The 71728-nt window shown below is 33.7% G+C and overlaps 7 protein-coding genes and 1 long non-coding RNA gene across 13 annotated transcripts in view; 5 read left to right on the top strand and 3 right to left on the bottom strand.

Moving 5' to 3' along the window:
• Positions 13809-17437, top strand: LOC18593886 (probable disease resistance protein At4g27220). Its single transcript, XM_018124989.1, has 2 exons — positions 13809-16577; positions 17010-17437. Exon 1 carries the CDS (start codon positions 13809-13811, stop codon positions 16536-16538), a length of 2730 nt encoding a protein of 909 aa, XP_017980478.1. The 3' UTR covers positions 16539-16577; positions 17010-17437.
• On the top strand, positions 22923-27056 carry LOC18593891 (probable disease resistance protein At4g27220). Of its 5 annotated transcripts, none has more exons than XM_018124991.1 (4): positions 22923-25626; positions 25678-25773; positions 25975-26227; positions 26566-27056. In XM_018124991.1, exon 1 carries the CDS (start codon positions 22923-22925, stop codon positions 25587-25589), a length of 2667 nt encoding a protein of 888 aa, XP_017980480.1. In that variant the 3' UTR covers positions 25590-25626; positions 25678-25773; positions 25975-26227; positions 26566-27056. The 5 variants fall into 5 exon arrangements, with proteins under 5 accessions (XP_017980480.1, XP_017980479.1, XP_017980481.1 ...); XM_018124990.1 differs by having other exon boundaries at positions 25693-25773; XM_018124992.1 differs by having other exon boundaries at positions 22923-25592; positions 25693-25773.
• LOC18593889 (plant intracellular Ras-group-related LRR protein 6) lies at positions 28035-29447 on the bottom strand. The gene is made up of 4 exons (XM_018125063.1): positions 29371-29447; positions 28713-28787; positions 28530-28585; positions 28035-28253 (listed from the first exon to the last, which is right to left on the bottom strand). Exons 1-4 carry the CDS (start codon positions 29431-29433, stop codon positions 28178-28180), a joined length of 270 nt encoding a protein of 89 aa, XP_017980552.1. The 5' UTR covers positions 29434-29447; the 3' UTR covers positions 28035-28177.
• LOC108662964 lies at positions 30818-32483 on the bottom strand. The gene is made up of 4 exons (XR_001928860.1): positions 32360-32483; positions 31927-31994; positions 31669-31739; positions 30818-30884 (listed from the first exon to the last, which is right to left on the bottom strand). It is a non-coding gene; the product is annotated as an uncharacterized LOC108662964 (long non-coding RNA).
• LOC108662722 (probable disease resistance protein At4g27220) lies at positions 41843-44560 on the top strand. The gene has a single exon (XM_018124224.1). The coding sequence runs from the start codon at positions 41843-41845 to the stop codon at positions 44558-44560; it is 2718 nt and encodes a 905-aa protein (XP_017979713.1).
• Positions 57719-58606, top strand: LOC108662723 (disease resistance protein RFL1-like). The gene is made up of 2 exons (XM_018124225.1): positions 57719-58052; positions 58110-58606. The coding sequence occupies exons 1-2, from the start codon at positions 57719-57721 to the stop codon at positions 58604-58606; spliced, it is 831 nt and encodes a 276-aa protein (XP_017979714.1).
• On the top strand, positions 62944-69493 carry LOC18593894 (probable disease resistance protein At5g63020). Of its 2 annotated transcripts, XM_018124984.1 has the most exons (7): positions 62944-63301; positions 63472-63548; positions 64156-64273; positions 64922-67966; positions 68046-68126; positions 68336-68591; positions 68928-69493. In XM_018124984.1, the coding sequence occupies exon 4, from the start codon at positions 64933-64935 to the stop codon at positions 67822-67824; it is 2892 nt and encodes a 963-aa protein (XP_017980473.1). In that variant the 5' UTR covers positions 62944-63301; positions 63472-63548; positions 64156-64273; positions 64922-64932; the 3' UTR covers positions 67825-67966; positions 68046-68126; positions 68336-68591; positions 68928-69493. The 2 variants fall into 2 exon arrangements, with proteins under 2 accessions (XP_017980473.1, XP_017980472.1); XM_018124983.1 differs by lacking the exon at positions 68046-68126.
• Positions 70131-71728, bottom strand: part of LOC18593895 (plant intracellular Ras-group-related LRR protein 6) — an 8424-nt gene continuing 6826 nt past the window's right edge. Inside the window, exons 19-21 of the mRNA XM_018125023.1 lie at positions 71085-71159; positions 70902-70957; positions 70131-70626 (exon numbers count right to left, since the gene is read on the bottom strand). Of these exons, the coding sequence (XP_017980512.1) occupies positions 70551-70626; positions 70902-70957; positions 71085-71159 (207 nt within the window). The 3' untranslated portion in view covers positions 70131-70550. The remainder of the gene's footprint in view (positions 70627-70901; positions 70958-71084; positions 71160-71728) is intronic.

Genomic DNA, 71728 nt, shown 5'->3' on the forward strand with positions numbered 1-71728 from the left:
AACTTTTTAATTCTTAAAAGCTTATGAGTAAAAAACGGGAATGTAATTAATATGAACTATTGATTGCTACAGCAGAGCGACAAATCTTTTGCAACCATTTTTCAACCACAAGGGAGAAAAAAATAGTATAGTGATAAGGCCAAGTCTTAGACAGGGTGAGGCTATCCTAACAAAACTTGTTGACAGTTGCTTGCTAGAAAATGTTTGAAATGGAAGAGTGAATGTAGACACTAATTTTTAATTATGGGTAATTAATATTTTTATGGGTGCTTTTCCTCTTTATACGAGTGCTTTTATTTTATTTTTAGTTAAATTCATGTAAGTGCTCAGTGGGCTTTAGGCAGTTCAAATTTTGTTTTGAGGCATTTTACTTAATAGAAACAAGCCAAGGTGATTAGGAGATTATGAAATAAGTTTCATAAATCTTTATAAAGCTAATGATCTAACTACAGAAAAAAGTATGGAGGTCAATAAGAGTAGGAATGTACCAAACTTTTATTATCTCCAAGATATACGATGAAGGAATGAATTACACTGAAAAACTGTACACTGAAAGGTTGTCAAAGAACGCTTGGACTCTTTTAACAATTGGGTGGCTATGATGTATCGTTAGATGCTAATCATGGTTTATAGAATTGAATTAGTTAATTTAAAATTGAATATGATTCATTTAAATTAATTAATTAATAATATTATAATTCAATTTCATTGCCAATATGTTAGGAACCTAATGAGTCACATACAAAGGTTGCAGTTTGGATTAAATTGAGAGTGTGATGATTTAAATTAGACTTAAATCAAATTCTAGATTTTAACTACTAAGAACCTAATTAAAAGAGTTTAATTAGGTATTGGTTAATTATTATAATTGTTATCATATTAAGGATTTATTTTGTAAATTTTAATAAGTTAAACCTAGATATAAATATCACATTATAGCCATTCTTTTCTATAAAGAGAGAAAAAAAAAAACAAAAGAAAAAAAAAGTTTTTCTCTTGAGTGCCGCTACTCTTAAGAATTTTTTTTGAAAACTTTTCTTTTGATTTTTTGCTAGAAATCAAAGAAGAAAACATGACAAATCATTGTCCACTTGCTAGTACAAGCTCGAGGCATAAGGCTCTTTCCTTAAGAAGGATTCGTTGCAATCATGTGCACAACATTCGAGGTCAAGCGGTTGAGTGGTTGAGATTTTTTCACACAAAAGGTGTTCACGTTTTGTCACCAAATGGAATTTATTTGATTACGATATCACTTGAAAAGGTAAAACTTTTTCTGATTTTATATGGTGCTTAACTTTGCATTAAACAATCAAGGTGATCCAAAGATAAAAGGCATGGTTTTTATTTGATTTCAATTTTTTTTTGTTATTCCGCTACGTTGATGCTCTAATCATGCCGTTCTTAACAACAACAACTTTATTCGGGGAAGTTGTAGAGATTTGTATGAAAGAAATTTGGACATACTTGATGGATGATGATGTTCGAAAGATTGGAGTTCGGTGAATAGGAGGAGTGGGTAAAACAACCATCATGAAGATCATCAACAACCAACTGTTAAAAGAGACTAAAAAGTTCAACATTGTGATATGGATCACTATATCAAAGGAGATGAACATTTCCAAAATTCGAGAAGGCATCTCACGTGCAATGGGAGTAATCCTTCTTAAGGATGAACCAATAAGGGTAGCAAAGCTATTCAAAAGGTTGACTGAAAAAGGTAGATATATGTTAATCTTAGATGATCTATGGGTTAAATTGTCTCTTGAAGAAGTAGCAATCCCCGACCCCTCTGACGGGAGTAAGTTATTGGTAACAACTCGGATGTTGGATGTATGTCGTTATTTGGATTGTTAAGAAGTTAGAATGCCTACTATTTCGAAACAAGATGCATGGAGTTTGTTCTTAGAGAAAGCAGGTAGAGATGTTCAGAATTATCCAATTTTGTTACCAATTGTGGAATCTGTTGTTGAGCAATGTGTTGGTTTACCATTAGCTATAGTTACACTAGCCAGCGGCATGAGGGGCATAAGTAATCGTCATGAATGGAGGAATGCACTAAATGAATTAAGTGGACGTGTAAAAAATGTGACAGGATTAGATGAAAAGGTATTTCAGCAACTTTAGTTTACTTATGATCATTTAGAAGATGAAAGAGTCCAACATTGCTTCCTCTGTTGTGCATTATATCCGGAAGATTGGGAAATCTTCGACAAGGAGCTAGTAGAACTTTGGATTGACGAGGGGCTTGGGGAAGAAATGGATAGCCAACAAGCAAAGTTTGATCAGGCGTATACCATACTGAATAAACTCAAAAATAATTGCTTGTTAGAAAAGGGTACATCTACCATTTTCATGAAGTTGCATGATCTTGTGAGAGACATGGCATTACACATCACAAGTGTTAGACCACGATTTTTGGTAAGAGCCAGCATGCAATTGAAAGAGATATCACATGTGCGAGAATGGACAGAAGATTTAGAAACGGTTTCATTGATGAAAAATAATTATTTAAAGATTCCATCACAACTGTCACCACCAAAATGTGAGATGCTCACAACTTTATTGTTGTCTTCATGCAATATGAGAGTATTCCAGATTGTTTCTTTGTGCAAATGAAGGGACTCGAGGTTCTTGACCTTTCTAAGAATCCTAATAAAAATTTGCCCAGTTCCATTTCTAATTTGGAAGCTCTGACTGCATTATTGCTTAATAGATGCCAATGTTTAGAAAACATGCCATCTTTCTCAAAACTTCAAGCTTTAAAGAAGTTGGATCTGGAAGGCACAGAAGTCAAGAATCTCCCGCATGGAATTTAAAAATTGGTAAATCTCAATTATCTTCATCTGGATGTAAAAGAAGTCCCCAGTGGAATATTATAAAAATTCTCATGCCTGCGACACCTAGTGGTAAGTAAAGCATTTGTCAAAGGAGAAGAAGCATTTGTCAAAGGAGAAGAGATAAGTGAGTTAAGGAAGTTGGAGTTCTTTTGAGGGAGGTTTTATGACTTGAATGAATTAAATACTTATGTGCAAGCTTTGCATGGTCGAAGACAACGGCCTAGTCGATACTGGATTAACATGGGTGATCGAAGATTAGTCACTTCAGCCATTTGGGATAAAAGCATTGAATGAGATGGCTGTAAAATCTGTAGAGATGATGTTATGTTCCCATCTGATCTTCATCAATTAAGTGTTGACATTGTTGGTTTCTGGGAAGAAGAGGCATTGTTTTCGTGGTTTATCCCAATGCCAAGTGGCATGTTTTCTTTTCTTAAAGAAATTACTATAAGTCGTTGTAAAACTATTAAAAGGTTGCTCTCATGTAGTTGGCTGCTGAGGAACGCCCAAAATTTGAAAGATTTGAGTGTTCGGGAATGTGTGCAAATGGAGGAAATGATAGCATCAGAAACTGAATTCATCGAGGAAGACGGAGCAGGTAGCAGTAATAGTAATACCATGCAATTTACTCTTCCCAAATTAAGGACATTGGAATTGTGGAGATTACCGAAGCTGAAAAGTATTTGTAGCGCAAATAGAGTAATGGTTTGTGATTCTCTTGAAGAGATTGATATCGATGCTTGTCCAAAATTACAGAGGATGCCTCTGTATCTTCCCCTGCTTGGTGATGGCCAACCATCTCCTCCTCCTTCTCTTAATAGAATCCGTATATCTTCGAAGGACTGGCGGACATCGAGAGAGTGGGACCATCCCAATGCCAAGTCTATGTTGGAGCCATTTTTGATTTACTACCCTGACAGTTGGAGTTCTGCGTCCGATACTGAATCAGATTACTACTCAGATTAATTATGGTGGTGACCGTCCGTTGATTTCTTTTGAAAGTGTATTGAGATGAAGTCGATTCCTATATCTCTTTCCTTACTTGTCTGACAACAATGGTATGTAACTCAACAAAGCATCTCTCTCCTTTTTATATTTCTTATATTATGTTAATTAATTTCCAGCCTTTTGTTTTATAGTCTTTTCAATTAGTCGTGAGAATCGGGAGATGCTCCTTTGCGGCCATCAAAAGCAAGCAGCCACATCAGTTTGTTGATTGATTAGTAGATATCTAATGCATTTCAATTTCAGATATAATCGTATACTATAAGCATTCTGATTATCATTATTTTTTGTTGGGTCTGTGAAGGAGAAGCATCTATTTCGACTGTCAGCCCTTCGGTTTGTTATCTCAAGGATTGTGATACATCTTTTCTTTCAGGTCCAGTTTGGCATTGCTAATGCCATTGAGAATTGAAAGAAATTGCAAATGCAAGTCCCTTCCCCACAATCTGGATTTTATTTGTGATCAAATTTGGCGACGCGAACAAATGCTGCTCAAGCTTGAAGTATGGAATCAATTACCAGCCAGCCACATTGGTACCTGGGGGTGATCTTGCTAAGGTGTAGCATGCCTGTGTGCATGATTGGCACCAACACAGTCGTGTTCTCCCAAATTGACCACAAGTTTGATGCAGTGTATGCCAAACAAGCCTTCTTTCATTAGGACGTAAGTGAAGGAATGAAGGCAGGTCTATTCTCAAAAACCCGTGAAGATCATGCTGCTCTCAAGGAAGACGATGAGGAAGATGGAGCGGAAGGTGTGAAAGAGGAATAAGGGAAGATAAGTAGATATATATTTCATGAAGCAGCTGCTAATGGTCTACTCCCTCATTTTTACTTCATCAGCTGTTTATTGTTGTAAATATGTGCATGTACTTCATCTATTGAATTGTCTCTCATTCTATGTCAAGTGAGTGGTTTTTCAAGTACAGTTTTGAGAATTTTGTTTCTCTAGGCAAGCAATGCAAAACCATGTTCAAGGTCCAATTCTTTACTCAGGTGATTTCAATGTAAATTATACTTGCATATCTCTCAAAAAATTTGAAAAAAAAAAGAATGTCAAAGATGGTTGTGAAATTTGTCCACAAGATAGTTCTTGTTAACAAAAAAAAAAAAAAATTACTTAAACATTGTAGATATACTTGTGTAGTTTAATATTGAACGGGAAAGAAAGAGGACAGAGAGTTGTACCTCAAAACTTCATTATCACTGAGAAACCAAATATTAAAATCGTCATAACCTAATTGTTTGAAGCACATTGTTGGGTAGCCTCCATAAGCTTAGACTTTAGATCAGCCTACTTTTTACTTTAAAGGGGATTCCAATCTTACTTTAATAATTTTGTTAGCGCAATCGGGGCTACAAAATAACCCTGTTTGTAATTTATAAATGGAATTTTGTTGATAAATTGACTGATTGAAGGAAAGCAAAGCCAAGCAAAGCAGAGCAAATTTTACGATTTTTGGCAATCCTAAGCCTTGATATATAATTTGCTTGCAATTTTTTTTTTTATTTCTTAAAAGCTGATGAGTCTGGTGATATATCATAAGCCAAAATCAGCAAAGAACTGGAATTTAATTTAATTGTACAAATTCATCTAAGATTCTTCTGGGGTGCTTTCTTTTTTCCAAACAATTATAGTAGCTTAATTATAGAAAAATTAAGCAGTATTCAGTCTAACTTTTTCATCTTTTACTTGATTTATACTTTGTAATGACCCCGAAACCAATGTCATGACTTGCATTCTTGTGAAAGATAAGACAATAAGGTCAACAATGGAGGAGAGTAGGACAAGAGGCCCCCTCTACTCCACTCCTAATTTGTCACGAAACAGCTTCAAGTAAAGTTCCTCTCAACTTCTGCGATGACTTTGCTTTGTTCAATTCATTTACCACAAGACTGCAATTTGCTTGGATTCTTTCTTCCTGGTGGGACCTTCCACGAAAGTGACCTCGTCTTCCCACTCTCTTTTTCTTTGATTGAATATCCATATGGACGCTAAGGCACAGTTCTACTTCTTTCCTTTTACCGGTACTTGATCATTCAGTATTTCTTTGCTATGTACACTCATTGTGGCAGGTTCTATAGCTAGCAACGAGCCAACGAATCGAGGCTGGTAATTTTTTTACTTCGGCTATTCCGTTTCTTCGTATGCTGTTGCTTGCTTAAATCTGTTTCATATGATTTTCCTGACTTGGTCCGTAGTCTCTCTGAGTTCTTCTATTCTTTTCTTTTTCCATCAATATATTGCCCACAGCTAGATTTGATCGTGTTAAGACGCTCCATGATCAGATCTGGATGTGGGAATAGCCCATCTGAGACTATCTCCACTATTAAACGTGATAGTGGTAAGTGTAGGTTTGGCCCTCGACGGCTAGATTTAGTCATGAGAAGAGTCGATCAGGTGCTCTTGTGGCTAGACACAGTTGCGTGCCAGATCAACACTTCATTATGTCGGTCACATATTTCGTGATCCTCCAATAAAAAAAAAGAGTATTTTAAAAAATAACTCTTAAAAATAAGATATTTTTAAAATAATATTTTTATAATTTTAATAATTTTTAATCAAGTTGAATAAAATTATTTTTAATAAAATTATATATTATGATGTTACACGTTATCTGTAAAAATATGTGTCAAGTCATAGTTATATTGTTACACGTTATGGTTAAATTGTTACACGTCATATATAAAAATATGTTACAAGTCATAATTAAGTTATTACATGTCATATTGAAAAAAAATACTGTTGTTACAGACCATAATTAGGTTGTTACAAGTCGTGTTGAAAAAAAAATATTATTATTACATATCATGTATAAAAATATATTACACACTATGATTAAAAAAAATTATTACATGTAATGTTAAAAAAATATTATTATTACGTAACATATTAAAAAATATTTTATTATATTTTAATATATATTATTATTATTTACGAATTAAAACTTAAAAATTAACTTTTTCATCTTTTACTTGATTTATACTTTGTAATGATCCCGAAACCAATGTCATGACTTGCATTCTTGTGAAAGATGAGACAATAAGGTCAACAATGGAGGAGAGTAGGACAAGAGCCCCCTATACTCCACTCCTAGTTTGTCAGGAAACAGCTACAAGTAAAGTTCCTCTCAACTTCTATTATGACTTTGCTTTGTTCAATTCATTTACCACAAGACTGCAATTTGTTTGGATTCTTTCTTCCTGGTGGGACCTTCCACGAAAGTGACCTTGTCTTCCCATTCCCTTTTTCTTTGATTGAATATCTATATGGACGCTAAGGCGCAGTTCTACTTCTTTCCTTTTACCGGTACTTGAGCATTCAGTATTTCTTTGCTATATACACTTATTGTAGCAGGTTCTGTAGCTAGCAACGAGCCAACGAATCGAGACTGGTAATTTTTTTACTTCGGCTATTCCGTTTCTTCGTATGCTTTTGCTTGCTTAAATCTGTTTCCTATGCTTTTCGTGACTTGTTCCGTGGTCTCTCTTTGAGTTCTTGTATTCTTTTCTTTTTCCATCAATATATTGCCCACAGCTAGATTTGTTCGTGGTAAGTGCCGATCTGTCGCTCCATGATCAGATCTGGAAATGGGAAAAGCCGATCTGACACTATCTCCATGGTTAGACGTGATAGTGGAAAGTGTTAGTTTGGCCTTCCACGGCTAGATCTAGTCATGAGGAGTGTCGATCAAGTGCTCTGGTGGCTGGATCCAGCCGCTTGCCAGATCAACACTACATTATGTCAGTCACATATTTTGTGATCTTAAGTAAGAAAAAAAAAATAAAAAAATAAAAATTTAAAAATTTAAAATTAATATATTATAAAATTATAAATTACAAAAAATTATTATTTCAAATTAAAAAATCAAATAAAAAAATTTTAATATATTAATATTTTAAAATAAAATAAAATATTAATGTTTTAATTATAAATGATTAATATCTCAAATAAACTATAAATGTTTTATATTTTGAAATAATAAAATATAATTAAAAATAAATAATCATCTTGAGGTTTTAACTAAAAATTTATTAATATTATTAAATCAAAAAATTAAATATTTTACATTTTAAATTAATCATAAATTATAATCAAGGGTTTTTTTTTATCTTTTTATCATACATTTAAAATCATAAATTGTAGACAACTCACACACATTCTGCCTTCTAGCAAATACTATCCTTACATTATTGGCAAGGAAGTCTGTTCTCACAAAACCTGCATTACTTTCCTATTTTTCCAAAGAAATTGAACCTATAATTTGTTCCTTTATAGCTCTCCTTGAATTAATTTTTATGTATGCTTATCGTATGATTATATTGCTCTATGCATCTTCTCAATGGTAGCAGAGTTATATCATTACCGTTTAGCAAAGAAGATTTCTCAGTTGTCACTGTATGCTCAGCCTTCCTTCACTAGTTTTCTTTCTATTGTAGGTGAGATTTTCTTAAGTTTAGGTGAGTCAGCGCAGGCAGAAGAAAACCATTTCAGTGGCTCTTTTCTTAATTAAGGAACTTCGGTGGTTTTCATTTTCGGTTCTTTTGCTTATAGTGCTGCTGCTTTTTCTCTGCAGTCACCATCTCAAAACAAGTTAGTCAGGACAGGTAATTTTAACATCCCATATCTGTTTATTTTGATCCTAGTTAACAACAAGAAAGTTTGTTTGCTTTGTTATATTTCATGCAGATGATTTTTTCTAATATGTTTGGGTCATTTCTCTTATTTCTTTGTTCCCTTTTATTGAGATTAAATTTTTTTTAAAGTTTTAAATAACCAAATTCAAATATTTGATTTGACATATTCAAATATTTATTATAAAATATAAAAAATATTTAACTATTATAATTATTTTATTTTTTCAAATGGTTAAAATAAAATCCACAATCAAAATTTTTAATTCAAATAAATTAACTACCATATAAAAATAAAGACAATATTATAATAAATATAAATTCTAAATTAAAGTTAAAAAGTTTGCAAAGATTAAAATAATGGTACCTAATTGTTAAATACTTATTGCAAATCGTAAATGAGGCTTACAATTTTATGAAGATAATAAAATAACAGACTTTCTATGTATTCTTTGGAGGAAATATGAAGTTAAAGGAAAAAACAGCAAATGATAGAAGAAAAATTTAAGAGTAGATATTATAAATGAAACAAATAGTTAGAATGTGATAAAAAATTAAAATTTATTAGACACATAATTAAAAGAGCGAGAGAATATGTCATTATATTAATTATTTTTTACTTTTATATATTTTTAATAAAAATGAGATAATTAGTTCATAATTAATAAGGATGTGGAAGTAAGAGAAAATAAATATTTATTAGGCATGAGAGAATAGGTACATATTTTATTAATTATCTTAATTTTTATATATTTTTAATATAATTAATTAAATTATTATTAGTACAAAAAATGGGGCTTTTTCAAATTTGGAGCTTAAAGTCCTTGCTTGGATGCCCTTACCTAAGGGCTGACCCTGACTTATATCGCTACCTCAAAAGCTTTAGCAATTCTCCACTTAATTTAATTTGATCAAGAGGAAAATATTGAAATGTCAGAATTATTCTTTGAAAAGAAAGAACTTGGTAACTGCAATACTGTTTCAACATTATAGTTATTTGAAATTAGAGATGTAAATAGGAGTATCCATTATTTTTGAGATACCCAACACAAAACTAGTTAGCTATTAAGATATCCAACCCCTATTAAAACTTACATAAATTTGCAAAACACTATCAAAACCGAATCTTAGTAGTAAAGAACTATCTGTTAATTATCCGAATCTATTAAATACATGTTTAAGTTGGCAATATTGGCAAAGACTTAGAGTATTTCCAATCCTTCTATGAGTTCAATCCCTACTATATAAAATTGCAAAACACTCTCAAAACTGAATTCTAATAGTAAAGAACTATATGTTAATTATCTAAATCCATTAAATACCTATTTAAGTTGGCAAAATAGGTAAAAACTTGGAGTGTTTCTCATCCTCTTATGAGTTCAATCCCCACTAGTAATAAAATTTTACATTTTTAAGTTTGCATCATAGTTAAACTAATATAAATTAATTTGAGATGGTAAAGATTAAACTAATATAAATATTTAAGTTTACATCATATTTAAACTAATATAAATTAATTTGAGAAAGTAAAAATTGTTGTAATGTGCGGGTACGGGAACCCGACCGTCAGACGCGAGTGAAAACTCTATATAAAACTAGGAGTCGCCACCAATCTTTTTTACTATGTGTGATTGACCACCTATTGACTCGATTCTAGTCGATGAAGTTTTAAATTAATTTTAAGCCCACCGAAAAGAACCTTAAACTGGTCTACGTTTTTCTACATCTAAGTTCGGGAGTACGGTTACGCTCGGGGAAGGATTAGCATCCCCGAGATGCCCGTTCCATGAACGGTACCATTTTTAGATTATCCTATTAGGCTTTAATTTTTAATTTCACTATATTTTCTTAGTTATTATTCTCTTATTTTATCTCTTATTTAATCTAAAATGGTATGCAAATGTGAGAAAATATGAGATGCATGGCGTGAGATAAAATATTGGACGAATGACTTCTTATCGAGGACTTTTTTCCGAATCTGCTCATCATACTGGTGGGATCCGGGGTGTTCTTTCACCCAGGGAATTATCCAAGAAACTCGCATTCGCAAATTCAACGAATAATTCCCATCATCGGAGTTATCGTACATTTTCTTTTAAAATAATATTTTAATACATAATGAACCTAATTTGGACAAAAGCTTTTTATTAAAGATGTTTCTTGAGCCCTCCCATCATACTGGTGGGACCCGAGGATACCTTTTCACTTAGGAAAATTTTTGAGGAATACCCGCATTCGCAGTATCCTCGGAAGATTTCATCATCGGAGCTTAAACTCGAAAACAGAAATATTTATATGCAGTGATATGTATGATGCAATATATATATGCTATGCTAATGCAATTATCTATTTTTTTCATTTATTATTATTTAATTATTATTTTTTTTATTATCATATTTTCTATTCTTATTTCTTATTATTATTTTTTCATTTTTTTGTTCTAAGTTCTTATGTTTTTCTTTTATAATTAGATAAATTGTTTATAATTCTATGTTATTTTTGTGAACAAAAATTTTATTTTTTTTATTACACTATTTTCATTTTTTATATTTTTATTATTATTATATTTTTTCGTAAGCAATCTTTTATTCAAACCTAATGCCTAAGATCTTATTTTATATATATATATTTAATTCTTTTTTTTCTTTCTTATCTTTATCTTCACATTTTTTATAATATTTATTAATTCATAGTTTATGCCACTTAATATTTAATGTTTAATTTTAAATTAGTTGTTTTTTTTTATTATTTATTCTATTTTTTTATTTATTTAACGTCATGTATATTGCATTTTCATAAATTAATTATTTATTATATATTTGAATTATTATATTTTTTTATTATTTTTTTATCTATTATTATTTATTTTTATTAAGTAATTTAATTTTTTTTGTATAGTCAAATTCTTTATTTATTAAAAATTTCGGGATCTTGAAATCGAAGCCCTCCTATCGTACTGGTGGAGCCTTAATTCGAATTTCGAACTTAGGAAAAATTGGCCCGAGATTGCAACTTCTCGCGTCCCGATCAATCATCCCATCATCGGTTCAATTTTGTATTCCTTCCATGGTTAATAGTATGGTTCCTTAAGGTTCACTTAATATACTATTAATATTGTCCTAAAACAAAGGATTTGTTGTGGTGACTAAAAAATAATTAAACTTTTTTTTACTACCTTCTACTATTAACATTATTGTTTCGCATTTTTTTGTCAATTTAAATTCTCTAAAATCTTTTAAAATATTATTAAATGAATTTTAAATATCATGCTCAAACTATTTAATTTTACTAAATACAAAGCTTAATCAAATAAAAAATGGGCTTGCCCCAAAACAACCAGTCCATCACAGATCCATACAAAAAAGAAGAAGGAATTTTTACCTGATCGGGCTTAGTTTGCCCAGATTGCTACCGGACCCTGGTCTGTTTTGGAGCGGAACTGTTTGGGGCTTGGTGTGACAGTTCCCAAACAACAAAACTGGTGTCGTTTGGCGCTCAAAAAGAGGTTTTGGGCAAATCAACACGGCGACGTTTTACAACCTTTGACCCTTGGACCTTCCTTTCTCCCCTTCACTTTCCTTTTTCTTTTTTTTTTTACTCACTTCACCTCTCAAGCTGCAGGACCCTCTTTCTCTCTAAAAGCTCCCATCTTTTCTTTTAATCAAAACACTCTCTTTTTACTCCCCACCGGCAACACCTCTTGGATGGTCTCACTATCGCCGTCGGCTAACCAACCGGCCTTCCCTTTTGCAGTCAAACGACCTTTTCTCTCTCCTTTTTTGGCACAGATCGGCCTTCTCTCTTCCTAGCTGTCCGTCGGTCTCTCTCTCTTTGTTCGCTCTGACCCTCTCATTATCCGGCTGCCCAAGATCTCAAACCTTTTTGCCTTGCCCACCGTCGGTCGACCCACCAAAAAAAATCCACTCCCCCGCTACTTCCTTTCACTGGCGACAAGACCCAAAAAAAAAACAAAGCTTGTTTATTTTCTCGTTACCCCAAAACCCTCAAAAATCAAAATCTACCCCTACCAAAAAATAAACTAAAAATTCCCCGAAAAACACAACTTCTCTCTTTCGCTCATTGTGTATTTTTTGGGTATTTTTTTTTGATTGTTTGTGGATTGTTGTGGCTATTAGGAAGCTTAGGATTTTTTGGGTTTCTTTGTTGCCCTTTTTATTTGATTGCTTTTCTTTTTGATTTTTTTTGGCTTGCAGGTTATTTGGCTCTCCCCCCTGGATGGGTGCTACAGTGCCCCTTTATATTGGGTTAAAGGGGGGCACACTCCTACTACCCTGCCAGATGCGAATTTTTTGCATCTGGCAAGGTGAAGGTGGCGCCTGGCAGGGTGCGGATGTACCTCTCCTCTCTACTTTTTTTTTAAATTTATTTACTATTATTATTTTATTTTATTATTATTATTATTTATTATTTATTATTTTTTAGTGTCTACAAAGATTAAACTAATATAAATATTTAAGTTTACATCCTATTTAAACTAATATAAATTAATTTGAGATGGTAAAGATTAAACTAATATAAATTAATTTGAGATGGTAAAGATTGTGTTAACATAAGGTTGATAAAGTTTCAATCTCACAAAATCTAAAATTTTTGTAATATTATATATAATTGAGTTCTGGTTTAGGGTATGCTAAAGGTTATACTCGAAACTTACCTAAATCCATGTCGAGTTTTCTTTTCAAAAAAGAAAATTGCGTTGAGATAAGGTTGATGAAAGTTCAAATCTCACAAAATCTAAAATTTTTGTAACATCATATATAATCATGTTCTGGTTTAGGGTATCTTAAAGATGATACTCGAAACTTACCTAATTCCATGTCGAGTTTTCTTTTCAAAGAAGAAAATCCATGTCGGGGTTTTAAAGCCTTATCCACCTTATGTTATCGGGTTAGATACCCATGGTTACCCATATAACCATAGCCCATTTACATCCCTATTTGAAACTACAAGATAGAAGAGTATCTGAACATAAAAAGAAGAATTTTCTGCCTTTCATTTATAAATTTGTTTTCATGCATTTATGTTCATCATTTTGATGATATCTAATTACCTAAAATTACACTTTAAACATGCTATTGAGTTCTAGAGTGAATTTCTTCCCTGTTTAAGGGCGTATACAATGATAAAGACAATATATTTTGATTCACATCTTTGATATCCAACTTGTCTAATTAATATAAGCTCCTTACAAGTATGTATCAACGAGTTTATGGAGTCTACTTTATTTTTAAATGTGGTATGATTATGTTGATAACATCTACCAAAATATATTATAATGTACCATTTGGTGTTATGTAGGTGCCTGCAGCCATGGATTTTGTTCTAAATAAGGTTGATAAACACTGGGACAACCATAGAAGCTTTGACCAGAACCTGATTACCCTAAAAAGAAAACTGGAGGGTTTAAATGCCCTAAAGGAAGACACTGAATCAAGAATGAGACCAGAGTTGCTTCCGAGTAAGAAACTCAAGAAAGAAGTTCATTTATGGTTGAAAAATATTGAAAGAATTAATGGTGAAATACAAAACCTTGAACAAAGAGTTGAGAAAACCCCTATTTTCTTATGTGGATTTCACACAGAAAATGTTTTAAAAAAGATACATGAAGTTGAGGAACTTCTTCAACAGGGTAGGTTTGATCAAGGTTTGGTAGTTGATGAATTTACATGGATTGGACAAGCTTTGGCAACAACAACTTTAGTTGGAAAAGCTGCAGAGATCTGTTTGAAAGAAATTTGGACATATTTGATGGATGATGATATTGGAAAGATTGGTGTTTGGGGAATGGGAGGAGTGGGGAAAACAACCATAATGAAGATTATCAACAACCAACTTTTAAAAGAGACTGAAAAGTTCAAGATTGTGATATGGATCACCGTATCAAGGGAGATCAATATCTCCAAAATTCAAAACGGCATCTCACGTAAAATGGGAGTACCCCTTCCTGAAGATGAGGATAAAACAATAAGGGCAGGAATGCTATACGAATTGTTGACTCGAAAAGGCAGGTATGTGTTAATTTTGGATGATCTATGGGACACACTTTCTCTTGAAGAATTAGGAATCCCTCAGCCTTCTAATGGGAGTAAGTTAGTGGTAACAACTCGGATGCGGGATGTGTGTCGCTATTTGAGTTGTCGAGAAGTTAAAATGCCTACTCTTCCAAAACAAGATGCATGGAGTTTGTTCTTGGAGAAAGTAGGTCAAGATGTTTTGGAATATGAAAACCTGTTACCAATCGTGAAATCTGTTGCTGAGCAATGTGCTGGTTTGCCGTTAGCTGTAGTTACAGTAGCTAGCAGTATGAAGGGCAAAAGAGATATTCATGAATGGAGGAATGCACTAAATGAATTAAGTAGACGTGTAAAAGGTGTGACTGGGTTAGATGACATGGTATTGCGGCAACTCCAGTTTAGCTATGATCATTTAAAAGAAAGAGTCCAGCATTGCTTCCTTTATTGTGCACTATATCCCCGAGATTGGAATATCTCTGAATTTGAACTAATAAAACTTTGGATTGCTGAGGGGCTTGTAGAAGAGATGGATAGCCAAAAAGCAGAGCTTGATCAGGGGTATACCATACTGAATAAACTCAAAAATAATTGCTTGTTAGAAAATGGTGAATCTATCCGATGTGTGAAGTTGCATGACCTCGTGAGAGACATGGCACTACGCATCACGAGACCACAATTTCTGGTACGAGCCGGCTTGCAATTAAAAGAGATACCTCATGAGCGCGAATGGATAGAAGATTTGGAAAAGGTTTCATTGATGTTTAATTCTCACTTGCAAATTCCATCACAAATATCACCACCGAAATGTCAGATGCTGACAACTTTATTGTTGTCCTTTTGCTATATAAAGAGTATTCCAGATTGTTTCTTTGAGCAAATGAAGGGACTCAAAGTTCTTGACCTTTCTTTCAATAGTATTAAAAGTTTGCCAAGTTCCATCTCTAATTTGGAAGCTCTCACTGTATTATTGGTTAAAGGATGCCCTCCTTTAGAAAAGTTGCCATCTTTCTCAAAACTTGAAGCTTTAAAGAAGTTGGATCTTAAAGACACAAAAATCAAGAATCTTCCGCATGGGGTGGAAAGGTTGGTAAATCTCAATTATCTTCATCTGGATGTGGAAGAAGTCCCCAGTGGTATATTATCAAAATTATCATGCTTGCGAGACTTGGTGATAGTTGATAACCATAAACCGCATCAAGCATGCGTCAAAGGAGATGAGATAGGTGAGTTAAGGAGGTTGGAGTACTTTAAAGGGAGGTTCTATGACATGAATGAATTGAATACTTTTGTGCAAGCTTTGCAGAGTCGAGGACAACAACTTAATGGATACCACATTGGTGTGGGTGATGAAAAAGTCTACACTCAACACAAATCGGAAAAACACGTTGAATTAGATGGTTGTAAAATCTGTAGAGATGGTGTTGAGTTCCCTTCCGATCTGCAGCACTTGAGTATTAACCACGGCATTATTGATTTCCTTGAAAAGGAGGCGTTTTTTCCATGGTTTATCTCAGCACCAAAAGGCATGTTTTCTTGTCTTAAAGAAATTTATATTTTTGAATGTGAAAAAATAAAAAAGTTGTTCACGCGGAGTTGGGTGCTAAAGAACGTCCCGAATTTGGAAGTGTTAACTGTTTGGGGATGTGACCAAATGAAGGAAATAATAGCATCAGAAATGGAATTCGTTGAAGAAGAAGGAATGGGTGGTAGTAACAGTAATGCCATCCAACTTACTCTTCCCAAATTAAGGATATTGAAATTGTTGTATTTAGCACAACTGAAAAGTATTTGTAGTGCAAATAGAGTTATGGTTTGTGATTCTCTTGAAGAGATTATTATCCATTGCTGTCCAAAATTACAGAGGATCCCTCTGTATCTTCACCTGCATGATGCTGGCCAAGCATCTCCTCCTCCATCTCTTAAAGGATTGGCTATAACTTCAAAGGAATATTGGGAGTCGCTGAAGTGGGACCATCCCAATGCCAAGTCTCTATTTAAGCCAAAGTTTTTAAGCTGGAGCCTCTGATTTGTATATGTCTCTCCTTATTTAAGACTGACAACAATGGTATGTAACTCAACAAAGCATCTCTCCTTTCTTTATATATCTTATGTTATGTTAATTGATTTCGAGCATCGCTCTCCCTTGATCGTTTATTCAATTAGTGGTGGGAGTCGTGAGATGCTCCTATTGCTACCATCAAAAGCAAGCAGCCACATCTGTTTGTTGATGGGTTAGTAGGCATCGAGTGGCGTATTTCAATCTTAAATATAATCATATACTATAGGCGGTCAGATTATTAATATTTCGTTTACTCTAACAAGGGAAAAGCATCTATCTTGTCTGTTAGCGCTTTAGTTTGTTATCTCAATGATTATGATATATCTTTCGATCGCCATTTGAAGGTAATTGCAATAGCAGTTCCCTTTGTGCTTCTGTGATTGAGAACAAATTCACTACAATCTGAATTTTGTGCTTTGTTTGGTGTCACAAATGCAGCTTGATCGCAATCCCATACGAGATATTGTTAAGGTGTAGCATGCCTGGGTGCATGATTGTCAACAACACAGTCGTGGCCTAGGTTTTCTCCCAAATTGAGCACAAGTTTGATCCGATGTATGCCAAACAAGCCTTCATTCATTAGTATGTAAGTGAAGGAACGAAGGCAGGTGAATTCCTAGGAAGCCGGGGAGATCTTGCCGCTCTCAAGAATAACTATGAGGAAGTTGGAGCGGAAGGTGTCAAAAAGGAAGAAGGGGAAGACTACTAAACATATGTTTCATGAAGCAGCAACTAATGGTCTACTCCTTTCATCATCTTATTTTCTGTTTATTGTTGTAAATTTGTGCATGTACCTCATCACCTGAATTGTCTCTCTTTTTATGTCAAGTGCGTGGTTTTTTCAATTACGTTTGTGAGAATTTGGAGTTTTGTGTGTTCCAATGAGATGAATCTCTTTCAATGTCTATTAGAATTATGTTCCTTAGCTCTTCTCAGAACAAGGAATTTAAAACCATGTTCAAGATCCAATTCTTTACTGAAGTGATTTCAATATAAAACTATACTTGCATATTTCCATAAAAAAATTGAATCTTAAAGATTATTGTGGAATTTGCAATAAAATATTTTTTTAAAAAAACGAAGGATGAACTTCATTGTCTTAGAATTCATCATTTTTCCGCATTTCTTAATCCATTGACTCAGCTCTTTAATTCGAGTACGAAACCATTTTTTAATCTAAATTTTGTTAACCCATTGACTCAGTTTAAATTTGTATGGTGGACACAAAATTATTTAATCTAATGGGAGTAGGACATTAATTATATAAATTTTTAATCTTTGAACATTAAGTTTTCCTTCTTAATTGCCACGCCATGCTTGGGGGGGTCTCTTGGACTTTCTTCCTAACCAACCCTCCACATGGCAGTTACATTTCGAAAGTCTATACCGCATCATCAATCCTGAATAAACAGAGAATTTAACAACATTTTCGTCATCATGCTTCCATCACAATATACTTTTGGTCCCTATGTATTTTGCAAGTATTCCAATTGAATGATTCTTGATTCCTTAGAATACCTTCGGGAAATCGATTTAAAACTTACCTCACAGTCAAATTTTAGTGCTTGGTTGTATAAAATTAAAATGTTGGTTTATTTCATAAATCTCCATTTTAAAGCCACTTGCTACAGCATATTGGTTTCTTTTCGTTGTCTATTGTTTCTCATATTCATCATTAAAAACTTAGAGGCAAGAAGCGTATTCGTTTTTGCCACACATTTTCCTCTCAATTTCACAATCATCTGTTTTCATGTATTTATGTTCATCATTTTGATTATCCTTAATTATCTACAATTACACTTTTTAAGACATGCTTTTGACTTCTAAATTGACCTATACAATTTTAATATTTTAAAATTATAAAATAAAATAAAATTTTATTTTAAAAATAAAATAAATTATAAAATAAAAATTTTAAAGTTTCAAAGTTTTAATTATAAATTTTTACTATTTTAAAAATAAAATAAAATAACCATATGACAATTTTACTTATAAATTATTAATATTTTAAATAAAATATATATTTTTAATATTTTTAATATAAAAAATAGAGAGAAAAAATAAAAATAAATAATCATTAAATTTTTAATTAGAAGCTTATTAATATTTTAAATAAATTGTCAAAAAATATTTTAAATTGAAAATCATATATTATAATAAAAGATACTTTTGTCTTTTCATCGGTTATTCTTTTCTTATTTTAAACCTATTTTTACTAACCAAATATTAAACCAATGGTATAATGATAATTTCATTTCATGAACCAAATTACAAAATATTCATATGCTATACTATTCTCACATAATAGTTATTTTTTTCATATTCGTGAATCAAACATGCCCTAAGGGGGCTGAGGGGTCAAGGAGAAGTGAAGGGAGAAAAGGTCTCAAGTTATGAACGGTTGCTTTGAAGCTTGGTGATCTGATTTTGTCGAAGTTATGAAATCCATTGACTTAGAATTCATCATTTTTTTGCTATTCTTAATCCATTAACTTAGCTCTTTAATTCGAGCACGAAAGCATTTTAATTAAATTTTATTTTAATCTGTTGAATCAGTTTAAATTTGTTAGGTGGAAGATAAGGACACAATTATTTAATCTAGCGGGAGTATGACATTTATTATTTCTTTACCGCTATTATTGGATGAACTAAATTTTCAATCTTTTCACATTGTTGTCCTTCTTAAGTGCCACGCCATGCTTACAGGGGTTCTCTTGGACTTTCTTCTATACCCTGCACAGAGTAGTTGCCAATTAAAAAAAAAAAACACTAAAGAAATATTTAATATAAAACAATCAATAGTTAATCCATTGATTCAGTTCTTTAATTTGAACAACTCGAGCACAATTCATTGCATTTATTTAGAAGCAAACTAAACAGGTTCAAATGGCCATTATTGTTTCTCTTCACCAGTGCCATTGTGAGATTAACCTGGGGCAATAAATATCTGAATGTCAAAAAAAAAAAAAAAACAAATGCATTTTGTGGAAGTTGGTAGATTAATGGTTGTACTGGTTTGGTGGAAGAGGACACAGAATTTTTTATCTAATAAGAGGAGTATGACAATTATTATTTCTTTACTGCTATAATTGGATGAATTAAATTTTCAATTCTTTCACATTGTTTTCCCTCGTAATTGCCACGGCATGCTCACAGGGGATCTCTTGGACTTTCTTTAAGGTGGCGAGCTTTCTTCTATGCCTTCCACAGGGTAGTTTTATCTAACCTTCATCAGTTTTGAGAGAAAACAATTAAGAAATCAATATAAAACAATCAGTAGTTGGCCTTGCAAATATTGCCGACAGATTGTCAGACCAAAATTAAACAACGAATAAAAAAAGATGTAATTTACCACTTGACTGCAATTTGCTTCGATTCTTCCTTGTGGCACAGAGTCCATGACAATTGACTCGTATATTCATTTCTCTTGTCTTACTTTGAACCTTCCTTAGCACTTCATTTTGTTTCTCTTAGACCTTTTCTTCTCACTTCCTTTTTCCTTGATTGAATATCTATAAACACGATAAGGCACAACTACTCTTTCTTCTCTTTGACCAGTACTTGATCATTCAGTATTTCTTTGCTATATTCACTTATTCTAGCAGGTTCTATAGTTTGCATGGAAGTTTATATCTTGTCCTCTGGTACTGGTAGGCATTTTCTTCACTGCTTTTATCTATTCAAAGTCCTGCACAAGTATCAGCCAATCTAGGACCTCTAGACAGGTATTTTTTTACTTCCGCTATTCCGTTTCTTTGTATTCTTCTGCTTGTCACCACTTGTTCCTTATTCTCTGTTAGAGTTCTTCTATTCTTTTCTTTTGTCACCAAGATATTGACTTTAGCTTTAAACTATGGGCTTAAGGCAATATCAATGGTATTGCAGTGAAACTAGTAACAATTAATATTAAGAGCTAATTACCCCTCATGTGGATCTCCTGTTTGTAATTTATAAATAGAATTTTGTTGCTTGTTGGACTGATCTCAATTTCCTTCCCTCACTGTAATTTGTTTATAAAACTTTCATGTTTGGTCAGGGGAAAAGGAATAGCCATTCTCCCTGTATTCTTTATTCCCCTTCTATGGCATTGTTTGCTCTACGGAATGATAATTTCTCAAAATGATCTTTTCTAGAAAAGTCAAAATAGTCATTACCAACGTCTTCCCTTAGAATGACTATTCCACTCGAGCTCAAATAGCATCAAAAAAATCATTGGACAAAATGCCCTTAACTAATTTTGACAATTACAAACCTACCTTTATTTTTCTCATTTTCTTTCTCTCTCTACTCATCTGCCTCTCTGCTTCTTTCTCTAAATTTCCTTTACCACGAGAGGACAATAAAGGATAGTGGCAACCAATTGATGCCACCAAAACTAGATCGATAGTCCATAGTCAGATCTGGTTGTGGGAAGTGTCAATCTGGTGCTCCATGGCCAGATCTGATTATGGGAAGTGTCGATCTAGCACTACACGATCAGATCTGGTCGCGTGAAACACTTGATTCGTTGTCCCATAGCCAAATCTTGCTCGGCGACCAAGAAGAAGGAAAAGGAACAAAAGAAAAATAAAATAAAATTTTAATTATAAATTTTTAATATTTGAATATTTTCAAAATAAAATAAAATAATCATGACAATTTTACTCATAAATTATTAATATTTTAAATAATTTTTTTAATATTTTAATATTTAAAAAATAAAAAATAGGGAAAAAATAAAAATAAATAATCAAATTAAATTTTTAATTTAAAAATTATTAATATTTTAAATAAATTGTAAAAAAATAAATATTTTAAATTGAAAATCATAGATTATAATAAAAGATATTTTTATATTTTCATCACTTATTCTTTGTTATTTCAAATCTATTTTTACCAACTAAACATGAAAATAATGTCAACCAAACTACATAATATTCATGTCTTATATTATTCTCACATAATAGTTATTTTTTTTCCTCTATTCCGTATAGTATACTACATGAAAACATGATTACTTTCAAAGAATAGAGTAGATATACTCCACCCTGAGCAGATGTAGATGTAGATTTAGAATCCCTATAGTATTTTGCAAGTATTGCAATTGAATGATTCTTGAATCTTGAGAATACTTCTGCAAGTAATCTTGAACATGGATACCTATTCTTATGGATGAAAGAATAAGTACACTATTAGAAGGGAAGTGATAATCTCATGTGTAGTGGCAGTAAGCGATCAAGTTCAAAGGGATTACGTTTCTCTAGATGAGGTTTCCAGGTTGACAAATGACAAAATAAGGGCAACCAACATCTATTCAGTGTTTCAGCAAATGATGTTTAAGAGAAGGGTGATAAAATAACTAGGATTGATGTTGGGGTTGCATTAAAAAGCCTTACTCATTAAACAGAATGTTTAAAATTAAATGAATGAAATTCGCCACTTAGTATTAAGACAAATTTAGGGTCAAGAATCGTATTCCTTTTTTATACCAGTGAGGTAGGGAAGGAACATTTGAACTTCCCATTGTTTGATTCTTTTTTATTTTCATAAAATGCAAGAAAATTGCATACCTGGTTCCAGTATATATGTGCTCTTCATGTAACATTTTGTCAGCATTGTTTAGGCACACAAGATTTGGCTGAACAAGCTTTCTGGTTATCAGTTTCTGAACCTTAATTTGTTCACTAGTTTCTTCTCCGCTCTGCTTAGGATCTCTCGAATATCAGAGTCAGTCAGGACAGGTACTTTTAACTTCCCATATCTGTTTCTCTGGATTCTCATTAACAGCAAGAAAGTTTCTTTTGTTATATTTCATGCATTTATGCCTGAGGTTTTGTTTTATTATTTCTGTCCACCTCCAAATGCTTCACCAACTCTCCACTTAATTTAATCTGGTCAAGAGGAAAATATTATAATCTTTAAAAAGATAGAACCTGAAAATTGAAAAATTGTTCCAACATAATAGTTAATTGAAAATTGCAAAGACAGAAGATTGATTTTCTTTTAACATAGAAACAACAATCATCTGCCTTCCATTTAAAAAGTTGTTTTCATGTATTTATGTTCATCATTTTGATAATATATAATTACCTACAATTACACTTTAGGACATGCTTTTGACTTCTAGAGTGATTTTCTTCCCTCTTTAGGGGCCTATACAATTATAGAAATAATATATTTTGATTCACATCTGTAATATCCATCTTGTCAAATTAATTAAACCTCTTTACAGGTATGTATCCAAGAAAACAATGTTGCTTACAAGTTTATTGAGTCTACTTCATTTGTAAATGGCTATCATTATGTGGATAAAATCTACCAAAATATATTATATATAACATACTATTTTGGTGTTATGTAGGGACTGAAGACATGGAGACTGTTGGGAATATGGTTGTTAAATACTGGGACAACCATAGAAGTCTTGATCAGAAAATGATTGACCTAAAAAGAAAATTGGTTGATTTAAATGCCCTGAAGCAAGACGTTGAATCAAGAAAGAGGGCAGAGCTGCATCCGAGGAAGAAACTGAAGTCACAAGTTGATGTATGGTTCCGAAATGTTGAAAGAATAAATGATGAGATACAAAACCTTGATCAAAGAGTTGCGCAAAGCATTTCCATCTCACGTGGATTTTGCATGGAAGATGTTTTAAAAAAGATACAAGAAGTTGAGGAGCTTCTTCAACAGGGTAAGTTTGATCAAGGTTTGGTAGTCGATGACCTTATGTGGATTGGACAAGCTTTGTCAACAACAAATTTAGTTGGGAAAGCTGCAGAGATCTGTATGGAAGAAATTTGGACATGCTTGATGGATGATGATATTGGAAAGATTGGTGTTTGGGGAATGGGAGGATTAGGTAAAACAACAATCATGAAGCTCATCAACAACCAACTCTTAAAAAAGACTGAAAAGTTCAACACTATTATATGGATCACCGTATCAAAGGAGATGAACATCTCCAACATTCAAAAAGGCATCTTACGTGCAATGAGAGAAAAGCTTCATGAAGATGAGGATGAAACTATAAGGGCAGGAATGTTAAATGAAATGTTGACTCGAAGGGGCAGGTATGTTTTAATTTTAGATGATCTATGGGACAAACTTTCTCTTGAAGAAGTAGGAATCCCCGACCTTTCTAACGGGAGTAAGTTAGTGGTAACGACTCGGATGTTGGATGTGTGTCGCTATTTGGGTTGTCGAGAAATTAGAATGCCTACTCTTCCAAAACAAGATGCGTGGAGTTTGTTTTTGGAGAAAGTAGGTAGAGATGTTCTCAAATATCCAGATCTGTTCCCAATTGTGGAATCCGTTGTTGAACAATGTGCTGGTTTGCCGTTAGCTATAGTTACAGTAGCTAGCAGTATGAAGGGCATAACAAATGTTCATGAATGGAGGAATGCACTAAATGAATTAAGTCGACGTGTAAGAGGTGTGACTGGGTTAGATGAAAAGGTACTTCAGCAACTCCAATTTAGCTATGACCATTTAGAACATGAAAGAGTCCAGCATTGCTTCCTCTATTGTGCATTATATCCCGAAGATTATAGTATCCATGAAAGGATACTAATAGAACTTTGGATTGCCGAGGGGCTTGTGGAAGAAATGGATAGCCAACAAGCAGAGCTTGATCAGGGGTATACCATATTGAATGAACTCAAAAATAATTGCTTGTTAGAAAATTGTGAATATCCAGAACTTGTGAAGTTGCATGATCTTGTGAGAGACATGGCGCTACGAATCACGAGACCACGGTTCCTAGTAAGAGCCGGCTTGCAATTGAAAGAGATACCACATGTGCAAGAATGGACAAAAGATTTAGAAAAGGTTTCATTGATGAGTAATTATGGCTTGCAAATTCCATCACAAATGTCACCACCAAACTGCCAGATGCTCACAACTTTATTGTTGTCTGATTGTGGTATAAAGAGTATTCCAGATTGTTTCTTTGAGCAAATGAAGGGACTCAAAGTTCTTGACCTTTCCGGGAATAATTTTAGAATTTTACCAAGTTCCATCTTTAACTTGGAAGCTCTCACTGTGTTATTGGTAAGAAGATGTGATTATTTAGAAGAGGTGCCATCTTTCTCAAAACTTGAAGCTTTAAAGAAGTTGGATCTTTCAGGTAGAGCAATCAACTATGTCCCGCGTGGAATATTTCCAAAATTTTCATGCTTGCGGGACCTGGTGATATTTGATGACGATCAACCAGTATGTGTTAGAGGAGAAGAGATAGGTGAGTTAAGGAAGTTGCTCTACTTTAAAGGGTGGTTTTATGACTTGAATGAATTGAATACTTTTGTGCAAACTTCGCAGAGTCGAGGACAACGGCTTATTCGATACTACGTGGTTGTGGGTCTTAAAAAAATCCCTAATGACAGCCCATGGGATAAATACATTGAATTATCTGGTTGTAAGATCTGTAGAAATGGTGTCAAGTTCCCATCCGATCTTCAGCAATTGAGAATTAACTATGGCATTGTTGATTTCCCAGAAGAAGAGGTGTTTTTTCCATGTTTTATCCCAACGCCAAATGGCATGTTTTCTTTTCTTAAAGAAATTTATATATTTAGATGTGAAAAAATAAAAAAGTTGTTCACGTGTAGTTGGGTGCTAAGTAACCTCCCAAATTTGGAAGTGTTAACTGTTGAGATATGTCACGGCATGGAGGAAATAATAGCATCAGAAATGGAATTCGTTGAAGAAGAAAGAATGGGTGGTAGTAACAGTAATACCATCCAATTCACTCTTCCCAAATTAAGGAAATTGGACTTGAGGTTGTTACCGGATCTGAAAAGTATTTGTGGTGCAAATAGAGTAATGGTGTGTGATTCTATTGAAAAGATTACAATCGATCATTGTCCAAAATTGCAGAGGATTCCTCTGTATCTTCCACTACTTGATGATGGCCAACCATCTCCTCCTCCCTCTCTTAAGGAATTCTTTATATCTTCAAGGGAGCAGTTGAGATCGGCGGAGTGGGATCATCCCAATGCCAAGTCTGTACTGGAGCCATTTATTACGCACTGGAGGCTCTGACTTGTATATCTCTCTCCTTATTTGCCTGACAAGAATGGTATGTAACTCAATAAAGCTTCTCTCCTTTTATATTTCTATTGATTTCAAGCTCCTCTCTTGACAGTCTATTCAATTGGTGGAGAGAATCGTGAGATGCTCCTATTGCTACCATCAAAAGCAAGTAGCCACATCTGATTGTTTGTTGGTTAGTAGACATCTAGTGCATTTCAATTTCATATATAATCACGTACTATAAGCGGTTTGATTATCATTATTTCATTTACTCTGTTGAGGGAAAAGCGTTTATCTTGTCTCTCAGTCCTTTAGTTTATTATCTCAATGATTGAGAACAAATTCAATATAATCTGGATTTTTAATCGTAAGTTTCTGCTTTGTTTGGCTTCAGCTTGATCGCAATCCCATACGAGATGTCAACAACACAGTTGTGGCCTAGGTTTTCTCCCAAAGTTTGGTCTGCTGTATGCCACAATCCTTCATTTATTAGTATGCAAGTAAAGGAACGAAGGCAGGTGAATTCTTAGGATTCCGGGAAGATGTTGCTGCTTTCAAGAAAGGCAATGAGGAAGTTGGAGGAGAAGGTGTGAAAGAGGAAGAAGGGAAGATTACTAAACATATGTTTTATGAAGCAGCAGCTAATGGTATACTCTGTTCCTCATCTTATTTTCTGTTTATTGTTGTAAATTTGTGCATGTACCTCATCTCTTGAATTGTCTCTCTTTCTATGTCAAGTGAGTGGTTTTTTCAAGTACAGTCATGAGAATTTGGAGTTCTATTTTGCCAAATGAGATAAATTTCTTTCAATCTCTATTAGAATTTCGCTTCTTAGCTTTTTTTTGAACAAGGAATTTTAAATCATGTTCAAGGTCCAATGCTTTTTTGCAGTAGCACTTCCCTTCCTACTTCTGAGATTGGAACAAACACTACAATCTGGATTTTTAATTAGAATTCTGTGCTTTGTTTGGCATAAAAAATGCAGCTAGATCGCAATGCCATATGAGATCTAAGGATGACATCATTTACCAGCCAGCCACAACGGTACCTGAGGGTGATATTGCTAATGTGTAGCATGCCTGAGTGCATGATTGGCAACAACACAGTCATGACCTAGGCTTTCTCCCAAATTAACCACAACTTTGATCTAGTGTATGCCAAACAAGACTTCATTGATTACTATGCAAGTGAAGGAATGAAGGCAAGTGAATTCTCATAAACCCGTGAAGATGTTGCTGCTCTCAAGAAAGACTATGAGGAAGCTGGAGCAGAAGGTGTGAAAGAGTAAGAAGGCAAGATTACCAAGCAAATGTTTCATGAAACAGCAGCTAATGGTCTACTCTGTTCCTAATCTCATTTTTACTTCATCGGCTGTTTATTGTTGTAAATTTGTCCATGTAATACATCCCTTGATTTGTCTCTCTTTCTATGTGAAGTGAGTGGTTTTTCAAGTACAGTTGTGAGAATTTGGAGTTTTGTGTTTTACAATGAGATGAATCTCTTTCAATGTCTATTAGAATTTGGTATCTTAGCTCTTCTCGGGACAAAGAACTTAAATACTCAGGTGATTTCAATATCAACTATACTTTGCATATTTTCATAAAAAGAAATTGAATCACAATGGATGGTTGTGGAATTTGTCCACAAGATGGTTCACTTAAACATTCTACCTCTGCTTGTGTAGTTTATATCGAAAGGGAAAGAAAGAGTACAGAGAGGAGTTCTATGAGATAATCAGCTTATAACTATTTAGGACTAGTTTAACACTGTGATTGCGACTGAAAAAGTGCTGTAAAATGTCAATGCTTGGTACCAAGCCATGCATCAAATAACGTAGCATCTCACCTAAACCACCATCACTATCGCTCTTCTCAACAAGCGTCAGCTTTGCAGGAACTGATTTGTGTGATCTAACTCAGTAACAAATTCATCAGCAGTGGAGACTCCAGAGAAGTGTTATGAAGAAAAACGACTATTGTCTCTCAGCATAAAGAAATCCCCTGTCAGTGCTGTTTTAACATATAAAAGTGCAAGGTAGGTCAAGCTCGCATTTGTGGTTCAATGGAACCTATTCTCTACCATGTTAAGGAAAATCCCCCCTGTGGCAGCAGTAAGCCTTCCCAAGAAGTCATCTGTTTCTAAGAGAGAAGCAGCAGCAGAAATGGAAGCAAAAGGAGGAAAACAAGCAAAAATACAAAACCCAGGAAGGACAGGGTTACTGAAAAACATACAAATAAAAACACTTCTCATATATTGAAGTGTTACAAAGAGTTGAAAACTGGACCATGAGCATCAGCTAAGCCCCAGCAACAACCCTCCAAGCAAAAGGAGTGTATGGGGGAAAAATACAAGCAGGTTGTTTTCTTTTCCAACCTTTCGTTTTGCCATGTTGATATGAATTCTGGAGAGCATTATGATGCCCTCAATCCTTTAAAAGATGATAGTATTATATCAATGGCAGTACCTCCTCATTATGTTACCTTCTCCACACCTCAAATTAAGAAAATCAAAGGCATCACTGCAGTGAGATCAAGCTTTCAGACAAACATAAATGGCAAAGTTACATGCTGTCCTAATCAGTAAGAGATGTTTGCACACTATTGCTCTGGAATTTTGTCCTTCAAATATTTCAGCACAGCTTTGGTTCCCTTGTCCAAAATTGCCCTCCTGATGCTGCAAAATGAAGGTAAACAGAAAACCAGATACCAGTTCAAGAGTTAGGCTCTGTTAGAACAGAAACAGAAAACATGAAACTGAAATAAGTTCGGGAAACTTCAATGCTTCTCTGTTGAAGTATTTAAAGTTTTGACATTATCTACAGCTTAGAAGTAGTACTTTTTTTTCTGCATTATTTCTTTCTATCAATAACAAAACCACAAAGTTTATACAATGAACCACAAAATATAAATTTAAAGAAAATACAGCGGTAATTTTCAAAATGCAACATACCTTCTCAAAGGATTTCCATCAAGTCTCAAAACCTGGAGGCTTGGTTCAAGCAAACCCTGGCGAAAAGAACCATTATCTAAGAACAGTGTAATGATATATAATCTGAAGAAAGACAACAGTAAAAGAAACCCACACACAACCAACAAAATCAGAAAGGTAGTACAGGGGTTTTCTAATTCTGACCAGCTCTGGAGGAAGTGCTGAAATGTTATTGTCAGACAAGTCCAGTTCAGTGAGAGATGTAAGGCTGTTAAGTCCCTGCAAATGAATCAACAAAAAGGGGTAAAGACTAAATTACAGTTGATGTGTCAAAAGATAGAACAACAGACAGAAAACGATTCACTGCAGGCCAACAATTAGCGACAACAACACAATGAAAACTGGTATATGTCTTATAACAAACTGTAACATGTTTAGGTCAATCCAGTATTGAGACACTGATTGATAATTATAGGCCATAACTACAAAGTGATATGACTATGAGAAGCATAATCATCTTCTTTAGCATGTGAAAGCCCTAGGTTGAAAGCTATAATTCTTTCCAGATGGGATTTATACAAACCACTGCACTCTAAGGATGAAGGAACACCAAATCAATTTCATCACTCAATAAATGACTGGAAAACAAATTCAACTTCACATAACTGTAAGAACATTCACATGTGATCAATAAAGAAACCAAGTAGTTATAGCAGTTATGTAGTGGATGTTACTACAAGAACCATTAGTGAAGACAGTTTATGCCAAATAATAAAGTCATGCAACAGATGCTAACAATCATACAAAACTTATTTGTATGCAGAACTCATAATAAGAGGCTCAGCCTAAAAGAATATCTAACCTCCGGGATTGATTGAAGGGAATTTTGGCCCAAGTCTAGGATTTGCAGTTGACATAAGCTCATTATCTCTGACAGGACTTCTCGAAGCTGCACTCGTCTGTCATGTCAACATAGAAGTAAGACAAATAGCAAATGTTGCACAAAAAGCAAAAACATAGATCATTTTGCAGAAATTACCGTGATAAACAAATCAATGCTTTTGTACTTTTGCAACTGAACATGCATCTCACTGTTTTCACTGCACTGACCTCAAATAAAGCTCCTTCAAGTGTGGTAAGCTAGAAAATGCTGGATTCTCTGGTAATGAAGCTGCATTACCACTTAGATCTAGTATACGGAGCATAGAGATTGCTTGAAATCCATCGGATGGAATCTATAATCAAGTAAATGAGAGATTGTTCAGGTCATACAGATGGAAATACGAACATGCATGTGTTGAGATACAGAAACAAGTATTGACATCAAGTTAGTTTGTCCAAATATTGCCCTGAAAGTTTTACGTAAAGCAAATCTAGCCTTGCAGCAAAGACAAGCATCAAAGAAATTGAAATATGCAAACCATTGCAGTGGTTTAAATATCTTATAACCTGACCAATCTTGCAGTAATTGATTGTTTCCATTTTCTTAGACAGCAATACTGGTGGTTATCAATTCAATCATCTGATGCATCAACCACCTTTAGATTGATGAGCCATTATTGACAGAACACAGTATTTGGTACCTTAACCAACTGGGCATATTTTTTTTTATTTTCCACATATCTAGGAGGCAATCATGAATTAGACTATTTAGTGCGTGCACAAGCATGCATTCCTCCCAAAAGAAAAAAAACATTTTGAGGGACAAGAAACATTTTAGAAAACACACTCTTCATTTCAAATGTCTTCCACATGATCTCATGTTTATTGTACAAGAAAGAATTTTTATTCAAACCTGCTTACCTGCCGTAGTGGATTATTGTCCAGCTTCAAACAAGAACGATTGGAAAGTGACTTCAAAATTGCAAACGGCCATTCTTTAATATTGTTCCTCGATAAAATCAAAGTCTGCACATTCAAATATGAGTTACCATAGAGTTGCAGATCATCAATTAAACCAGATAACAGTCTAAGAAAGCCAGACAAGTTTGCTTCCCAACTCAGCCAATCTGTCATTGGTTAAAACTCAAGAAGAAGATCATCCATCATACATCAGGGATGAATTCTAAAACTACATGCCCACAGAATTGATCTCACAAGCAAACATCCTATGGAAGCTTCAAGCAACAATATATATGTCTTTTATCCCAATTCAGAAACATGGATACACAAATCATTTTACTTCATCACAAGCGAAGTCCATACTTCTAGAAGAAATGATAATTAGAGGGCAAATACCTGAAGGGATAAGCATGAGGAAAGTTCAATTGGCAGCTCTTGGATGGAATTTCTGGAAAGGTTAACTTTAATAATTTCACCTGATTCCCATACTTCAGATGGGACAACACTTAATCCCATGCAGTCCAGAGAAAGTTCCTGAAAGTACATGTACAAGAAACTTTAGTTGTTAAATTGGATACAAAGAACTTAGAGAGTGAATTTGGATATAAATTGTCGAAAATGATGTAGAAAACATATTAAACTAACAAAGATTTAGGGCTTATATGTAATTGAGAAAACATTAGCTATGGAATTTCAAATCAATCTTCCATTTAAGCAGTATTTCAAATTCAAAATTTAGTGAAGATTCAATGAATCTCTGGATTTATTCAGAGCTATAAAAATCTTTTCTTTTTTAATTTTAGCGTACACCATTAAACTAAAATTGAAAAAAGTCCAAATGCATCATTTCAAAATCAATAACCGAAAGACAAAGTGAGTAAATTCTATGCTTTCTGCCAGGAAAAAATAATCATCAAGAAGCTGAAAGATATGCAATTTGTACAAAGCATGCAACACTACATCATGAATCAAATTCAGAACCACAGACCCAACTTTTAATGGCAGATTCTCAATTTCCCAACCCTTAACATCTGAACAAACCCCATGAGTTCATTTCTTTCTTAAGCTTATGCATCGAGTATGATCCCTATTTTTCTGGATCTGTGTATCCTCTAATGCAAACTATGTTCCAATGAAAGGACAAGTATCCACCAATGTCCTCAAACAGAGAGCTAGATGGTAGTAATAAGTTGAACCTATCTATTACATTCTACATCCACAGTAACAAGATCACAAACAAAATACACACTTTACTCTGATAGAAGATCAGACTCAAATCTTAAAACAAATTTTTAGGTTGATATGGTAAAGGAGATACCTTTGAAGTGAGAGACAATCGAGCTACCATAATAACTACTTCCTCTTTGGCAGGAGTTTTCACTTCTGAATCTACAATAAAAGCTTCATTATTATTATTTGAAACAACATATAATACAGAACCAGATATCATGGCTATTTGAAATTTGATCAAAATTTCAAACACCACTAGCAGTAAGGAGGAGGAAGCAAGAGAGATGCCAGAAAGACTATGGACTAAAAGGATATTATGTTGAATGTGCATTGTGAACTAATATACCTTCACCCTCAGAAAGTCTACTTCTAAGATATCTCAATAAAGCAGGTGTAGGTCCATTAACCTGTGAACTGCAGGGGAAAATAAACATCAGTTGGTAAAGCCATGAACTTATACAACAAATAACTCCCTCAACGCCTCAAACCTTCTTAGAGTTCGCAAGGGGTTGCCTAGACAAAACATCAAATTAGATCGCCTAAAATACGTTCATCATGAATATCAAAGAATCAAACATATTTACATTGTTTTTTGCCACCTAAACGTAAATGAGGACAAGTAGAAAAAAAAAACGATATGTTCAGTGAAAATATATGCTTTTGCTGCGTCATCAGAGCATCATGTGCTATGCATTCCTAATAAAGATATGCCAGAATTGAATGAATTGAATACTTATTTGCAAGCTTTGCATGGTCAAAGACAACCACCAAGTCGGTACCAGATTAGTATGAGTCATTATCAACAACCAGGGGTCCCGGGACCCAGTTGGGAGAAAACCATTGAATTAAATGGTTGTAAAATCTATAAAGCTGGTGTTAACTTCCCCTCCGATCTTCAGCAATTGAATATTGTTAGGGTTATTGTTGATTTCCCAGAAGAAGAGGTATTTTTTTCGTGGTTTATCCAAACGCCAAACGGTATGTTTTCTTTTCTTAGAGAAATTAATTTTTTTTTTATGTCAAAAACTTAAAAAGTTGTTCACGTGTAGTTGGATGGTAAAAAATGTCCAAAATTTGGAACTGTTAGGTGTTGAGTACAAATCTAACCCGCAGATTTAGTTTATTTGATATGAACGAGTCCAACCAGCTTAAATATGAAGGAAAAGATAAGAGAAAATTTCTGCAGTTGAAAGTAAACAAGATGTCAAGATCCAAAGACCAAAAGTATGTTGCATTTATGGTAAATAAAAACGGGTAACGAACCTGAGCAATTCAAGGAATAATGGAATAAGGACGGATCTTCAGAAGGCAAATAGAGAGAGAGAACTTGGGAGGGCGCAAACTGAGATGGTAAAAACCATACAGAAAGAGTCAACTCAACCCCAGAAAAGGGTATCCCTTAGAAATAGGAATGGTGAGGTGGTTGCTTAGGAGAGTTTTGGTGGAATATTACTTGGATCCACTCATATGCAATCGAATCAAGAAACCGGGAAATTTGGGTTCCTATTAATCCCCCTCCTTTTGTTTTTTTAATCTATAGTTTTGTGCATTGTTTTTTTGCTGGCTTTTGTGGAATAGTTGTGCAAATTTAGTGAAATCGTGATTGTTTTATGGTTCGGACTTTCTTGGGTCACCATGGTAGAAAACGGGGGTGTTTACATTTAGGTGAGTGGTAAATGTCAGAATCAACCTTAGGGAGGCCAAGAAATATGACCAGAAATTTGAAATAATAGCATCAGAAATCGAATTCATCGAAGAAGAAGGAATGAGTAGCAGTAACAGTACTACCGTCAATATACTCTTCCCAAATTAAGGATATTGAAATTGTGTTTTTAACGGGAACTCAAAAGTATTTGTAGTACAAATAGAGTAATGGTTTGTGATTCTCTTGAAGAGATTCTTCCCCCGCTTGATGATAGCCAACCATCTCCTCCTTCTTCTCTTAAGCAAATCATTATATCTACAAAGGAATTGTGGAAATCGGTGGAGTGGGACCATCCCGTTGCCAAGTCTCTATTGGAGCCATCTTTACAAGGTTGAGCTGATTTGTATATCTCTCTCCTTATTTGCCTAACAACAGTGGTACGTAACTCAACAAAGTATCTCTCCTTTTCATATTTCTTATATTATGTTAATTGATTTCAAGCATCTCTCTCTCCCTTTTCTTTTTTTTTTTTTTGAAAGATGAGAATCTTGTGATGCTTCTATTGCCACCATCAAAAGCAAGTAGCCACATCTGATTGTTTGTTGGTTAGTACACATCTAGTGCATTTCACTTTCAAATATAATCATATACTATAAGTGGTTTGATTATCATTATTTCGTTTACTCTGTCAAGGGAATTAAGCATTTATCTTCTCTGTCAGCCCTTCAGTTTGTTATCTCAATGATTGTGATGCATCTTTTTCTCCAGGATTTCAACTGGTTTTAAGGTCCGATTGCCAATTTAAAGTAGTTGCAATAGCACTTCCGTTCCTGCTTCTTGCTAAGGTGTAGCATGTCGTGTGTGCATGATTGGCACCAATGCAGTGTGGCCTAGGTTTCTCTCAAATTAACTACAAGTTTGATCCAACGTATACCAAACAAGACTTCATTGATTAGCATGCAAGTGAAGTAATAAGGCAAGTGAATTCTTAGAAACCCATCAAGATGTTGCTGCTCTCAAGAAAGACGATGAGGAAGCTGGACCGGAAGGTGTCAAAGGGGAAGAAGGGGTGATTACTAAACATATGTTTCATGAAGCAGCAGCTAAGGGTCTACTCTGTTCCTCTTCTCATTTTCGGTTTATTGTTGTAAATTTGTGCATGTACTTCATCTCTTGAATTGTCTCTCTTTCTATGCCAAGTGAGTGGTTTTTCAAATATAGTTGTGATACCTTGGAGTTTTATTTTTTTCCATTGAGATGAATCTCTTTCAAAGTCTATTAGAATTTTGTTTCTTAGCTCTTCTCTGAATAAGGAATATAGAACCATGCATGCTTAAGGTCCAATTCTTTACTCAGGTGATTTCAATATAAACTAGCTATACTTTCATATTTTCCTTAAAAAAAAATTAATCTTAAAGTTGGTTATAGAATTTGTCCACAATATGGATCTTGTCATAAATAAAAAAGGGAATTTCTGCTTGTTAATTTAATATTAAAAGGGGAAAGAAGGACAGCGAGGAGTTCTAGCTCATAACTTATTTATGAGATAATTAATCAACTTATAATTTACTGTAAAATCAAATATTAAATTTGTTATAATAGATCAGCCTACATTTTACTCTAAAGGGCATTCGAATTTTACTTTGACAATTTTGTTAGTGCTACCAAGGCAAAAAATAGCCCAGTTTGTAATTTATAAATGGAATTTTGTTGATGGTCGGACGGATCTCAATTTCTTTCAGTCACTGATTGAAGGGAAGGAGAGCAAATTTTACAACATTTGGTGATCCTACGCCTTAATATGTAATTTGCTTACGAAACGTTTGAACTCTTAAAAGCTGATGAGTGTTGTGATATAAGGCCAAAATCAGCAAACATATTGGTTGATTTCATAAACATCCATTTGAAAGCAATTACTTGCCAGCACATGAGAAGAACATATTGTCATTTAAGCTGATCAGCTTATTCTTTTAAGCTGCCATACACAGTTTTGCCTCTTTCTGAGTTTTTTAACTGGCAATTTGCCACTTTTATTGCCAAAGCCCACAAAATTGAGGCTGTTAATCTCTTCCCCTAGTTGAGAATGGACTACCATCTCCTCCTACTTCTACTTTTGGAGGCTCAGTAGCGTTGTTTTTAATTATATGTCACTATTTGGCTAAAAAATATTATGTAACACTGCATCAATATCTTTACCAAATGATTTTCATTGCCATCTTGTACCTTTTATTTCTCTATATTTCTCAAGTCTAGTAATCTGATATGGCTTGTTAAACGGAAAAATCAATCAAGGAACTAACAACAGAAGTGTGATGCTGAAGCTCCATCAAACAACAGAGCACTTCATTTCCTGTCTCCTTATAGACTAGACTGAATTCATTAGATTACAACCTATTTCATTTTGAGCATTCTCAAATCTTTCTATATCAGCAACAAGAAAAGAATTCAAGACTGGGGTACTTAATTTTCAATTTTCAGGTTGGACTAATTCTCTTTCTAAATTATAAATTCTGACTAATGTAATAAGTCTATTACAGGACACTTAAAAGGGGAATCTATCATACAAAATTGCATAATTTAGATAAATATCCTAAAGAATTAACAGTAACATAAGCTGTCTTAGTCAAGAAGACCCTTCATACCAGTGTTAGTACTTGTGAAAGATGGGAAGTGAGGTCAATAATGGAGAAGTAGGAAAAGTGATTCTCTCAGGCATGATAATTAAATTGCTGCCCCATAATCCACTTATGCCTCTTTCTTTCTCTAACTTTTTAATATTTTATTTCTCCACAAACACAATGGATGAACTTTAATTGCTTCATCTTTCCTTTCTGCTCAATTTGCACCTAACTTTTCTTTTGACAAAGTAATTTAATTGCATAAATTATATCCTGGATTCTTCTAGGGTGCTTTCTTTTTCCTAAGCAATTATAGTAGCTTAAGAAAAATGAAGCAGTATTCACTCTCACTTTTCCATCTCTATATTATTTTAAACTAGCTTTAAGGGAAGTGACCCCGAAACCAATGTCATGACTTATTATTGTTGTGAAACAGAAGACAAGAAAGGGCAATTCATATCAAACAGCTCCAAGGAAAGTGACTTATCATTCAGTATTTCTTTGATATATACACTCATTGTAGCAGGGTCAATAATTAGCAACGAAGTTTGCTTCCTGTCATCTGCCAGGCTTTTTGTTCACTGATTTCATCTATTCAAAGTCTTGCACAAGTATCATCCAAGCTAGGGCCTCCACACAGGTTATTTTTTTACTTTCGCTATTCCTCTTCTATGTATGCTTTTGCTTGCTTAAATCTGTTTCGGGCTTGTCATGACTTGTTCCTTATTCTCTGATTGAGTTCTTATGTATGTTCTTTTCCTTTGTCTCCATAATATTGACTTTAGCTTTAAACAATGAACTTATGGCATGTTTGATTAGGGGATGGAATACTATTTTTTTCTATTTTTTATTTTCTTTATATGAAATTATTTGCTTCAATGAATGATCATCTCAAGAGAGATCAAAATACTTATTACTGACTCTTTGAAATGGGTATTTCACCTAAACTGAAATAACATAAAAAATTATTGATAAAAATACATTTAACCAGATTCAAAAATTACTAACACATATAAAACAAACTCTTTTTCTTCATCTTTCTACTCATCTATCTCCCTCCTCTCTTTAAATTTCCTCTATCCTCAAAGGATACCAGAGGGTGGCGGTGGCCAACCAGGGCCACCATGGCCAGATCTAATTGCAAAAAGCACGATTTGACTCTCCTTGATCAGTTTTGGTCGTGAAAAATGTCGATCTAACGTTGCATGACCAAATCTAGCTGCAAGAAACATCAATCTGACACTCCATGACCAAATTTGACCGTAAGAAGCATGAATTTGGTGTTTCATGATCAAATCTAGTTGCAAAAAGTGTCTATTTGGTGCTCGATGTTCAAATCCGGTTGTAGAAGAATATATTGTCATGTCATTGACGTTGACTATAATCTATATTCATTCACTGCAAATTTGATCAACATATTCTTTTAAGCTGCCATACACAAACTTGTCTCTTTCTGTTTGTTTATTATCAAAATCGACAAAATTGAGGCAGTTAAATCTATTTTTTCAAGCAGTTAATCTACTTTTTAATACATCAAAGTTATCTCTTCCTAGCAACAATTGAAATTCAACACTGTCGATGATTTCATTTCATTTGTATTTTAATGGAGCCTAGCCTTAGCAACTTTCAACATTGTAAAATTAGGTGAGAAACCATGTCTCCAAAGGGAACCAACCAAATTCCAATATTATGTCAGATCAAATAGCAAAGGAAAAATTTGAACAATAATATTGGACATCACACATAAGGCTTTAATTTGCTTTTCCTACTTTTTTTTTTCTTTTCAATTTTTCCTTCTCAGATTCCTTTCTTCTCTCTTCTTTTCCTTCCTCATGTGCTAGTGGATTTCCTCATTCCCCCCTCATTTTTGGTTTGTGTAATTAATAAAAGAAAGATTTTGTTAATGTTCTTCTTAAAAAGGGTGTCTATAGCCATATGCATGGTCTAATCAATGTTAATTATTGGAACAAAAGAATGTCTTCAAATAAAGTTATAATATTAATAAAAAATAAGTTCTAGCATTATTATAATAATTTGCAAACTATTTTGAATTTATAGTAACAATTAGCAATCTACTTAAGTTCTTCATAATTTTTTTTAATTCTTGTACATAATTGACTCTCCATGATTGTTATTTTCTCTTAAAATTTTGTTAAATTTAAAAATTAAAATTAACACCAAATATTGGTATCTTGTCATGTTTTTCTTATGAAGCTTAATTTGTATGTATATATTTTCACTTTTTGTTTTCTTCCGAAGCTGCATTAATTTCCTATATTTTTCCAAAGAAATTGAATTGCTATAATTTGTTCCTTTATAGCTCTTATTGAATTTCTTTTACCTATGCTAAACGTATGATTTGATTGCTCTATGCATCTTCTTAATGGTAGCAGAGTTATATCATTAGCAAGGAAGATTTTTCAGTTGTCACTGTATTCGCAGCCTTCCTTCGCTGGTTTTCCTTCTGTTGGAGGTGTGATTTTCTCAAGTTTAGGTGAGTCAGCGCAGGCAGAAGAAAACCATTTCAGCGGCTCTTTTCTTAATTAAGGAACTTTGGTGGTTTTCATTTTCGGTGCTTTTGGTTAGTGCTGCTGCTTTCTTTCCGCGGTCACCATCTCCAAACAAGTTAGTCAGGACGGACAGGTATTTATTTAACTTCACATTCTATTTGTTGATTTAAGTCTCATAAACTGCAGCAAATTTATTTACAAGATTCCGTTTCATGCTTCTAATTAATGCCATATATTTCTTTTTTGTAATTAAGTCTGACACATTGCCATATTAGGGCAATATATTACTAAGTTTTATATGACACATTGCCATATATTACAAGATTCCTTTTCATGCACCAATTGATTTCTCTCACTGACTTCATATTAGGGCTTTCGTTTGCTACCGCTTTTTCTTGTCTAGTTAAGGTCTCTAAACAACAAGCAGTGTATATCAGCAAGTCAAAGGTGGGTACTTTTAGCTTTCCGTTCTCTGCAACTTGATTTTAAGTTTTATGTACTGCAACAGAGCCGCTTACTAAATTCTTTATCATGCTTCCAATACAATATATTAGAAGTGAAACTTGAGAATACTTTTGCAAGTAATCTTGAACATGGATAGCTGTTCTTATGGATGAAAGGATAGGTACGGTATTAGAAGGGAAGTGATAATCTCATGTATAGTGGCAGTAATCAATCAAGTTCAAAGGGATTACGTTTCTCTAGATGAGGTTTCCAGGTTGACAAATGACAAAATAAGAGCAACCAACATCTATTCAGTGTTTCAGCAAATGATGTTTAAGAGAAGGGTGATAAAATATCTAGGATTGATTTTGGGGTTGCATTAAAAAACCTTATTCATTAAGTAGAATGTTTAAAATTAAATGAATGAAATTTTGCCATTTAGTATTAAGACAAATTTCAAGAATCATATTCCTTTTTTATATCAGCAGTGAGGCAGGGAAGAAACATTTGAACTTCCCACTGTTTGATTCTTTTTTATTTTCATAAAATGCAAGAAAATTGCATATCTGGTTCCAGTATATATGCGCTCTTCATGTAACATTTTGTCTGCGTTGTTTAGGCACACAAGATTTGGCTCAAGAAGCTTTCTGGTTATCAGTTTCTGAACCTTAATTTGTTCACTACTTCACTTCTCCGCTCTGCTTAGGATCTCGCAAATATCAGAGCCAGTGAGGACAGGTACTTCTAACTTCCCATATCTGTTCGTTTAATTTGATTCTCATTAACAGCAAGAAAGTTTGTTTTTTCTGTTATATTTCATGCATTTATGCTGATGTTTTGATATATTATTTCAGTCTACGTACATCCAAATGCTTCAGCAATTCTCCACTTAAGAAAACATTAAAATGTCATAATCTTTAAATGGATTGAACCTGGAAAGTGAGATACTGTTCCAACACATTAGTTATTTGAAAATTACAAAACAGAAGAGCATCTCAACATATCGACATCAGGCGGTTTAATTCTTTGAACATAGAAACAACAATCATCTGCAGAAGCTATTTTCATGTATTTATGTTCATCATTTTGATGATATCTAATTACCTACAATTACACTTCAGGATCACATGTTTTTGACTTCTACAGTGATTTTCTTCCCTCCTTAACGGCCTATGCAATTATATATATAAAAAAAAAACAATAAATTTTGATTCACATCTTTGATATCCAACTTGTCTAATTGATATAAGCAGTATGTATCAAAGAAAACAATGCTGCTTACAAGTTTATTGAGTTTACTTTATTTATAAGTGGCTATGATTATGTGGATAAAATCTACCAAAATATATTATTACGTACTGCCCCATGGGGAAGTAGAATTATTCCTCCCTCGTTCTCTAACTTTTTCACATTTTATTTCACTACAAACACAATGGATGAGCTTTGATTGCTTCATCTTTCCTTCTGCTCAATTTGCACCTAACTTCTCTTTTGACAAGGTAATTTAATTGTATAAATTTATCTTGGATTCTTCTCGGCCGGTGCTTTCTTTTTCCCAAACAATTATAGTAGCTTAGAGTTTTCCAAAACTATTCACTCTCTCTTTTTCATCTTTATATTATTTTTATCTTTGGTAACATTAATTAATCAGAATTTTTACCTTATATCATAAATTCATCTTACCATAAGTTTCATATAAATATTTTGGATTTTTCTTCTTTTTCCTTGTAAATTTTCTTGCCAATACTACTAAATCTAAAGACTTTTGCACATAAGGTTTTCACTTTATTAACAATACTGATTTTCCTTTTTAATTATATGTCAGTTAGTTTCTTCTGCTTAGAAAGTTTGTGCTTAACAAGGAGGCAAGGAGGTTTGTGGATCATTTTAATTGACCTTTGGGCATCTTCTTTCCAAATAATTTGGAGACGAGACCAGGTATCTTGAATGTCATTCTACTCTCTTAATGTTTTTCCTATAATTATTTCTTAAATATCTTTTGTGGGATATAATGTTGTTTTCATAAGTTTTCTTGTTTTATTTATCTTATCAAAAAGATATACCACAAGCTTGTTGTGTTCCTAAGCTTCCTTAATTATATATAGCTGATATTTAATTTCTGGGTCTTTGAAGTGTATAGTTACTGAAAATTGGCTTTTTTTCCATTCTTTTATTAATACTGTAATTATTTAAGAATTTGTGATGGTTATCTACAGGAAAAAAAAAGAAATAAATCATTTAGTATCAATTTTTGAACCTCTGTTCACTACTTCTCCACTCTGGTTAGGATCAGAGGCAGTCAGTACAGGTACTTTCAACATCCCATATCTGTTTCTTTTGATTCTCATTAACAGCAAGAAAGTTTGTTTCTTTTGTTATATTGTGGAAAACATATCTGTTTCTTTTGATTCTCATTAACAGCAATGAAGTTTGTTTCTTTTGTTATAGTATTGAAAATTGCAAAGACGGAAGAGTGACGACAAGGTGTTGCGAAAACACTAATCCTGACGAGGTTTGAAACCCTGCTAAGATGAGTAATGGCCAAAATCTCACTTTAGTTGGCCAAACCAAAGATACCAAAATCTCTTATTCTTTTGAAAAGAGCTTAGATAAAATAAGCACTTCTGCTTACTAAAGAAAATATTCTTTATTTAATCTCAATTTGAATGTGTCTAACAATTAAGCAAAGAGGGCTTTATATAACTATTCTTAAGGAATAGAGTCTTCTTACTTTCCCCTGTGAAATTATTACAATTCTTAAATAGATAAGAAAATAACCTAACTTAAACTTTCTTAGAGTATAAATAAAGTAAAAAAGAAAACTAAATCTAACTTAATGTGCAAGTAACTTAAATATTATACTCCTTTATCAAAGAGTATCTCAACATATCCACACCAGGTGGTTTAATTCTTTGAATACAGAAACAACAATCATCTGCCATTCATTTGAAAAGTTGTTTTCATGTATTTATGTTCATCATTTTTATGATATATAATTACCTACAATATAATGTACCATTTGGTGTTATGTAGGCACCTGCAAGCATGGATTTTGTTCTGCATAAGGGTGATAAACACTGGGACAACCATAGAAGCCTTGACCAGAACATGAAGGATCTAAAAAGAAAATTGGAGGATTTAAATGCCTTTAAGGAAGACACTGAATCAAAAATGAAGGCAGAACTGCAACCTAGGAAGAAACTCAAGAAAGAAGTTCATCTATGGCTGGGAAATGTTGAAAGAATAAATGATGAGATACAAAATCTTGAACAAGAAGTTGAGGAAAGCACAGCTATCTTACGTGGATTTCACACGAAAAATGTTTTAAAAAAGAAACAAGGAATTGAGGAGCTTCTTCAACAGGGTAAGTTTGATCAAGGTTTGGTAGTCGATGACCTTACGTGGATTGGACAAGCTTTGTCAACAACAAATTTAGTTGGGAAAGCTGCAGAGAACTGTATGGAAGAAATTTGGACATGCTTGATGGATGATGATATTGGAAAGATTGGTGTTTGGGGAATGGGAGGATTGGGTAAAACGACAATCATGAAGATCCTCAACAACCAACTTTTAAAAAAGATTAAAAAGTTCAACATTGTTATATGGATCACCGTATCAAAGGAGATGAACATCTCCAAAATTCAAAATAGCATCTTGCTTCAAATGGGAGTAGTTCTTCCTGAAAATGAGGATGAAACAATAAGGGCAGGAATGTTATATGAAATGTTGACTCGAAGGGGCAGGTATGTGTTAATTTTAGATGATTTATGGGACAAACTTTCTCTTGAAGAAGTAGGAATCCCCGAGCCTTCTAACGGGAGTAAGTTAGTGGTAACAACTCGGATGTTGGATGTGTGTCGTTATTTGGAATGTCGAGAAGTTAAAATGCCTACTCTTCCAGAACACGATGCATGGAGTTTGTTCTTGAAGAAAGTAGGTGGAGATGTTTTGAAAAATGAAAGTCTACTACCAATTGCGAAATCTATTGTTGCGCAATGTGCTGGTTTGCCGTTAGCTATTGTTACTGTAGCTAGCAGTATGAAGGGCATAACAAATGTTCATGAATGGAGGAATGCACTAAATGAATTAACTAGATCTGTAAGAGGTGTGACTGGGTTAGATGAAAAGGTACTTCGGCAACTTCAATTTAGCTATGATCATTTAGAATGTGAAAGAGTCCAGCATTGCTTCCTCTGTTGTGCATTATATCCTGAAGATTATAATATCTCTGAATTTAATCTAATAGAACTTTGGATTGCTGAGGGGCTTGTAGAAGAAATGAATAGCCAACAAGCAGAGTTTGATCAGGGGTACACCATATTAAATAAACTCAAAAATAATTGCTTGTTAGAACATGATGAATTTACCGAATGTGTGAAGTTGCATGACCTCATGAGAGACATGGCGCTACGCATCACGAGAACACGATTCTTGGTAAGAGCCGGTCTGCAATTGAAAGAGATACCACATGGGCAAGAATGGACAGAAGATTTAGAAAAGGTTTCCTTGATGAAAAATGCAAACTTACGAATTCCATTACAAATGTCACCGCCAATATGCCAGATGCTCACAACTTTATTATTGTCCGATTGCTTAATAGTGAGTATTCCAGATTGTTTCTTTGAGCACATGAAGGGACTCAAAGTTCTTAACCTTTCTGAAAATAATTTTACAATTTTACCAAGTTCCATCTCTAACTTGGAAGCTCTCACTGTATTATTGCTAAGAGCATGCAATTATTTAGAAAAGGTGCCATCTTTCTCAAAACTTGAAACTTTAAAGAAGTTGGATCTTGAAGACACGGGAATCATTAATCTCCCGCATGGGATGGAAAGGTTGGTAAATCTCAATTTTCTTCATCTGTCGGTGGAAGAAGTCCCTAGTGGAATATTATCAAAATTCTCATGCCTGCGAGACTTAGGGCTAAGTTCTGCATTTGTCAGAGGAGAAGAGATAGGTGAGTTAAAGAAGCTGGAGTTCTTTGAAGGGAGGTTTTATGACTTGAATGAATTGAATACTTTTGTGCAAGCTTTGCAGAGTCGAGGACAACAGCTTTTTCGATACAACGTGGGTGTGGGTGATAAAAATTTCTATGGTTTCTGCGAATGGGATAAATACATTGAATTATCTTCTTCCCATCCAATCTGTAGAAATGGTGTCAAGTTCCCATCCGATCTTCAGCAATTGACAATTAACAATGGCATTGTTGATTTCCTAGAAGAAGAGGTGTTTTTTCCATGGTTTATCCAAATGCCAAATGGCATGTTTTCTTTTCTTGAAGTAATTGATATAGATGAATGTGAAAACATAAAAAAGCTGTTCACGTGTAGTTGGGTGCAAAGTAACCTCCCAAATTTGGAAGTGTTATCTGTTCAGGGATGTCACCAAATGGAGGAAATAATAGCATCAGAAATGGAATTCGTTGAAGAAGAAAGAATGGGTGGTAGCAACAGTAATACCATCCCATTGACTCTTCCCAAATTAAGGATATTGAACTTGGAGTTTTTACCTGAACTGAAAAGTATTTGTGGTGCAAATAGAGTAATGGTGTGTGATTCTATTGAAAAGATTAGAATCTATAATTGTTCAAAATTACAGAGGATTCCTCTGTATCTTCCACTGCTTGATGATGGCCAACCATCTCCTCCTCCCTCTTTAGAGAAAATCTTTATATTTCCAGAGAAGAAGTTGAGATCGCTGGAGTGGGATCATCCCAATGCTAAGTCTGTACTGGAGCCATTTTTGAAGTCCTACAAACGCTGAGATCCTGGCGAATCAAGCGACTCACTTCGTGAATCAGATCGTGAATTACATTATGACTCACTTCCTGAATCAGATGGAAGTCTGCCTAATGATGGCCAACCATCTCTGGCTCCTTCTCTTAACCGAATCCTTTTATCTTCAGGGGAATAATGGGATTCGGTAAAGTGGACCATCCCAATGCCTAGTCCCTATTTGAGCCATTTAGTACGTATTGGAGGCTCTGATTTGTATATCTCTCTCCTTATTTGCCTGACAAGAATGGTATGTAGCTCAATAAAGCATCTCTCCTTTTCATATTTCTTATATTATATTGATTGATTTCAAGCATCTCTCTCTTGATAGTCTATTCAATTGGTGGTGAGAATCGTTAGATGCTCCTATTGCTACCATCAAAAGCAAGTGGCCACATCTGATTGTTTGTTGGTTAGTAGACATCTAGTGCATTTCAATTTCGTATATAATTACATACTATAAGCGGTTTGATTATCATTATTTCGTTTACTCTGTCGAGGGAAAAGCATTTATCTTGGATCTCAGCCCTTTAGTTTGTTATCTCAATGATTGAGAACAAATTCACTACAATCTGGACTTTTAATCGGAAGTTTCTGCTTTGTTTGGCTTCACAAATGCAGCTTGATCGCAATCCCATACGAGATGTTGTCAACAACACGGTTGTGGCCTAGGTTTTCTCCCAAAGTTTGGTCCGCTGTATGCCACAATCCTTCATTTATTAGTATGCAACTGAAGGAACGAAGGCAGGTGAATTCTTAGGATCCCGTGAAGATGTCGCTGCTTTCAAGAAAGGCAATGAGGAAGAAGGGAAGATTACTAAACATATGTTTCATGAAGCAGCAGCTAATGGTATACTCTGTTCCTCATCTTATTTTCTGTTTATTGTTGTAAATTTGTTCATGTACTTCATCTCTTGAATTGTCTCTCTTTCTATGTCAAGTGAGTGGTTTTTTCAAGTATGGTTGTGAGCATTTGGAGTTTTATTTTGTCAAATGAGATAAATCTCTTTCAATCTCTATTAGAATTTTGCTTCTTAGCTTTTTTTTGAACAAGGAATTTAAAATCATGTTCAAGTGAGTGGTGCATTTCAATTTTAAATATAATCATACAGTATAGGTGATCAGATTATTAATATTTCGTTTAGTCTATCTAGGGAAAAGTATCTATCTTGTCTGTTAGCCCTTTAGTTTGTTATCTCAATGATTATGATATATCTTTCGATTGCCAATTGAAGGTGATTGCAATAGCAGTTCCCTTTGTGCTTCTGTGATTGAGAACAAATTCACTACAATCTGAAGACTACAACTGAATTTTGTACTTTGTTTGGCGTCACAAATGCAGCTTGATCGCAATCCCATTCGAGATATTGTTAAGGTGTAGCATGCCTGGGTGCATGATTGTCAACAACACAGTCGTGGCCTTGGTTTTCTCCCAAATTGAGCACAACTTTGATCCGATGTATGCCACACAAGCCTTCATTCATTAGTATGTAAGTGAAGGAACGGAGGCAGGTGAATTCTTAGGAACCCGGGAAGATCTTACCGCTTTCAAGAATAACTATGAGGAAGTTGGAGCGGAAGGTGTGAAAGAGGAAGAAGGGGAAGATTACTAAACATATGTTTCATGAAGCAGCAGCCGATGGTCTACTCCTTTCATCATCTTATTTTCTGTTTACTATTGTAAATTTGTGCATGTACTTCATCGCCTGAATTGTCTCTCTTTTTATGTCAAGTGAGTGGTTTTTTCAATTACGTTTGTGAGAATTTGGAGTTTGTGTGTTTCAATGAGATGAATGTCTTTCAATGTCTATTAGAATTTTGTTCCTTAGCTCTTCTCAGGGCAAGGAATTTAAAACCATGTTCAAGATCCAATTCTTTACTCAGGTGATTTCAATATAAAACTGTACCTGCATATTTCCATAAAAAAATTGAATCTTAAAGATTATTGTGGAATTTGTCCACAGTGTCATTAAAGAAAAGGAATTTATGTTTACTTAAATATTCTTGTCTTCTCTGTTTCGAGATTTTTTTCACAGAGATTTGTTTGTTTGGTTAAGGGGCTGCTATGTTTTTTTTCTAAGGCAGTCACGTTTTTTTTTTTAAAGACGTGCTTGATGAAACCTTGCGTTTTTGCTAATTTTTTGTACAGCACAGGTCTTTAGGATAAGAATTGAGAGCCTTATTATTTTTCCGCTGGTTCAGTTTAGGAAGGGAAATTGCAATCGAACCTTATGCGAAGCAATTTCTGATTGCAAGTGTATCTCCTCTTTTTTGCACAAGCTTGATGTTTCATGCCAGTTGAAGTCTTTAGAAAACAGTCAAAGACTTTGGATGGCATAGTGACTTGGTGTTAATAAAATTACCTTTCAAAAACAAAAATGCTGAAACTACTTTATAGCCCAGTTTGTAATTTATAAATGGAATTTTGTTGATAGTAGGACTGTTCCCAATATCCTTGAGTCACTGATTGACGGAAAGAAAAGCAAATTTTACAACATTAATTTTGCATACATATTTCTTAGACCGTGAAAAAGATGGATAGCAAAATTAAATACGCTATAAGTAACATGAAAACACTTAAGCCGCAATATGAAATAATTCCAATGTTGCATACAGTATTAGCAATAAAACATTTAAAAAAAAAAGACGAAGAATGAACTACATTGTCTTGGAATTCATCATTTTTCTGCTTTTCTTAATCCATTGACTCAGCTCTTTAATTCGAGCTCGAAATCATGTTTTAATCTAAATTTTGTTAATCCATTGAATCAGTTTACATTTGTTTGGTGCAAGATAATGACACACAATTATTTAATTTAATGGGAGTAAGACATTTTTTTTTTAAATTTTTAATCTTTGAACATTAAGTTTTCCTTCTTAATTGCCACGCCATGCTTGGCGGGGTCTCTTGGACTTTCTTCTAAACCAACTCTCCACATGGCAGTTACATTTCGAAAGTCTATACAGCATCATCAATCCTGGAAAAAGAGAGAATTTAACAACATTTTCCTCATCATACTTCCAATACAATATGCTTTTGGTCCCTATGTATTTTGCAAGTATTCCAATTGAATGATTCTTCAATCCTTAGAATACCTTCGGTGCATCGATTTAAAACTTACCTCACAGTCAAATTTTAGTGCTTGGTTGTATAAAATTAATATATTGGTTTATTTCATAAATCTCCATTTTAAAGCCGCTTGCTACAACATTTTAAAAATAAAAATTTTAAAGTTTCAAAGTTTTAATTATAAATTTTTAATATTTTAAAAGTAAAATAAAATAACCATATGGCAATTTTACTTATAAATTATTAACATTTTAAATAAAATATATATTTTTAATATTTTAAAATTTTAAAATATAAAAAGTAGAGAGAAAAAATAAAATAAATAATCATTAAATTTTCAATTAGAAACTTATTAATATTTTAAATAAATTGTCAAAAAAATATTTTAAATTGAAAATCATATATTACAATAAAAAATACTTTTGTCTTTTCATCGGTTATTCTTTTGTTATTTTAAACCTATTTTTAATAACCAAACATTAAAACAATATTATAATGACAATTTCATTTCATGAACCAAATTATAAAATATTCATATGCTATACTATTCCGACATAATAACTATTTTTTTCACCTCTATTATATATTCGTGAATCAAGCATGCCCTAAGGGGGCTGGGGGGTGAAGGAGAAGTGGAGGGAGAAAAGGTCTCAAATTATGAACGGTCGCTTTGAAGCTTGGTGATCTGATATTGTCAAAGTTATGAAATCCATTGACTTAGAATTCATCATTTTTTTGCTTTTCTTAATCCCATATTGACTTAGCTCTTTAATTCGAGCACGAAAGCATTTTAATTAAATTTTATGTTAATTCATTGAATTAGTTTAAATTTGTTAGGTGGAAGATAAGGACACACAATTATTTAATCTAATGGGAGTATGACATTTATTATTTCTTTACTGCTATTATTGGATGAACTAAATTTTCAATATTTTTCGCAGTGTTTTCCTTCTTAATTGCCACGCCATGCCTACAGGTGTTCCCTTGGACTTTCGTCTATACCCACGACAGAGTAGTTACCAATAAAAAAAACACTAAAGAAATTAATATAAAACAATCAATAGTTAATCCATTGATTCAGTTCTTTAATTTGAACAACTCGGTCACAATTCATTGCCTTTATTTAGAAGCAAATTAAACAGGTTCAAATGGACATTATTGTTTCTCTTCAACAGTGCCATTGTGAGATTAACCTGAGGCAATGGCTATCTGAATGTCAAAAAAAAAAAAAACAAAACAAAACAAATGCATTTTGTGGAAGTCGGTAGATTATAATAGGAGTATGAAAATTCTTTCACGTTGTTTTCCTTCTCAATTGCCACGGTATGCTTACAGGGAGTCGCTTGGACTTAATTTCTTCAGGCTGGCCTTCTTTCTTCTGTACCTCCCACAGGGTAGTTATATCTATCCTTAGTCAGTTTCCACTAGCCTGCAATTTGCTTCAATTCTTCCTTGTGCCACCAGGACCATAACAATTCACTCATATATTCATTTCTCTGGTCTTACTTTGAACCTGCCTTAGCACTTTATTTCGTTTCTCTTCGACCTTTTCTTCCCACTTCCTTTTTCCTTGATTGATTATCTATAAACACGATAAGGCACAGCTACCATTTCTTTCCTTTTACCAGTACTTGATCATTCAGTATTTCTTTGCTATATACACTTACTGTAGGTTTTATAGTTAGCAAGGAAGTTTATATCTTCTCCTCTGGTACCGTTAGGCCTTTTCTTCACTGTTGTTATCTGTTCAAAGTCTTGCGCGAGTATCAGCCAATCTAGGACCTCTAGACAGGTAATTTTTTGACTTCCGCTATTCTATTTCTTTGTATGCTTCTGCTTGTCACCACTTGTTCCTTATTCTCTGATAGAGTTCTTCTATTCTTTTCTATTGTCACCAAGATATTGACTTTAGATTTAAACTATGGGCTTAGGGTAATATCAATGGTATTGCAGTGAAACTAGTAACAATTAATATTAAGAGCTAATTACCCCTCCTGTGGAACTCCTGTTTGTAATTTATATATAGAATTTTGTTGCTTGTTGGACTGATCTCAATTTCCTCCACTCACTGTAATTTGTTTATTAAACTTTCATGCTTGGTCGGGGAAATGGGAATAGCCATTCTCCCTGTATTATTTATTCCCGTTGTTTGTTTTACGGAAAGATAATTTCTCAGAATAGTCTTTTCCAGAAAAGTCGAAACAGCCATTATCGACTTCTTCCCTCAGAATGACTATTCCACTTGGCTCAAATAGTATAAAAAAGTCATTGGACAAAATGCCCTTAACTAATTTTGACAATTACAAACCTACCTTCATTTTTCTCATTTTCTTTCTCTCTCTACTCATTTGCCTCTCTCCTTCTTTCTCTAAATTTCCTCCACCACCAGAGGATAGTAGAGGACAATGGCAACCAATTGATGCCAGCAAAACCAGACCTAGAGTCCACAGTAAGATCTGGCTGTGGGAAGTATCGATCTGGTGCTCCACGGCCAAATCCGATGATGGGAAGTGTCGATTTGGCACTCCACGATCAAATCTACCAGCAAAAAATGCCTAATTTGTTGCCCAACAGCCAAATCCTACTCGGCAACCAAGAAGAAAGAAAAGAAAAAAAGAAAAAATCAAAATAAAATAAAAATAAAAATTTAAAAATTTTAATTATAAATTTTTAATATTTTAATATTTTCAAAATAAAATAAAATAATCATATGAAGGCTTTACTTATAAATTATAAATATTTTAATATTTAAAAAATAAAAAATTAGAGAAAAAATAGAAATAAATAATCAAATTAAATTTTTAATTGAAAACTTATTAATATTTTAAATAAATTGTAAAAAAATTAAATATTTTAAACTGAAAATCATAGATTATAATAAAGGATATTTTTGTTTTTTCATCACTTATTCTTTTGTTATTTCAAAACTATTTTTACCAACTAAACATTAAAATAATATCAACCAAACTACATAATATTCATGTCCTATATTATTCTCACAGAATAGTTATTTTTTTTCCTCTATTCCGTATTCGTAAATCAACATGCTCTTAATTCTTAAAAGTCGATGAGTCTGGTGATAGAAGAGCAAAATCAGCTAGAATCGGTATGTAGCTAATAAGACAATGAAAGCAATTGGAAATGTTTATGCCAAAAGTGATTGTAATATCATAATCAGGGATAAAAGCAATAATTATCCACAATAATAATTAAGCGTCCAAGGCTTTTGAGTACCTCTTCAGCAGGTCAACAAAGAAAGAGAAGCTTCCTCTCCTTTAGTCGTTGTTAGGAACGAGCCATTACCATTGCAGAGTAAGATAGATATAACCTAGGATGAGCTTCGGTTGTGTTTCTAATGAAATGATTCTTGAATCTTAAAATTGCTTAGGTAAATCAAATTAAAATTGATCACAACAATTGGATTTCATTGCTTGATTGTTTCAAACATATTGGTTCGTTTCGTAAATATCCATTTGACATCAATTACTATTGTCCAGAACCTTAGAAGAACATATTCCCATTTAGTTGACAATAATCTACATGTATTCACTGCAAACTTGATCAACATATTCTTTTAAGCTGCCATACATTTCTCCCATACCCATCTTCCCTGAAACTGGACTCATTACACTAAATTTCTTCCTTCTTTGTTTCACTTATACTTACCACTGCATGAGCTTTGATACATAGACAACTTGCACACTTTTTGTCTTCTAGCATATCTATTCAGAGGAAAACGTGATTACTTTCAGAGAATAGAGTAGATATACTCCTCCATGAGCAAGTGTAGATGTAGATTTAGAATCCCTATAGTATTATGCAAGTATTCTAATTGAATGATTCTTGAATCTTGAGAATACTTTTGCAAGTGTTCTTGAACATCGATATCCGTTCTTATAGAGGAAAGAATAAGTACACTATTACAAGTGAAGTGCTGATCTCATGTATAGTGGCAGTAATCAATCAAGTTCAAAGGCCTTACATTTCTCTAGATTAGGTTTTCAGGTTGACAATTGACAAAATAATTAAGACTTTTTGAGCATCTTTATTGCCTTATTCATAGTTGATTTGTTGTTATGTATTTTTTTTGTTTTTTTTCTTTTCATCTCTTCCTTTTTTTTTTCCAATGCTTTCATCATTTTTCTTTTCTCTTCTTTTTGTCTGTTTTTTTTTTTCTTCTCTCTTTTTTAGTTTTTTCTTTAACATTCATAGATAATTTCTCACGTACTTCATGCGCAGTCCTAAGGGAACAAAGAGAAATCAATCAACATAGCCGAGCAAAGACCAAAGCAGAACCTGTACAACACCAAAGGAACAGAAATCCCATAAGTAAGACCCCTCACCAAAAATATATATTATAAAACATTTAGATTTATTAAGCTATAGTTTTTATAAAAATTAATAAATAGATGTTGTTTTAATTTATTTTATTTATTTGCAATTATAACCTAAGGTGCCTTAATAATGAGAAAATAGAAGATAAGGTTTTTAAGCAAATAAAGAAGTTCTAATTAGTCTTAGTTTTCATTTACTACATTTAAGAGAAAAGGGTAAGGTCAGTTTATTTACTTGACAATATCAGGTTAAATCACGTTTAAGAGAGAAGTTAAGCACAGTTACCACATTTTAAAAAAAAAAACAGATAGAGAAGGTTAGGCTTAGTTTTACATTACTATGTTTTAAATAAGAAAAATTAAGGCAATCAAAAAAGCTTAACCTCGAAAAAGAAGAAGAAAGACAGAGAAAAGGGAAAAGTATTCAAGAGATTGTTGATTAAGTCATGATTAGGATTGTATTTTCATAGTTTGGGTATAAAAATCTTAAATTATTTTGTATTTCCTTAATTTTCATTCAAATCCGGTACTATTCCAATGACTTTCCGATGGTATGGTGGGTACCAATGGAAAAGTCTTGAAAATATTTTTCTAATGGTTTTTGTAGCATCTCATTTAGCTTTGTGGTTAGGAAGATATAAATTTTTTAAATTGACTGGAAACCTGATTTTAATAGTTTTGATGACCCATCTTTGGGTCACTGGAACTCCATATTCTGGTAACATTTTGGGTTATTTTTTTTTCAAGGCTTTTGTAGTATGAAATAAGCATTCTAATTTGGTGTCAATAGCTCGAAACAAATTTTGGTGCTCTAGTATGATATGAACACTTCAAATTGGTGTTGATTTTATCACTGGAAACAATTCAGGTTAAGAGTTACAATAGCTCAAAGTAAGTCAAATGACCATCTAAATTCTGAAAATTTCATAAATTAGAAAATTCCTTGTTAACTTTTTTAAAATTTGATTTTAATTAATTTTTGATAAATTTTACTGTAAACATCATAAATATTTGATATATGATTTCTATTGTATTTTTATATCTAAAAGTATATATATTTACATTTTATAAATTTATTTGTTTAGTAGATTTTATAAAAATATCAAAAATTAAGGATAAAAATTATAAATATGATTTTTATATGAAATTAATATTATATATCTATTAGAAATTAAAATCGTTACTAATTTTATGATTTAATTTTAATTCTCAATTTTATTTATTTTTTTAATTAATTCAAAAAAATAAAATATTACTTTATTAATCGAAAATGTTCCTAAATTGCAATAGAAGTTGCTACACACCCTAAGTGCTTAAGATAGTCAACGGAAAATCGTTTTGTCAAATTATTTGCAAATTCAGTTCTAAGTTTTGGTATGTATGTTCTTGAAATATTAGGCAACTAAGAGGACTTCGTTATTTTCTGCTTGAAAGTAAACTTGACAAATCAAATAAGTAACCAATATCTCTTCAGTGTGTTTACACGTTCAAAATTAGCCCAAATGTGAAATGAATTTCATATATTATGTATAATATATTTTGTCCTATGATATGTTAAAATCGAGTTAAGCATGCAAAAATGCATATATATGATTTTCATATGTTAGATTTAGAATGTAAATTATGCAAAGTGTGATTTATGATTTTGAAACTCAAATATAATTTTGTCTAATATATGTTATATGACTATCTTTGTGAATACAAATATAAAATATTTCGTTTTGAAACGAATATGCTTTGATTTGCACGATATGTGTTTTGGTAAAAGTGGATATTACGATTTTGTGAATTTGGGTAATTAGAAATATGTTTCGTTTTGTCTTCTAGTATGACTATATTACGATGCTGCCAATGGGGGTTAATTGTTGGATTTGTGGACATGTACTTTATGATTAGAGATCGATCTTCAAACCGTGCATCGATTTCAGAATAGTGGTTTTTGTGATGCATGTTCAGCGCAACCAATAATTACTTCTAATATACTTATGACTCATGCTACTATGGTTAATTGTGATTTATGATTATGACCTATGCCACAAAAGTTGAGTGTGGTCATAGCATGTTACAGGAAAACAATAAAAATATAAATATCTGTGAAAGTATGTTTTGTTCTATGATATGAAAATGAAATTTTGGAATAATATAATTCTAAATGAGATTACTTAAATTTTGTTTTGGATATTTATATAATTAACGATATTTTGACCTAAATGTTACAAGCATGCTTAATCTGGCTGAAAGGATATTAGTTACTTGCTGAATTGTTGGACTTACTTCTTCCTTAACATTTTTTTTAGGTTGTGATTTCATCAACCAAGCAAGAATTTCGGAAGATGATGTTTCGTAATCTAGTATATGAATTTAGATTGTTTTGGGATTGTTTAAATGTTATGAACATTGAGCTATTTTAAATTAGTTGTTCAGGATTTTATCTCGATATCTAAGCTTTATAGGATTGGAATCTTAGTTTTGAACATTATCAAATTTTATTCCTTTTGAATTATGTTGATAGACTTAGCTTTGTAAATCATTATATTTTCATAAATATATTTGACCCTTTTAGTTAGTGGGATAAAATATATGTTTTTGAACCTTACATGTATGTAGGGTTATATCTTACTGGTGTACGGCGTTTGTTGTGTCCCAAGTCTAAGACACGACACCATGGATCAAGAAGAGGGCCATGAGTAGTTCCAGTCAGCCCAATCCTCTCCCACCCGACAACAAAAACTCTGTGCAATGAAAAAGACATGTCCCCTGCACATCAAAACAGCCCTCGAGCAGGAAGAAAATCTCCCGAGCGTCCCAATGCCCAGCCCCAAAAAGACAGAAAGACCAAACAAAGCAAACCAAAAAGAGAGAGCATCAACAAAGAGAACACGTGCATTAGAAGAAAGGGAAAAGAACGTCCCCTACACAATCATAAAACTGACGCAGCAAACCAAGTTCCAGAACTCCCAAACCAAAACAGAGAGCATCAACGCAAAAAACGTTCACCACCAACCTTCCTTGACCTAAGAAACCTTAATCAACATCCACCGTACCTCACTATCAACAAGGCAAGAATAATCTAACGTGAGTTTTGATTTTGTATTCTAATTAATTGATTCTTGAATCTTGAGATTACTTAGGTGAATTAAATTAAAAAAACAAAACAGATTATTGGTTTTGTATCCCAAGGATACATCTGCAAATTATAAACAAATTATGAACATATGCTTTCAAATTACAACATCTTGATCAAAGTGACAAAAAGTCAAAAACATGTTTCTTAGACTATGAAAAAGATGGATGGCAAAATTATTAACGCTATAAGTAACATGAAAACACTTAAGCTGCAATATGAAATAATCCCAATGTTGCATACAATATTAGTAATAAATATAAAACAATCAGTAGTTGGGCTCCCAAATGCCAACAAATTGTCAAGGAAAGATTAAACAACGAATGAGAAATATGTAATTTGCAGCGGTTCTTCCTTGCGGCACCAAGACCATAACAATTCACTCATATATTCATTTCTCGTCTTACTTTATTTTGTTTCTCTTTGACCTTTTCTTCCCACCCCCTTTTTCCTTGATTGAATATCTATAAACACGACAAGGCACAGTTACTATTTCTTTCCTTTTACAGGTACTTGAGTCTGTATTTCTTTGCTATATACATTTATTCTAGCAGGTTCTATAGTTAGCAAGGAAGCTTATATATATCTTGTCATCTGCTAGGCGTTTTCTTCACTGTTCTTATCTATTCAAAGTGTTGCAGAAGTATCAGCCGACCTAGATCCTCTAGACAGGTAATTTTACTTCCGCTGCTCCGGTTGTTTGTATGCTTCTGCTTGGTTGAGTCTGTTTAATTCTTGTCATGACTTGATCCTTGTTCTCTGTTTGAGTTCTTTTATTCTTTTCTTTTTTAGACCTAGATATTGAATTTAGCTCTTAAGGCTATGTTTCTTGCTTAGCATCACTTTTCTGGACGTGACATGTACAGGGCTAACAGGTTCTATGGGACTTATGCCCAAATAATCTTTGTTCTCTGTTTGGAGAGTTACAACTGAAGTAATCCTAAACTTTTATTCAATGAAATATAGAAAAGCTTATATATATATAAAAAAAAGACATTGACTTTAGCTTTAAACTATAGGCTTAAGGTAATAGCAGTGGCATTGCAGTGAAACTAGTAACAATATTAAGAGCTAATCACACCTTATGTGGATCTCCTGTTTGTAATTTATAAATAGAATTTTGTTGATAGTTGGCCTGATCTCAATTTCCTTCATTCACTGATTGAAGGAAAGAAAAGCAAATTTTACAACACTTTGGCAACCCTTGACGTGTAATTTTCTTGTGAAGCTTTTTAATTCTTAAAAGCTGATGAGTATGGTGATTTTTTTTTTTTTGCTCAAACAAGTGATTACTTTTATTAACAAGCTAAAACAGCTTAGACATCTCATATAGAGATGGTTAGAAACATCAGATTACAGTAAGCACCCCCAGTTAACACCTATGCCCTCAGGCTAAGTAGCAAATATTACATTTTCAAAGTCTACACAACATCACCAATCCTGAATAAACACAGAATTGAGCAACATTTTCTTTATCATGCTTCCAATACAATATATTTTACGTCCCTATGGTGTTGTGCAAGTGCTCCAATTGAATGATTCTTGAATACTGAGAATACTTTTGGTGAATCGATTTAAAACTTATCTCACACTCAAATTTTACTGCTTGGTTGTATAAAACATATCAGTTTATTTCATAAAAATCTTCATTTTAAAGCCACTTGCTACAACATATTGGTTTATTTTCATGGACTATTGTTTCTCATTTTCATCATTAAAAGCTTAGGGTCAAGAAGCATATTCCTTTCTGAAATCAGTGAGCTAGGGAAGACTTCTTTCTTTGTTTTCATAAAATGCAAGAAAATTGAATACCTAATTTCAGTATAGATGTGCTCTTAATGTAATATTTTCCCTGCATTGTTTAGGCACCCAAGATTTGGCAGTAGAAGCTTTCTGGTTATCAGTTTTTGAATCTTTGTTTGCTACTATCTTCTCTATTCTGGTTAGGATCTCTCAAATATCAAAGCCAGTAAGGACAGGTACTTTCAACTTCCAATATCTGTTTCTTTTGATTCCCATTAACAGCAAGAAAGTTTGTTTGTTTTGTTATATTATTTATGTCCACCTCCAAAGGCTTCACCAATTCTCCACTTAATTGAATTTGGTCAAGAGGAAAATATTAAAATGTCATAATCTTTAAAAAGATAGAACCTGGAAAGTGAAATACTGTTCCAACACGTTAGTTATTTGAAAATTGCAAAGACAGAAGAGTTTCTCAACATATCCAACAGGCTGTTAAATTCTTTGAACATAGAAACAACAATCATCTGCCTTTCATTTAAAGTGTTGTTAATTTCCATGTATTATTGTTCTATCATTTTGATGATATCTAATTAATTACCCACAATTACACTTTTAGGACATGCTTTTGACTTCTATAGTGATTTTCTTTCCTTTAGTGGCCTATACAATTATAAAAACAAAATATTTTCAATTTAATTCATTCATATCCAACTTGTCTAATTAATATAAGCTTCTTACAAGTACGTCTCCAAGAAAACAATGTTGCTTACAAGTTTATTGAGTCTACTTTATTTATAAGTGGCTATGATTACGACAATAAAATTTACCGGAATATATCATGACATACTATTAAATGTTAAGTAGGGACATGCAGATATGGATTTTCTTTTGAATAAGATCGATAAACACTTGGACAACCATAGAAGCCTTGACCAGAACATGAAGGATCTAAAAAGAAAATTGGAGGATTTAAATGCCATGAAGGAAGACACTGAATCAAGAAACAGGGTAGAGCTGCATCCAGGGAAGAAACTCAAGAAAGAAGTTCATCTATGGTTGGGAAATGTTGAAAGAAAAAATGGTGAGATACAAAACCTTGAACAAATAGTTGCAGAAAGCAGTACCGTCTCACGTGGATTTCACACAGAAAATGTTTTAAAAATGATAAAAGAAGTTGAGGAACTTCTTCAACAAGGCGAGTTTGATCAAGGTTTGGTAGTCGATGACCTTACGTGGATTGGACAAGCTTTGGCAACAACAACTTTAGTTGGGAAAGCTGCAGAGAACTGTATGGAAGAAATTTGGACATGCTTGATGGATGATGATATTCGAAAGATTGGAGTTTGGGGAATGGGAGGAGTAGGTAAAACAGCAATCATGAAAATCATCAACAACCAACTTTTAAAAGAGATTAAAAAATTCAACAGTGTGATATGGATCACTGTATCAAAGGAGATGAACATCTCCAAAATTCAAGAAAGCATCTCATGTGCAATGGGAGTAACCCTTCCTAAAGATGAACCAATAAGGGCAGGAAAGTTACTCGAAATGTTGACTAAAAAAGGTAGGTATGTGTTAATCTTAGATGATCTATGGGACAAACTGTCTCCCGAAGAAATTGGAATCTCCGAGCCTTCTAATGGGAGCAAGTTAGTGGTAACAACTAGGAAGTTGGATGTGTCGCTATTTAGACTGTCGAGAAGTAACAATGTCCACTCTTCTAGAACAAGATGCATGGAGTTTGTTCTTGGAGAAAGTAGGTAGAGATGATCTAAATTATCCAAATCTATTACCAATTGCGAAATCTATTGTTGGGCAATGTGCTGGTTTGCCGTTAGCTATAGTTACAGTAGCTAGCAGTATGAAGGGCATAAGAAATGTTCATGAATGGAGGAATGCACTAAATGAATTAAGTAGACGTGTAAAAGGTGTGACTGACTTAGATGAAACGGAACTTCAGCAACTCCAATTTAGCTATGATCATTCAAAAGATGAAAGAATCCAACATTGATTCCTATGTTGTGCATTATATCCCGAAGATTGGGAGATCTTTGACAAGGAGCTAGTAGAACTTTGCTTTTCTTTAATCTTAAAGTTGGTTATAGAATTTGTGCACAATATTGTTCTTGTCATAAAAAAAAATGGAATTTCTGCTTGTTAATTAAATATTGAAAGGGAAAGAAAGGACAGCGAGGAGTTCTACCTCGTAACTTATTTATGAGATAATTAATCAACTTATAATTGACTGTAAAATCAAATATTAAATTTGTTATAATAGATCAGCCTACATTTTACTCTAAAGGGAGTTCGAATCTTACTTTGACAATTTTGGTAGTGCTACCAAGGCAAAAAATAGCCCAGTTTGTAATTTATAAATGGAATTTTATTGATAGTCGGACTGATCTCAATTTCTTTCAGTCACTGATTGAAGAGGAGAGCAAATTTTACAACATTTGGTGATCCTAAGCCTTAATATGTAATTTGCTTACGAAACGTTTGAACTCTTAAAAGCTGATGAGTGTTGTGATATAAGGCCAAAATCAGCAAACATATTGGTTGATTTCATAAACATCCATTTGAAAGCAATTACTTGCCAGCACATGAGAAGAACATATTGTCATTTAAGCTGATCAGCTTATTCCTTCTGATTTTTTTAACTGGCAATTTGCCACTTTTATTGCCAAAACCCACAAAATTGAGGCTGTTAATCTCTTCCCCTAGTTGAGAATGGACTACCATCTCCTCCTACTCCTACTTTTGGAGGCTCAGTGGCGTTGTTTTTAATTATATGTCACTATTTGGCCAAAAAATGTTATGCAACACTACATCAATATCTTTACCAAATGATTTTCATTGCCATCTTGTACCTTTTATTTCTCTATATTTCTCAAGTCTAGTAATCTGATATGGCTTGTTAACTGGAAAAATCAATCAAGGAACTAACAACCTGGTTAACTTATCGGAAAACTGCTAATATGAAGTGTGATGTTGAAGCTCCCTCAAACAACAGAGCACTTCGTTTCCTGTCTCCTTATAAAATAGACTGAATTCATTAGATTACAACCTATTTCATTTTGAGCATTCTCAAATCTTTTTATATCAGCACCAAGAAAAGAATTCAAGACTCGGGTACTTAATTTTCAATTTTCAGGATGGACTAATTCTCTTTCTAAATTATAAATTCTGATTAATGTAGTAAGTCTATTACAGGACACGTAAGAGGGGAATCTATCATACAAAATTGTATAATTTAGATAAATGTCCTCAAGAATTAACAGTAACAGAAGCTGTCTTAGTCAAGAAAACCCTTCATACCAGTGTTAGTACGTGTGAAAGATAGGAAGTGAGGTCAATAATGGAGAAGTAGGAACAGTGATTCTGTCAGAAAAGATAATGCAATAATGGGGAATCCACTTATGCCCCTCTCTTTCTCTAACTTTTTAATATTTTATTTCGCCACAAACACAATGGATGAACTTTGATTGCTTCATCTGTCCTTTCGGCTCAATTTGCACCGAACTTTTCTTTGGACAAAGTAACTAATTGCATAAATTATATCCCGGATTCTTCTAGGGTGCTTTCTTTTTCCTAAGCAATTATAGTAGCTTGGGTTATTGTGTCTTTAAGAAAAATGAAGCACCATTCACCCTCACGTTTTCATCTCTATATTATTTTAAAGCACCTTTAAGGGAAGTGACCCCGAAACCAATGTCATGACATATCATTGTTGTGAAACAGAAGACAAGAAAGAGCAATTCATATTTGCATTATTATGTAACAGCTCCAAGGTAAGTGATTCTCAATTCATATTGGCTAGTATTTCATGATGCAATCAGTACTAATAAGAATAACGTAACTAGAAATTTGACAGATGATAATTTATTATAGATTCATTGTTTTTATTTATTTTTATGTAGGATTCAAATTTATCTTTTTAATTTGTATATAAAAACATATATAATCATTAAATCAAATTCTCGAATCCAATTTATTACATATTTAGTGAAAATAAATTGAACAAGCTTGGATGGTCCTATATATATTTTTTATTTCATTTGGTTAGTAAATCACTCAAAAACACGGTTTAACTAATCCCAACTCACTATGATATTTGCTAATATTGCATAACTTATGCAAATGATGCAAATGCCGATAAATTGTCAAATGAAAATTAAAGTGGCACCTTCTTGAAATTTACCACAAGACTGCAATTTTCTTTGATTCTTCCTGGTGGGAACTTCCACGAAAGTGACTTGTCTTCCCACCCCATTTTTCTTTGATTGAATATCTATAAAGACGCTAAGGCACAGTTCTACTTCTCTCCTTTTACCGGTACTTAATCATTCAGTATTTCTTTGATATATACACTCCTTGTGGCAGGGTCAATAATTAGCAACGAAGTTTGCTTCCTGTCATCTGCTAGGCGTTTTGTTCACTGATTTCATCTATTCAAAGTCTTGCACAAGTATCATCCTAGCTAGGGCGTCCACACAGGTTATTTTTTTACTTTCGCTATTCCTCTTCTATGTGTGCTTTTGCTTGCTTAAATCTGTTTCGTGCTTGTCATGACTTGTTCCTTATTCTCTGATTGAGTTCTTATGTATGTTCTTTTCTTTTTTCTCCACAATATTGACTTTAGCTTTAAACTATGAACTTATGGCATGTTTGATTAAGGGATGGAATAGTATTTTTTTCTATTTTTTATTTTCTTTATATGAAATTATTTGCTTCACTGAATGATCATCTCAAGACAGATCGAAATACTTATTATTGACTCTTTGAAATGGGTATTTCGCCTAAATAAAATAAAAAATTATCGATAAAAATACATTTAACCTGATTCAAAAATTACTAACACATATAAAACAAACTCTTTTTCTTCATCTTTCTACTCACCTATCTCCCTCCTCTCTTTAAATTTCCTTTATCCTCAAAGGATGCCAAAGGGCGACAGTGGCCAACCAGGGCCACCATGGCCAGATCTAATTGCAAAAAGCACGATTTGACTCTCCTTGATCAGATTTGGTCATCCAAAATGTCAATCTAATGTTGCATGACCAAATCTGGCTGCAAGAAATGTCAATCTGACACTCCATGACCAAATTTGATCGCAAGAAGCATGAATTTGGTGTTTCATGATCAAATCTAGTCGCAAAAAGTGTCTATTTGGTGCTCGATTTCAAATCCAGTCGTAGAAGAATATATTGTCCTGTCATTGACGTTGACTATAATCTATATTATTCATTGCAAATTTGATCAACATATTCTTTTAAGCTGCCATGCACAAACTTGTCTCTTTCTGTTTGTTTATTGCCAAAATCAACAAAATTGAGGCAATTAAATCTATTTTTTTCAAGCAGTTAACCTACTTTTTAATACCTCAAAGTTATCTCTTCCGAGCAACAATTGAAATTTAACACTGTCGATGATTTCATTTCATTTGTATTTTAATGGAGCCCAGCCGTAGCAACTTAGAACATTGTAAAATTAGGTGAGAAACCAAATTCCAATATTATGTCACATCAAATAGCAATGGAAAAATTTGAACAATAAAGTTGGATATCACACATAAGGCTTTAATTTGCTTTTCCGACTTTTTTCTTCTTTTCAATTTTTCCTTCTCATATTCCTTTCTTCTCTCTTCTTTTCCTTCCTCATGCTAGTGGATTTCCTCATTCCCCCCCTTATTTTTGGTTTGTGTAATTAATAAAAGAAAGATTTTGTTAATGTTCTTCTTAGAAAAGGCTTCTATAGCCATATGCATAGTCTAATCAATGTTAATTATTGGAACAAAAGAATCTCTTCAAATAAAGTTATAATATTAATAAAAAATAAGTTCTAACATTATTATAATAATTTGCAAACTATTGTGAATGTATAGTAACAATTACCAATCTACTTAAGTTCTTCATATTTTCTTTTAATTCTTGCACATAATTCACTCTCCATGATTGTTATTTTCTATTAAAATTTTGTGAAATTTAAAAATTATAATCAACACCAAATCTTGGTATCTTGCCATGTTTTTCTTATGGAGCTTAATTTGTATGTATATATTTTCTCTTTCTTCTTCCGAAGCTGCATTGATTTCCTATATTTTTCCAAAGAAATTGAATTGCTATAATTTGTTCCTTTATAGCTCTTCTTGAATTTCTTTTACCTATGCTAAACGTATGATTTGATTGCTCTATGCATCTTCTCAATGGTAGCAGAGTTATATCATTAGCAAGGAAGATTTTTCAGTTGTCACTGTAGTCTCAGCCTTCCTTCATTGGTTTTCTTTCTGTTGGAGGTGGGATTTTCTTAAGTTTAGGTGAGTCAGCGCAGGCAGAAGAAAACCATTTCAGTGGCTCTTTTCTTAATTAAGGAACTTTGGTGGTTTTCGTTTTGGTTTCTTCTGTTTAGTGTTGCTGCTGTTTCTCTGCAGTCACCATCTCCAAGCAAGTTTAGTCAGGATAGGTATTTATTTAACTTCACATTCTATTTGCTGTTTTAAGTCTCACAAACTGCAACAGATTTGTTTGCTTGATTCTTTTTTATGCTTCTAATTAATGCCATATATTTCTTTTTGTAATTAAGTCTGACACATTGCCAGCACCAATTGATTTCTCTCACTGACTTCTTATTAGGGCTCTCGCTCGCTACTGCTTTTTCTTGTCTAGTTAAGATCTCTAAACAACAAGTAGTATATATCAGCCAGTCAAAGGTAGGTACTTTTAGCTTTCCATTCTCTGCAACTTAATTTTAAGTTTCATGTACTGCAACAGAGCTGCTTACTAAATTCTTTATCATGCTTCCAATACAATATGTTAGAAGTGAATCTGGAGAATACTTTTGCAAGTATTCTTGAACATGAATATCTGTTCTTATGGATGAAAGAATAGGTAGACTATTAGAAGGGAAGTGATAATCTCATGTATAGTGGCAGTAATCGATCTAGTTCAAAGGGATTACGTTTCTCTAGATGAGGTTTTCAGGTTGACAAATGACAAAATAAGGGCAACCAACATCTATTTAGTGTTTCAGCAAAGAGAAGGGTAATAAAATAACTAGGATTGATGTTGGGGTTGCATTAAAAAGCCTTACTCATTAAGCAGAATGTTTAAAATTAAATGAATGAAATTTGCTACTTAGAATTAAGGCAAATTTTGGGTCAAGAATCATATTCCTTTTTTATATCAGTGAGGTAGGGAAGAAACATTTGAACTTCCCATTGTTTGATTCTTTTTTATTTTCATAAAATGCAAGAAAATTGCATACCTAGTTCCAGTATATATGTGCTCTTCATGTAACATTTTGTCCGCATTCTTTAGCCACAAAAGGTTTGGCTGAAGAAGCTTTCTGGTTATCAGTTTCTGAACCTTAATTTGTTCACTACTTTCGTCTCCGCTCTGCTTACGATCTCTCGAATATCAGAGCCAGTCAGGAAAGGTACTATAACTTCCCATATCTGTTTCTCTTGATTCTCATTAACAGCAAGAAAGTTTGTTTTGTTATATTTCATATATTTATGCCTGATGTTTTGTTTCATTATTTCTGTCCACCTCTGAATGCTTCACCAACTCTCCACTTTATTTAATCTGGTCAAGAGGAAAATATTAACATGCCATAATCTTTAAAAAGATAGAACCTGAAAATTGAAATATTGTTCCAACATAATAGTTAATTGAAAATTGCAAAGACAGAAGATTGATTTTCTTTGAACATAGAAACAACAATCATCTACCTTTCATTTAAAAAGTTGTTTTCATGTATTTATGTTCATCATTTTGATAATACATAATTACCTACAATTACACTTTAGGACATGCTTTTGACTTCTAGAGTGATTTTCTTCCCTCTTTACAAGTAATATCCATCCTGTCTAATTAATAATTACATTTTCTACATTTTGAATCATTTTGATTCACATCTGTAATATCCATCCTGTCTAATTAATTAAAGCTCTTTACATGTATCCTAGAAAACAATGTAGCTTACAAGTTTATTGAGTCTACTTCATTTGTAAGTGGCGATGATTATGTGGATAAAATCTACCAAAATATATTATATATAACATACTAGTTTGGTGTTATGTAGGGACTGAAGACATGGAGACTGCTGGGAATGTGGTTGTTAAATGCTGGGACAACCACAGAAGCCTTGACCAGAAAACGATTGACCTAAAAAGAAAATTGGTTGATTTAAATGCCCTGAAGCAAGACGTTGAATCAAGAAAGAAGGCAGAGCTGCATCCGAGGAAGAAATTGAAGTCACAAGTTGATGTATGGTTGGGAAATGTTGAAAGAATAAATGATGAGATACAAAACCTCGAACAAAGAGTTGTGGAAAGCATTTCCATCTCACGTGGATTTTTCATGAAAGATGTTTTAAAAAAGATACAAGAAGTTGAGGAGCTTCTTCAACAGGGTAAGTTTGATCAAGGTTTGGTAGTCAATGACCTTACGTGGATTGGACAAGCTTTGTCAACAACAAATTTAGTTGGGAAAGCTGCAGAGAACTGTATGGAAGAAATTTGGACATGCTTGATGGATGATGATATTAGAAGGATTGGTGTTTGGGGAATGGGAGGATTAGGTAAAACAACAATCATGAAGATCATCAACAACCGACTTTCAAAAATGACTGAAAAGTTCAATATTGTTATATGGATCACTGTATCAAAGGAGATGAACATCTCCAAAATTCAAAATGGCATCTTACGTGCAATTGGAGAAGAGCTTCGCGAAGATGAGGATGAAACAATAAGGGCAGGGAAGCTATTCGAATGGTTGAATGAAAAAGGCAGGTATGTGTTAATCTTAGATGATCTATGGGACAAGTTGTCCCTTGAAGAAGTAGGAATCCCCAAGCCTTCTAACGGGAGTAAGTTAGTGGTAACGACTCGGATGTTGGATGTGTGTCGCTATTTGGGTTGTCGAGAAATTAGAATGCCTAATCTTCCAAAACAAGATGCATGGAGTTTGTTTTTGGAGAAAGTAGGTAAAGATGTTCTCAATTATCCAGGTCTGTTACCAATTGTGGAATCTGTTGTTGAACAATGTGCTGGTTTGCCGCTAGCTATAGTTACAGTAGCTAGCAGTATGAAGGGCATAACAAATGTTCATGAATGGAGGAATGCACGAAATGAATTAAGTAAACGTGTTAGAGGTGTGACTGGGTTAGATGAAAAGGTACTTCAACAACTCCAATTTAGCTATGACCATTTAGAATGTGAAAGAGTCCAGCAGTGCTTCCTCTGTTGTGCATTATATCCCGAAGATTGTTATATCTATGAATATGATCTAATAAACTTGTGGATTGCCGAGGGGCTTGTGGAAGAAATGGATAGCCAACAAGCAGAGCTTGATCAAGGGTTTACCATATTGAATAAACTCAAAAATAATTGCTTGTTAGAAAATGGTGAAAATGTCGGAGCTGTGAAGTTGCATGATCTTGTGAGAGACATGGTGCTACGCATCACGAGACCACGATTCCTAGTAAGAGCCGGCTTGCAATTGAAAGAGATACCACATGTACAAGAATGGACAGAAGATTTAGAAAAGGTTTCATTGATGAGTAATTATGGCTTGCGAATTCCATCACAAATGTCACCACCAAAATGCCAGATGCTCACAACTTTGTTGTTGTCCGATTGTCGCATAAGGAGTATTCCAGATTGTTTCTTTGAGCAAATGAAGGGACTCAAAGTTCTTGACCTTTCTCAGAATAATTTTAGAATTTTACCAAGTTCCATCTCTAACTTGGAAGCTCTCACTCTGTTATCGGTAAGAGGATGTGATTATTTAAAAAAGTTGCCATCTTTCTCAAAACTAGAAGCTTTAAAGAAATTAGATCTTTTAGGCAGTAAAATCAAGAATCTCCCGCATGGGATGGACAGGTTGGTAAATCTCAATTATCTTCATCTGTGGGTGGAAGAAGTCCCTAGTGGAATATTATCAAAATTCTCATGCCTGCGAGACTTGGGGCTAAGTTCTGCATTTGTCCGAGGAGAAGAGATAGGTGAGTTAAAGAAGCTGGAGTTCTTTGAAGGGAGCTTTTTTGACTTGAATGAATTGAATACTTTTGTGCAAGCTTTGAAGAGTCGAGGACAACAGCTTATTCGATACAACGTGGCTGTGGATATTAAAAATTTCTATAGATTCTGCGAATCGGATAAATACATTGAATTATCTTGTTCCCATCCAATCTGTAGAAATGGTGTCAAGTTTCCATCCGATCTTCAGAGATTGAGAATTAACTATGGCATTGTTGATTTCCCAGAAGAAGAGGTGTTTTTTCCATGGTTTATCCCAATGCAAAATGGCAAGTTTTCTTTTCTTAAAGAAATTGTTATATTTAAATGTGAAAAAATAAAAAAGCTGTTCACGTGTAGTTGGGTGCAAAGTAACCTCCCAAATTTGGAAGAGTTAACTGTTCTGGAATGTCACCAAATGGAGGAAATAATAGCATCAGAGATGGAATTCGTTGAAGAAGAAAGAATGGGTGGTAGTAACAGTAATACCATCCCATTGACTCTTCCCAAACTAAGGATATTGGACTTGGACCTTTTACCGGAGCTGAAAAGTATTTGTGCGGCAAATAGAGTAATGGTGTGTGATTCTATTGAAGAGATTGGAATCTTTAATTGTTCAAAATTACAGAGGATTCCTCTGTATCTTCCACTGCTTGATGATGGCCAACCATCTCCTCCTCCCTCTCTTAAGGCAATCTTTATATCTTCAAAGAAGCAGCTGAGATCGGTGGAGTGGGATCATCCCAATGCAAAGTCTGTACTGGGGCCAATTTTGAAATCCGACGATTTTTTAGATCCTTGCAAATCAGATTCTGAATTTGATTACGGCTCAGATCCTGAATCAGATTACGACTCATTTCTTGAATCAGATACCGACTCAGATCCTGAATCACATTATGACTCACTTCCTGAATTAGATGCCAACTCAGATCTTGAATCAGATGCAAGTCTGCCTAATGATGGCTAACCATCTCTGCCTCCTTCTCTTAACCGAATAATGGGATTCGGTGAAGTGGACCATCCCAATGCCAAGTCCCTATTTGAGCCATTTATTACGCACTGGAGGCTCTGACTTGTATATCTCTCTCCTTATTTGCCTGACAAGAATGGTATGTAACTCAGTAAAGCATCTCTCCTTCTTATATTTCTTATATTATGTTGATTGATTTGAAGCATCCCTCTTGATAGTCTATTCGATTGGTGGTGAGAATCGTGAGATGCTCATATCGCTACCATCAAAAGCAAGTAGCCACATCTGATTGTTTGTTGGTTAGTAGACATCTAGCGCATTTCAAATTCATATATAATCATGTATTATAAGCGGTTTGATTATCATTATTTCATATACTCTGTCGAGGGAAAAGCATTTATCTTTTCTCTCAGCCCTTTTGTTTGTTACCTCAATGATTGAGAACAAATTCACTAGAATCTGGATTTTTAATCGGAAGTTTCTGCTTTGTTTGGCATCACAAATGCAGCTTGATCGCAATCCCATACGAGATGTTGTCAACAACACAGTTGTGGCCTAGGTTTTCTCCCAAAGTTTGGTCTGCTGTATGCCACAATCCTTCATTTATTAGTATCCAAGTGAAGGAACAAAGGCAGGTGAATTCTTAGGATCCCGTGAAGATGTCGCTGCTTTCAAGAAGGGCAATGAGGAAGTTAGAGCAGAAGGTGTGAAAGAGGAAGAAGGGAAGATTACTAAACATATGTTTCATGAAGCAGCAGCTAATGGTAGACTCTGTTCCTCATCTTATTTTCTGTTTGTTGTTGAAATTTGTTCATGTACTTATCTCTTGAATTGTCTCTCTTTCTATGTCAAGTGAGTGGTTTTTTCAAGTACGGTTGTGAGAATTTGGAGTTTTATTTTGTCAAATGAGATAAATCTCTTTCAATCTCTATTAAAATTTTGCTTCTTAGCTCTTTTTTGAACAAGGAATTTAAAATCATGTTCAAGGTCCAATGCTTTTTTGCAGTAGCACTTCCCTTCCTACTTCTGAGATTGGAACAAACAATACAATCTGGATTTTTAATTAGAATTCTGTGCTTTGTTTGGCATAAAAAATGCAGCTAGATCGCAATGCCATACGAGATCTAAGGATGGCATCATTTACCAGCCAGTCACAATGGCACCTTGAGGGTGATATTGTTAATGTGTAGCATGCCTGAGTGCATGATTGGCAACAACAGTCATGACCTAGGCTTTCTCCCAAATTAACCAACAAGACTTCATTGATTTGAATGCAAGTGAAGGAATGAAGGCAAATGCATTCTCATAAAACCGTGAAGATCTTACTGCTCTGAAGAAAGACTATGAAGAAGCTGGAGCGGAAGGTTTGAAAGAGGAAGAAGGCAAGTTTACTAAGCATATGTCTCATGAAACAGCAGCTAATGGTCTCCTCTGTTCCTAATCTCATTGTTACTTCATCAGCTGTTTATTGTCGTAAATTTGTCCATGTAATACATCCCTTGATTTGTCTCTTTTTCTATGTGAAGTGAGTGGTTTTTTCAAGTACAGTTGTAAGAATTTGGAGTTTTGTGTTTTACAATGAGATGAATCTCTTTCAATGTCTATTAGAATATTGTGTCTTAGTTCTTCTCAGGACAAAGAATTTAAAACCATGTTCAGGGTCCAATTCTTTTCTCAGGTTATTTCAATATAAACTATACTTTGCATATTTTCATAAAAAGAAATTGAATCTTAATGGATGGTTGTGGAATTTGTCCATAAGATGGTTCACTTCAACATTCTACCTCTGCTTCTGTAGTTTATATCGAAAGGGAAAGAAAGAGGACAGAGAGGAGTTCTATGAGATGATCAGCTTATAACTATTTAGGACTAGTTTAACACTGTGATTGCGACTGAAAAGGTGCAGTAAAAATGTCAAGAAGTGGTACCAAGCCATGCATCGAATAACATAGTATCTCACCTAAACCACCATCACTATTGCTCTTCTCAACAAACCTCAGCTTTGCAGCAACTAATTTGTGTGATCTAACTCAGTAACAAATTCATCAGCTGTGGAAACTCCAGAGAAGTGTTATGAAGAAAAACTACTACTGTCTTTCAGCATAAAGAAATCCCCTGTCAATGCTGTTTTAACATATAAAAGTGCAAGGTAGGTCAAGCTCGTATTTGTTGTTCAACGGAACCTATTCTCTACCATGTTAAGGAAAAATCCCCGTGGCAGCAGTAAGCCTTCCCAATAAGTCATCTGTTTCTAAGAGAGAAGCAGCAGCAGAAATGGAAGCAAAAGGAGGAAAACAAGCAAAAATACAAAACCCAGGAAGGACAGGGTTATTGAAAAACATACAAATAAAAACACTACTCATATATTGAAGTGTTACAAAGAGCTGAAAACTGGACCATGAGCATCAGCTAAACCCCAGCAAACCACCCAACCCTCCAAGCAAAAGGGGTGTATGGGGAAAAAATACAATCATGTTGTTTTCTTTTCCAACTTTTCGTTTTGCCCTGTTCATATGAAACAAATTTCTGGAGAGCATTTTGATGCCCCCAATCCTTTAAAAGATGATAGTGTTATATCAATGGCAGTACCTCCTCATTATGTTACCTTCTCCACACCCTCAAATTAAGAAAGTCAAAAGCATCACTGCAGTGAGATCAAGCTTTCAGACAAACATAAATGGCAGAGTTACATGCTGTCCTAATCAGTAAGAGATGTTTGCACACTATTGCTCTGGAATTTTGTCCTTCAAATATTTCAGCACAGCTTTGGTTCCCTTGTCCAAAATTGCCCTCCTGATGCTGCAAAATGAAGGTAAACAGAAACCCAGATAACGGTTCATGAGTTAGGCTCTGTTAGAACATAAACAGAAAACATGAAACTAAAAATAGTTCGGGAAACTTCAATGCTTATCTGTTCAAGTATTTTAAGTTTTGACACTATCTACAGCTTAGAAGAAGTACTTTTTTTCTGCATTATTTCTTTCTATCAATAACAAAACCACAAAGTTTATACAATGAACCACAAAATATAAATTTAAAGAAAATACAGCGGTAATTTTCAAAATGCAACATACCTTCTCAAAGGATTTCCATCAAGTCTCAAAACCTGGAGGCTTGGTTCAAGCAAACCCTGGCGAAAAAAACCGTTATCTAAGAACAGTGTAATGATATATAATCTGAACAAAGACAACAGTAAAAGAAACACACACACAACCAACAAAATCAGAAAGATGGTACAGGGGTTTTCTAATTCTGACCAGCTCTGGAGGAAGTGCTGAAATGTTATTGTCAGAGAAGTCCAGTTCAGTGAGAGATGTAAGGCTGTTAAGTCCCTGTAAATGAATCAACAAAAAGGGATAAAGACTAAATTACAGTTGATGTGTCAAAAGATAGAACAACAGACAGAAAACAATTCACTGCAGGCCAACTATTAGCTACAACAACACAATGAAAACTGGTATATGTCTTGTAACAAACTGTAACATGTTTAGGTCAATCCAGTTTTGACACACTGATTGATATTTATAAGCCATAACTACAAAGTGATATGACTATGAGAAGCATAATCATCTTCTTTAGCATGTGAAAGCCCTAGGTTGAAAGCTATAATTCTTTCCAGATGGAATTTATACAAACCGCTGCACTCTAAGGATGAAGGAACACCAAATCAATTTCATCACTCAATAAATGACTGGAAAACAAATTCAACTTCACATAACTGTAAGAACATTCACATGTGATCAATAGAGAAACCAAGTAGTTATAGCAGTTATGTAGTGGATGTTACCACAAGAACCATTAGTGAAGACAGTTTATGCCAAATGATAAAGTCATGCAACAGATGCTAACAATCATACAAAACTTATTTGTATGAAGAACTCATAATAAGTGGCTTAGCCTA

The sequence above is a fragment of the Theobroma cacao genome, chromosome 7, assembly GCF_000208745.1.
Source record: "Theobroma cacao cultivar B97-61/B2 chromosome 7, Criollo_cocoa_genome_V2, whole genome shotgun sequence".
Lineage (NCBI taxonomy): Eukaryota > Viridiplantae > Streptophyta > Magnoliopsida > Malvales > Malvaceae > Theobroma > Theobroma cacao.

What these genes read in the sequence shown, in the direction of transcription:
- LOC18593894 (XM_018124984.1), top strand. Translation starts at nt 64,933, where the DNA reads ATGGAGACTGCTGGGAATGTGGTTGTTAAATGCTGGGACAACCACAGA.
- LOC108662722 (XM_018124224.1), top strand. Translation starts at nt 41,843, where the DNA reads ATGGATTTTGTTCTGCATAAGGGTGATAAACACTGGGACAACCATAGA.
- LOC18593886 (XM_018124989.1), top strand. Translation starts at nt 13,809, where the DNA reads ATGGATTTTGTTCTAAATAAGGTTGATAAACACTGGGACAACCATAGA.
- LOC18593891 (XM_018124991.1), top strand. Translation starts at nt 22,923, where the DNA reads ATGGAGACTGTTGGGAATATGGTTGTTAAATACTGGGACAACCATAGA.
- LOC108662723 (XM_018124225.1), top strand. Translation starts at nt 57,719, where the DNA reads ATGGATTTTCTTTTGAATAAGATCGATAAACACTTGGACAACCATAGA. An exon ending in ACAAGGCGAGTTTGATCAAG is followed by an intron (nt 58,053 to 58,109) that starts GTTTGGTAGTCG and finishes CAACAACTTTAG; the next exon opens with TTGGGAAAGCTGCAGAGAAC.
- LOC18593889 (XM_018125063.1), bottom strand. Translation starts at nt 29,433, where the DNA reads ATGAGCTTATGTCAACTGCAAATCCTAGACTTGGGCCAAAATTCCCTT. An exon ending in CAGCACTTCCTCCAGAGCTG is followed by an intron (nt 28,586 to 28,712) that starts GTCAGAATTAGA and finishes TCTTTTCGCCAG; the next exon opens with GGTTTGCTTGAACCAAGCCT. An exon ending in GATGGAAATCCTTTGAGAAG is followed by an intron (nt 28,254 to 28,529) that starts GTATGTTGCATT and finishes TTCATTTTGCAG; the next exon opens with CATCAGGAGGGCAATTTTGG.